This window comes from Sceloporus occidentalis, unplaced genomic scaffold, assembly GCF_023333645.1.
Source record: "Sceloporus occidentalis isolate IW3139 unplaced genomic scaffold, rSceOcc1.0.p SCAF_1, whole genome shotgun sequence".
Taxonomy (NCBI): Eukaryota; Metazoa; Chordata; class Lepidosauria; order Squamata; family Phrynosomatidae; genus Sceloporus; species Sceloporus occidentalis.
Window position 1 is genome coordinate 210,034,812 of NW_028316981.1, and position 72,089 is coordinate 210,106,900.

Here is a 72,089-nt window from a genome sequence, read left to right on the forward strand (position 1 = left end):
AGTGTTTTCTCTAGGAATATCTAGGTTCTCCAGCATGGTCAACTTCTGGCAGAATCACACTGGAGGAGTAGAGATTCCTAGAGAGAACATATTAATCAAAACTGCAAATAATCAAACCCACAGAAGTCAAAGCCACAAATATGGAGGGTCAACTGTAATTTTTTCTACATCTGAATTTGTCAAATTTGCATTTTTTTAAAAAAAAATATATTTTGTAGTTGTTTTTAAAATGAAACATAACCAGTTGGATATGGTGGTGTGAGGACTCGTCCTTTGAAGAGCTCTTTGGAGACAATCACAACTCGTGGCAAAACTCAGGAAAAAAATACAGTAGGCTCTCTGTTCTGCCCAGCCAGGCTGAGGACTTGGAGGAGGAGGCTGAGTTTGTGTCTCAGGTGCAGGTGAGGCTGAGCCAGGCCCCAGCTCTGCTCTGTCAGCTCCAACAGAACTTGTGACTCAACAGCCCAGCCTTCCCCCAGCAGAGATTCCAAGCCTGGGACTCTGGGAGACATAGAAGAGCAGGATGAGGAGGTACCTAGGGCATGCTTCCACCAATCCAGGAGGCTTTATGAAGTTTTATAATGGTGTGTAGAAGAGGGAGTTTCAGCAAGTGTTGTTTGACGTGTGAGTCGATGACAAGTGGGACTTGCTGAAATTACTGCTTTGACACAATTGTTAAAGATACAGAAATTGTGTTCAGTTTTCAATCTGGCAACTTTAGAGTAGAGAGAGGAATTGCCCTGACTTGCAAATTTTCCTTGCATTTAATGGTAGCATGAGAAGGGGGTGGTCATTCAAATATGTAGCCTCTTATTTGTCTTCTGTCAATGGGTGTATGGATGTATACTACCAGTATTAAGCATTTCACAGGACAGAATATGGCAGCTGGCTGAGGAATGGATGATTCAGCTTCTGGAAAAGTCACACCATGGTGACAGACATGAAGTGTCATTGTCAGACCACTTGGAGGACATGCCCAGGATGACTCAACAGGCTGATGCAAGCGACAATTTCAGGCACCTGTGTGGAGAGATCATGCTATGGACAGTGTATATAAATATGTACATGACCTATGGACAATGTGGATTATTACTGAGTAGTGGATGGTTGGTTGGAGAGTCATTGTCAAGTATATAGTGCTGTATATACTAAGTAGTAAAGTTCTGTAAACAGAACTTGATGACTGAGTATTTCTTTAGCACTAAAGCAATTTATGTAGTTTTAGGTACAGACAGCACTTTGTGTAGTTGTAGGTGCAGGCAGAGCCAGCAGAGAAGGACCACGACAAAAATTATCTGATGCCAAAGATGGGAATTGTGTGACCCACAAGTCTCATATGGCCCTTAGCCTTTGGAAATCTCAGAACCACACCTCCTAATTTAAACTTTTTGACTGGAAAAAAGAGGGGTTGTTTTTTTTTTGGAATGAAATTAACCTCTGGAGAGTGTGTTTGGAGAAATCCACAACAAAATCCAGTCTAGAAATGAATGGAAGCGACTGTCAGAATTTGGAGTATTCTGTCATAAATGGGTTTTATAGTGTTTATGTTAGAGTAAAAATGATGGGAGGTATAGTAGTAGCAGAGATGTGGGGTGGAGTTTCAAAGGAGTGGTTGCTGCCTGGCACTGGAATGTGCAGATGTGTAGGGGAGGAAATTTAAAAGTTGGGAGAAAATTACATTGGAACTAGAACTGTGTTGGGGACTGGATGAAGTGATGAAATGGGGAGAAGAGGGTTGGTATGTTTAATTTGTTAAAAAATTAATATGAAGCCCATGACATTTAGGGATGGGGTAATGTTAATGTTAGGCCTGTGCTGGGGGTTGTTGGCACTTTTGACTTCAGATATTTTCTGTTGGTACCTAAGGTTTTTCTGGAATAAAGTTTGTGTTTTGTTTTTTTGTTTTTTGTTAACTGCCCTTGAGTTGATTTCGACCCCTGGCAACCTTGTGGATGAGACTCGTGTCCAATACTACTCTGTTTAGCTCCTGTAAATGCATATCTGTGGCCTCCTTAATAGAGTCCATCCATCTAGCATGCAGCCTTCCTCCCTTGCTACTTCCCTCCACCTTTCCCAGCCTAATTGCTTTCTCTTATGCTTCTCATGATATGTCCAAAGTATAACAGCCTCAGTTTTGTCATTAGCTTACTTGCTGTTCACCGCTATGATCTTTGGAATAGCGGTATACAAATAAAACAAATTATTAATTATTATTATTATTATTATCTTGGCTTCCAGGGTGATTTCTGGCTTGATCTGTTCTAGGATCCATTTGTTTGTCTTCTTGGCTGTCCATTGCATCCTCAGTACTCTTCTCAAGTAGTACATCTCAAATGAATTGATTTTCTTTCTTTCTTCTTTCTTAACTGTCCAGCCCTCACATCCATACATGGCAACAGGGGATACAATGCCTTGTATGATTCTAATTTTTCTGCTGAGTTGTATATCTTTTTGGATTTTAGAATCTTTTCTAGTTCTTTCATAGCCACTTTCATGAAAGTAAAAACTTTCAAAAAATATAATGTATGTAGCAGCATGGTGTTGCCAGCATGGGGGCAGAGGTGCCCATAATGTACCCATTACAGTTCTATGTGATTTCAAACAATGTTTTTAATTGGTTCTAGGTATTTAATCTTTCTTTATGTATTCATTTAAAGCATTTCTGTGCCAATCTTCACTGAAACAGGTTGCCAGAGGGATGTGTAAAGATATACAATCTGAGAGTCCCTCCTCTCAGGCTTTGAGTCTAAAAGGCAAGGCACAATAAGGAAAATGGATTGGAAGGGAGAAGGAAAACAGCTAACTCAGGCACTATTCCTTTGTTTTAAAGTTCTTAAAACTGTTCTTCCTGGCAGAGAGGAGGGAAGCAAATTTTTGTGGGGAAAAGTTTGGTAGCACATCATCTGAAAACACAAAGTAATCAAGTTTTCTTGTTTATTTACAAAGAAAACTGTGATTGAGGATAAAATTGTGCTATTCAAATAACTTGTGAATGAGTATGCAGGAAAATAATTATTCCAGCTGAATATGAATGTGAGTGTAGCAGTGTTTCTTTGCCTTTTTCCTGGTGCATATTATCTGCCTTTAAAAGATGCATGAATGGCAGACTTTCAGCATATACGTTTGACTGTCAAATCAATTGTTCCTTAACAGGTTTGATGGTACAATCCTATACAGCAATTCTCAGCACCTAACATTCATTGATGTTCTCCCTGACCCTGTTTAGCTACCAAGAACAGAGAGGATCTGGTGTCTTAGAGTATTCAGGCCTGGTATATGAATCTACTCATATTCTAAGATCACTAACCAAAGCCCTTCTTCAAATGCCCCCCCCCCCCCCCCGGCGTGGTTTATGTCGAAAGGCCAACACCATTTCAATAGTAGTCTCAAGGTTATAAAATTCTTACCCAAAAGAAGATCACCTGGCACCCTCTTATTTTTTTTTAGCATCACACAAAGACATTTTTCTTCCCTTGGGCTTTTTAAATATCATGTTAACGCCACTTTATTATCTATATTTCTGTATAATGGTTATTGACTTTAAAAAAAACATCTCTACTGAACTGCGCTTAGCTCTGTCAGCTTAGCTGAATGTTATTGGTACTCACATTTATAATCTTTTACAGTAGACTTGGATCATATTGTTAATTTCTGTAGTTTTGTCATTTTACACATGGTTTTATATGTCATCTGGAGAACTGTATTTTATAAAATGACCAAGAAATACACCAAACAAACTAATATTGAAGGTCATGACCAGTTTGAAAATGCTGGTCATCTTCTGTTGTCTCTGCCACCTGTTTTTAAAGCTATACCGCCTCTGTACAAGGAGGTTCCACTTAGTTATCATATTACTCTCCGTAGAATGAGATTCCCTTTCCTGTTACATATCTATCCTCCATTAATTTTTCTCCTAAAACTATATCCAAACAATATAGGGAAGATATCATGAATGTTCTATATAGTGAACAACATCTACAGTTCTTTAAAAAGTTCCTTTTTTGAAATACAACTCCCATTTGACTGGGGGACTCTGGGAATTCTAATAAAAAATAATTATTCCAAGTTCTGGGCATTTAGGTTGGGAGGATAAAATGGATTAAATGGTATGATCCAAAAAGAGAGTTCTTATCTTCTTAAGATCAGAACATCAGGGGTTTGGAACACATGTCAAGTAAATCATGGGATGCAGCATTCACTAAACAAAAAGGGTGCTGGAAGAATGATAGTGAGTCATTTGCAGCTGTATTTGATGCTTTATCCAATCAGCTGTTTATGATTTGTAAGAAACAAACAACAATTGTGTGTTATAAACTAAAAAGATACTGATCGTCTTTTCATTTGAGTGGACTTTGCTGCTGACTTGACTGGAACTCGGCTTGTTTGTATGCACTTCTCAGCACAAACATATTTAATTAATGTAACCAGAAATGCCCATTTGATAACATGAGAACCGTTATTGTGAGACTTATTAACAGCATTGAAAATACCATGACTAATTTGCTGTGTGTGTAGGGAATAATGGCACGAGATCTTCCAAATATTTTTGTTAAAATAAACCCAATCCTCTGACATTTTACCTATTTGCTGTAACATCTGTGACCCAGTTATTGGTATAAAACATGATTGTTTTAAACTGGCCAAACCTCTGTCACGGTTACAAAACAAAGTGTGGGATAGCTAGTGCAGACAACAGTATCTTTTTGGTGGTTAACATGCCAGTGTGTGTGTGTGTGTGGATCTGTTTCAGGTTCTTCTCTAAATTAACAATAACAAGCCAAAGTGCTGAACCAAAATAGGTTCAGTACCTTGGATAGCTCCTTCAAAATTTATACTACAACTTGGAGTGGATTCAACACCCTACTGATAACCATCAGCTGTCACTTAAGGCAGTTATGAACTCCTTGGAACACAATGAACACTTGCACGCTCACACAACACAAAGGCATTATACCTCTAAAGTGCCAGGGGTATTGAATCACACAATCCACCCAGGTGCTTGCTTACATGAGAAGGGCAACAGCTCAGAGGAAGGAGACACATCTTTTGCATGTAGAAAAGCCCAGGTTCCTTCACTGGTTTTTCTAATTAAATGGTCCAAGTGGTAGGCAATGTGAAAGACACCTTACTCTCACTTGACTGGCAACACTTAAAGTGGAGTGAGGATGTGGAGCGAGTTGAAAGTCTGAGATCTTGGAAGGTTGCTGCCAACCAGAATAGACTTTACTGCACTGAAGGGGCAAATAGTCTGACCTAGCATAAATCAGTATGTGAAAGGATCTGTGTGAAAGAAGTTATAGCATGAGCTTTTGTAGATTTGGCTTACCTCCTCCATGCATCTGAGGAAGTAGACATCTATGAGTTTATGCTACAACTTATTTAACACAGTTAGTCTCAAAGGTGCTACAAAATCCCTTTGCATAGTGATATTTCACACTAACATGACTCTGTCTCTGCAGTTTCCTATGCTCTCTTTCTTAGGCCACCACAGAGGTTTGCCAAAGGAGGTGCTTCTTGCTAATGCTCTGCAACACCAATACCAGCTCAGCAGTGTCAAATGATGTATAAGGGACCAATAGGGTCCCATTTGGCCTTATAAAGCTGCCTCCTCTGGTCTTGCATCACAGTCAGGGCAAAGTGTTGTTGTTGACTGTTAAACTCGCTCCACATCCTCACTCCATTTTAAGTGTTGCCAATCAACTGAGAGTAAGATGTCACCCAGCATTATAGCTAGAGGGCAGGATTTGTAATTTGTCCCCAAATCTGTTGCTTTCAGCTTCATTCAATGCATGTTCAGATTCTTTGAGATTCCAGCATTCTCAGCAGCTGTGATTGTCACTGTTACATGCAAACATGTAAGTAAAGAAAGAAATGACTATTTGCATGAGAAGAGTGTATTCTTTTCCTAATATTTGGGGCCCAGTTTGCTTTCCCTGCACTCCCTATAAATGCCAGCTCTGCCAGGTATGTTTTTTGCTTCACCTGCTATGCTCAGAAATGACCCCAGGCTGCGCTTCTATCCCTCTGGGCTCCTCAGTCCAGCACAGCATGTTTCACATCTGCTGTGTGAAATTACAAGGTCAGTACTAAAGCGGAGCCAACATTTCTCATAAGATATTTTTCTGAGAATATTGCTGAGATTTTTCCCCTTCACTCATCCCCATATATAAAGAGAGGAGGGGGGGGGAGAACTTTGAAGAATGTTTGTGTAGATCTCAGAACCCTACAATGCATTGGCTGGTGTTCTGTTAGTGACATACTACATGCACTAAGCACATAAACTAGGCATCTTTTCTGGCCAATACATAACCATCCTATTCAACTGATGGTGGCTTAAGGAGGGCTGCATATTTGGAATCAGTGTGCATGCCGTAGTGCAGTAAAGTACAAATAGTAGTGTTCAAATGTGTATTCCCACTATGCGTTGTGCACTGGAGTCACGCAGTGGGTTGACAGCCATGTGCATTGACCATTGATCCTTGTAAGCTGGCATTCAATATATTGGTTGCACAACTGAGTCCATCAGTGGATATTTATGCAAAGCTGAGATGCTGTAGGTGTTTAGCCCCTGTCCTCATAGACTTCTACAACAGCAATAGCACACAGGGTGGCTGGACCCATGGGCACTCTTGGCTTCAAAACACATCAGGGCTATAATTCTGGCCATTTCCTAGGATGAGGTTAAACAAAAGTTACAATGGCTTTGCTTCAAAGGCTCAACAGGAGCCTCCCTTTTAGATTCTGGGCCTCCTGTGTGAGTTCATGGTGATTGGCTGAGCATCAAAAGGGTTATTGCACTTCCGGAAAAGATCCGACTCTGCTCCACATTGGAAGGCTTCAAGAAGGCATTGAAAACCTACCTCTTTCAGATAGCATACCCTCCCGATTCTCTTTAGAGATAGTATACCCTAATTAAGATCAGGATGTCCAGCCACAACTGATAGTTTTAACTGCTTTGTATATGGTTTTTAGGTTTTTATTGAATTGTATGAAATTGCTGATGTAATTGTTGATGTACTGTATTGCTTTGTACTGTGACATGTGTCACGTAGCTTGTATAGTGTGAACCGCTTTGATCTGGAGGAAAAGCGGTATACAAATAAAAGTATTATTATTATTATTATTATTATTATTATTATTATGTTGCCAAGACAGAATTAGTCAGAGTGCACGGCCATCATGGGGGGCAGGGGTATACTGCACTGGTCAGAGCCCACTGGGTGAACACCTGGTGGAGCAGTCACTCAATTGTCCATCTTACTCATCTCCCTGCCACTAGCCAGAGTGCCTCTACTAAATGGAAGATAATGTTCCTGTTGTAAAGCATTGCCCCACCCACCCTTTCCACCCTGGAAGTGAGGGTGTGCAGTCCACTGGCTCACCTACTCAACTGTCTAGCCACTTGGGTCTTTTTCGATCTGACTGGGTAGGCAGGCAAGGCAGAGGGGGCAGGGCTGACTGCAACTTTCACCACCTGTCCATCGAGCTGCCTGGGTCTTTCTGGGTCTGGCTAGATGGGTGACCCAGAGGGAGGGAAGTGAGCAGGGCTGTCCATTGCTGCCTCCACTGCCCCACACCAGGTGATGCCAGCCCTAGTGACACCACTGGCAGAGTGTTTCAGAACAAAGGTTACTGGAGGGGAGATTATTTTCTTACTGATTTACCTTAACGTGAGGACACTTGAGGACTGAACCAGATTTCTCACCAAGGCAATACATAGCCCAGCCCTGGCAACTGATGGATGGAGTGGTGAATCTGTGTTGTAGTCTGAACTATACAGGATCTATGTAAGAGCCTGATTCCTACCCCAAAAGAGGTTTAGCACCTTGGACAGCTCATTCCAGGACTAAACAGGAGTCACCAGCTACCACTAAATTCTGTCCTGCCATGGACACAAACTCTATTCCTTTCAGTCACATGTTCCCCTCTCCTTTCCTCTGTGTGTGTGTGTGTTTGTGAAGGCACATACTTACTTAGTCACCAATTATCTTTAGGAGAAGGAGCCACTGACCTAGGAGCCACTAGTCACCATTGCTGCCCAGTGGAAAAGTACCATTCCCAGTTGCTCGTCTAGGCTAGTGGCTTGATAATAGTCAGGAAGGCATTGCTATGCATCCATACTGCAGAAAGGCAGCTCACCTCAATTAGGCTTGGGGACATGAAACATGGAGTCAGCTTGCCATAAAAATAGGTATCCTAGCATATCATAACTGGAATCATTTTGCTCCTAGCTGGCCTGAGTTCTATGGCCAGGCCTACAATGAGTCAGAGGGGAAGCAATCACCACAAGTAGAGGAAGGCAAGAGGTAGTGGTGGCAACTACCCAACACTTACTCCTGGTTTCCTTTGCCATTTCCCTCTTTTGGAGGACAGATCTGTGTTTGCCACCACCTCTCCTGGGTTCTCTAAACTAGCACACTGTTTCAGGTACTGGTGGAGGGCCCCAACCAATCACCAATCTTAAAGTCACTAAATGGCCAGTCCAGCCAGCTTCCCTACTGGGAATGTTGGGGGCCACCATCTTGTCCTGCACCTCAGGCATCCAAATATCTTGAGCCAGCCCTGATGGGCTCATTCATGCCACCTGTCCTAGAACAAAAGACACATTAAATGAATAAGACATTAAGCTAATGACAATACACACACACACACACACACACCATTAATTTTGAGCTTCTTCATAGCTTATCTCATTCTCTGTCCAGTCCTGTTTTGTTCATTGCAAGCTTAAAATCCCAGTGGTGTGCCTGGCAAAGTTCTCTCCTGCTGCATCTCTGGAATTCTCTGCTAAAAAAAAACCCCTCTTCTTTGGCACAACAAACTGGGACACACTGTCTCAGTCTTATTCATACTATGAAAGGGGAAAAATTAAAGCTGCTTGGAATGAATTTTCCAAAGCATTGTGAGACCTGTCAGCATCCTCATGGTATCTAAGAACTGCTCATCATCATGAGAGGAACAAAGGAACGGGAAATCTCTCATGGATCAAAATTTCCCAGGCTCAGGAGATTTGAGAGCAAGATTTGAGGCTCAGCCTCTGTCAGAGATTCATCCCTTGAGTCTTGGCCTATGCAAATGGATCCATATCTTGTGACAAGAATTTTGCCACATGTGAAGCAGTATTTTCTTTTCTTCTGGCCTGAATCAACTGCCATTCAAGTCTGTCAGTTTTCTAAATGGAGGCATTTTATTTATTAGCCACATTTTTATTTGCATATATGCCCACATTTGGCTAGGAAATAACAGCAACAATTACAACAACAACAGCCCTTCATAGAATTGTAGGCTTTCTTTACTGAGCAAGCTCATGGAGATTTACTGTGGAAACATCATGTGAGATGTGATTCAAAGATAGATAGGGAGAAAGAGATATTCTCTTTTTTCAATCTGTTACTCCAGCCACTCATTCTTAATCCTGAAGGCCTCTGAGAATATATATGTTTTTTTAGAATTGGCAAGCCTCTTCCGTTCAATAAAGACATTGTTGTCTCCTGGGACATCTCTCTGTTGAGCCCAATTGAATTATGTAGGGAGTTATTGTAGGGAAGGAAGTGAATGTAACATCCTGAAAACCTCTCATCTAAAATTAATATAGAATGTATTTTGTTTACATTTAATTCTAAGAGTGAGGGAGGAGGAATAGGCTGTAATGATCTGATAATGAGAAAACTGTGTTCTCAATATAAATAGAGTATTTTTATTGTTATTATTATTTGCATTTTACTTTGGGTAACTTGGTCAAAGATGGGAAACAGCAACACTAAGAAGGCATTCTTAAACAAGGGTGGATAAAGCTACAAGATTAGGACTAAACAATGGGTGGTAATCATGTGGGTCTCCAGATGTTCTTGGACTGCACCTCCCAGCATGCCTTACTATCAGCTATGCTGACTAAGAATTCCAGGATTTGCAGTCCAGTGACACCTGAAAGGCCACATGATTCCCAGTCTGGAACAAATAAAACCATACACGATATTTCCCCTTAATTTTTACCATAGCAAAATAGGCATTAAAGTTTAAAAAATATTAAAGATTACTCTGGATTTCCAACATCACCTCTCAGATTGTGAATGTGAAAGTTTCTGTTTAAAGCTTGATTTTGTATTCTGGATGTGAAATTTCATATCAGGAGTTGCCTGGGAATACATTCATTGAACTCATTGGGAGTTATTTTCATGTACGCATATATAGTGTATTGTGCTGTTAGACATGTTGGTGACTCCTGATAGTTTTGACAGCTGTCAAATATAAATTCTCATCAGCTGGCAGCTATCAGAAATCAAACAGCATTGCATGTTAACAATCCAGTGCAGTAAAAAAAAGTGGGTACCATCACTTGTCAAATATTGCCAAATCTATGCTATAATTTAAAGTATCTGTTTATCTGTCATGTTGTACAAGTCCACATATTTGATCACAGATTCATAAGACTGGGTATGTTATCTAATGGATAAAAACTACTTCCAGTATCTCCTGACTAAATACCTGGATTTCTGTACCTTTTGGCTTAGAACGAACATTGATGAACTGATGTCAACTAATCTTCATATTTAGAGGCAGTGTGGTCTAATGGTTTGGGTGTTGGATTATGATTCTGGAGACCAGAGTTCAGTGTCCAGCTCAGCCATGAAACTCATTGGATGAGCTTGGACACGTCACACTCTATCAGCCTCAAGGGAAGGCAATGGCAAAGCTGCTCTGAACAAATCAGAAACAACTTGAAGCCTCACAGTAACAAACAACAGCAATCCTCATATTTAGACATAACTTGGCTTCCCAAACTTTTTTGTGCTAGTTTAGAAGTTAATAATACATTTTGTCCCTCCCTCCCCCTGAAAATGATTGGGGTTTGGTCTGTGTTCTTGTGTGTTTTGCAGGTGTGGTCCATTTTGAATGGTACTTAATGTGAATCAAAGTTTAGGGATTGCAAGTGCTATCACTCAGTTGCTTCTTTCATTTAGATCAGTGGTTCCCAAGCAATGGTCCTCCAGATGTTTTGGACCTCAGCTCCCAAAATTCTTCACTGTTGTCTAAGCTGGCTAGGGCTTCTGGGAGTTGAAGTCCAAAGCACCTGATGGGCCCAAGTTGGGGAGTCACTGATTTCAATCATAAGATGAATCATTACTGCCAACCAAGGCAACACCAGGTATATTTCAGAGTATCATTATAAAACACAACAAAATGATACAAAATAGAGTAGTAGACCCTTGGTATCCACTGGAGTTTGGTTCCCAGATTCCCATGGATACCAAAATCTATGGATGTTCAAGTCCCATTATAGTCCTCCCTTTCCTTACACAGGGGATCCGTTCTGGACCCCCCCCCACACACACACACACACATGTAAGGGGGAAATCGCATATGCTTGCACCCCATTGAAAATAATGGGGGTGTGCATGCAGCACCGCTTAGTGCGTGCACCACAGGCGTGCACTCCATTCAGTGTATGCTAAAGCCACAGAAAGGAAACCCACATAAGGTGCAGGCTCACTGTATATACAATGGCATAGCAAAATAGTGTCCCTTATATCAAATGGCAAAATCAGGAGTCGCTATTTGGAATTTATATTTCTTTTGAATATTTTCAAGCCATGGATGCTTGAATCAGTGGATAAAGGATAGGGAGGGCTGACTTTAAGTAATGAAGGGAAAGAGTACAAAACATAGGGTATCCAAACTGGAAGATAATTTTGGGGAGCATACGTTTCAGCTCTAGAGATATTAGCAGTGTCAGCTGCTGGGAAAATGGATTCGCTTAGCATTCCCTTCCCACGGTAACCATGCACCAGCTCAGGAAACTAGGGCTACTGAAACTGTGGGCTGTGGAAATAAAGAGGGCCACTTAAGAGGCTGTCAGCCTCTTGCCTGAGCCAGGTATCAGGTAAGCTGCTCAAGAGAGTCCTAGAGCTAAGCACAGCTGGGAAGGGAGGGGGGGAATCAACAAAGGAAAGGTTCCTAGGCAACCATAAATTCAGAAGCAATAGGCTATTAGCCCTTTCTGCTCAGCTGCATACATCAATCAAACCAGTATCCCCGGAGAGTAGGAGCTAGGGACAGCCCATGTATATTCAATGTCTCTCTCTGGCAAAATATTTACCTGCTCAAATGTCACCTTCCTCTTTGATCTGCAGCCCACAGAGGGTATGAGTCCACTTCTCTGTAGTCAAAAGCTAGATGTGCCATCAGGGGAGGACTTCATCCTGCTTCACTTGCAAGGAAACAAGTGTGCCAGACCAACTCTACCCATTTTCATTTCCTGGTGTATCCAAAGCAGGGCAAAAGTGTGTGCATGTGTGTGTGGTGGGGAGGAGGAGGAGGATAAGACTTTCTATGGCTACTAGTCGTAATGGTTGCATGGCACATAAAGGATTGGAAACAGTATGCCTGTTACAACAAGTTATAGTGTGTGTGTATACTATTGGGCTTAGGGATGTGATGGTCTTGAAAAAATGTGGGGGGAAATGCAGGAGCCCTGAAGGTACAAGATCTTGTCTGATTTTGGAAGCAAATCAGGGTCAGGCCTGGTTCATACTTGTATGGGGGACCACCAAGGAATACCATGTGCTAGAGGCTATATTTCAGAAGAAGGTTTTGGGACACCACCTCTGAGGATTTCTTGCCTGAGCAAATCCTATGCAATTCATGGGGTCACCAAAAGTCAACAGATATCTTGAAGGTATGCAGGAGGTGATTTTAAAAAGAATGGTGCAAAAACAAATAAGAACGGCTTGATTTTTGCACCATTGTTTTAGAATCACAAGGTACTTTATTTTTGCTCTTCCAACCACCTTTAACTCACAAAAAGAGGAAACAGTAGGACTCTTAATACCAGTTACAAGGAACACAAATGAGTGGGTGCTATTGTGCTTAGGGATGTGAATGTTTTGTAATAATTTGGGGGAAATGGGGTGAGTCGTCTACCTACTGCCCTCACTCCATAAAAAGAGAGATTAGCCAAATCCACAAATCCAATTTTTCTTCCTGATCCATTCATAATTGTTCCCATGGTTTGCTTGGTCACTGTAGAAGCAAAATGTCAGACTAGACAGGCCTTTGGTCAGATTCAATAAGGCTTTTTTGTTTCATTTCATTTTTACGGGATGTGCCTTTTCTCTAGAAATGTCAGGAACATTTCACAAATTATATTGAGTGGTCATTCACAAAAGCTGACACTGTCATGTAACTACTAGCCTTAAAAGTCCCACGTGACTGTTTTTTTTTGCTGCAACAATGAAAAAGAACTGCCCCCTTTATGGTTGTTGGGCTGAGAATTAGGATAGAATATATCTAAGGTTAAAAAATAAATAAATGGGAAAATATCAAGTCCATTGTATGCCTTCATTTGGGAGCTGTGAGTGACTGGTTTCCTATTATGTCTCAGTGGCCAGGCAACATTTCCCTCTACATAAAGCCCAAAATGTCACTGGGAAGCCCCCCTTCCAAGTTCCACATTGGTTCTCCATGACAGAAGGTTTGTTGGTCATGCAAAAGCTGAGTGTGTTGGAATGATAAAGGGATAACTAACATTTGGAGGCCCCAGTTCTAGGTAACAAAAACTGAAATGAGATATTGAGGCTGGAACCATGAGGAAAGTAATGATATAGGGGAAACGATAAGACTTTTAAAACAGATCATCCTTGGTAGATGTTAATTTTTGGTTGAGTTGTAGGGGTTGAAGGAGACCTGAACCATGGCATGCCATCCGCTGCGGAAAGAGAAGCAAGATAGTTGTATAAACACAATATAATACAACCAGCATGGCATGGTTTGAGTGTTAAGTTGGAAATGACTTGAAGGCACACAACAACAACAACAACAACAACAACAAAAACAACAGAATTATTGGCATTTATCAGACAGGGTTTCTGCCGCGTGGAACTGGGGCTTTTGCGTACTGGGCGATTCGAATTCGCGTGCTAACACGAATGTACTTTCATACCTGGGAGTCCTTCCGCATTGGCGGGTTTCAAATTGCCCGATCCGCATTCGCACGAAGTGCGTTCAGTGCAGAATGTTTGACCAAACCAGACCTTAACATGCGGATTGGCCGATTCGTATCGGCCACCTCGCACATGCTCAGTGTTGCCCTGCATGAGTCACGACCTTAAACGCTTCCGGGGTGAAAAGGGAGGTCATGTCCTTTTCCTGTTTTTCGCGCCTCGCATGACAGCCCGGTAAACAGCTGGAGAGCAAGCTCATGCACATTAACAATGCGACACAATGTGCCCATTACTGTTTCTTCTCTACATTCCTGCTTGGTTTTAATGTAACAATTACCTTCACTTGCAACAAATTAGCAATGCCCGGTTCTGCATGTGTGTGTGTGAGTGTGTGTATGCATATGAACATAGGCATGGAAATATATGTATGTTTTGCTCTAGGTGTGTGTGAGTGTGTGTGTGTGTATACACAAACATATTATTACATATGCTCTGTGTGTAGGTGTGTGAGTATATATGCACACAAATAGTTGCATGTGCGTGGTGTGTGTATATATATATCTTAATATATATATTGATACATAGGTAGATACACCTATAAAATAGCATATGCTCTGTGTGTGTGTGTTTGTGTATATATATATATATATATATATATATATATATATATGCACATGTATGATTTCACATGCTCTGTGCGTGCCTTGGCATGTATATGTATGTATATAATATTGTAAATAATTTTTCTCTGTGTGTGTTTGTGTGCATATATATATATATATATATATATAAACAGACACACACACACACACACACCCCTACTTATTCTGGATCTGTTGGGGTCTGTGTGTGTGTGAGAGAGTGTGGGTATGGGTGTGAGTGTGTGTATATATATATAAATAAAATCTATAAATAAAACTTATTATTATTATTATTATTATTATTATTATTATTATTATTACACGTAGGTACAAATATATATATATATATGTATCTGTGTATATATATATTTATATATATATATATGGAGAAATATATACAACGTAATTTGCTGTAGGTGTGTGCGTGCATTTCTGAATGTGTATGTATATATTTGTCTATGTATATATGTGTCCATGTCTATCTATCTATCTATCTATCTATCTATCTATCTATCTATCTATCATCTTCACACATATGATATCATATATGCTCTGTGTCTGGTGGTGTATATATACATTTATATATGTATGCATATATATCCGGCAGTTTATATCCCGGGCTTTTGTACAAGTTGGTGCTGGGGAAGTTCGGAAGAACACACCAAGGATAGACAGGGCAAGGTATTCCCCCAAGCAAGTCCAGCAAAAAAGTCCAGCAAAAAGTGGGGATCCCAACTTCAGATGCTGCAGTGTCCAGAAATGTCATCCCCAGCGTGCCGCAGGATCTGAAAAGAAATGCAAACAAAGAAATATTACTTGATATCATATCCAGAAACACGCATACATGTACAGGAAGGTCTACAGGCGGGTAGATAACTATAGCTATGAGCGATCATATATATGCACATGCTAGCTATGGGAGGATTGTTCACATGGGGTTCACCATTTCCATCCTATGAGGCTGAGAGAGTGTGACTTGTCCAAGGGTTTTCTCTGGGAAGGTTGCAGGTCAAATTAGGGGGGCAGATAGGGGACCTAGGAGAAGGCAGTGGATGATGGGATTGGTGGCAGGCAGAAGGAGAGGTGCAGATGGACACCCTGGGAGAAGGCAGTGGATGATGGGATCGGTACAGGCAGAAGGAGAGGTTCAGATGGGCCCCTGGGGGAAGGCAGTGGATGATGGGATTGGTGGCAGGCAGAAGGAGAGGTGCAGATGGACACCCTGGGAGAAGGCAGTGGATGATGGGATCGGTGGCAGGTAGAAGGAGAGGTTCAGATGGGTCCCAGGGAGAAGGCAGGGGATGGTGGGATGGGTTGCACACCGAAGGAGAGGAGCAGAAAGAACATTGGAAGAACCCCCCCCCCGTCACAAGCGGGTAAATTTAAATCCCACTTTGCAACAGCGAAACATGCTCAAACCTACAGAAAAACCCCTGGAAGGACCGCAAGCTTACCTTTCCCCTGCGCCAAGAGCACTCGTCCCCCGGTTTCCCTGGAACCAGCAAGAGGAAAGACCCACCGGAAGGAAAAGTGGGGCAAATTGCAACAGGGCATCATGGGAGAGTTGGAATCTGGGGGTCTTGCGACGGAGTTCAGGACTGGGAATTCACCCCAGACCCATTCGCACTGAGATTGAACAGAGCCCCAATGCGGATATCGCCAATCCACTTATTAAGTGAACTCGCCAACACATGCCAAAAAGAGGAGCCAGTACGCACTCAGTTTGGAAGCCCCACAGAAGGGGCGCACATCCAACGATGCCAGGCATGAAAGTACATTCGCGTTAGCACGCGAATTTGAATCGCCCAGTACGCAAAAGCCCCAGTTCCACGCGGCAGAGACCCTGTCTGATAAACGCCATAGAGAGCTAGTGTGGTGAAGTGGTTTGAGTGTTGGACTACAACTCTAGCGACCAGGGTTCAGTTGCTCTCTCAACCATGAAACCCACTGAGTAACCTTGTACAAGTCACATACTCTCAGTCTTAAAGGAAGACAAAGGCAACCCCCCTCTGAACAAATCTTGTCAAGAAAACCCCATAATAGGTTCACCTTAAGGTTGCCATGAGTTGGAAACAACTTGAAGGCACACAACAACAACAACAACAACAACAACAACAACAACAACAACAACCATAACAACAACAACATGAAAGGAACAACTAAAGTGGGAAGGCATGATCAAGATTGTCCACTATTTTATTTTAAAGTTAAAGACAGCCTTGGTGGAGTGGGGGGAGAGAGATAAACCGAACCAAGACCATAGCAATGGGAAGGCAAAGAGTTAACCCAATACTCTTTGCCCAGTTTAAATTCCCATTCTTGTGCAAGCTGCTCTTTTCCAGTTAGGGTAAAGGGATAGGTCCTATAAGCTTCCCTAGTAGAGCAAAGAGCAACAGCTGGGGAGCATATTTAGATCAGGAAAATGATACTAATGGAAAGTGTCAACCCCTCTCCCCTAGTGCCATGGTCCCAATCCAGCTCCCTTCCCTCTGTAAGGCTAATATCAAAATACCGCAAAGGATACAGGAGCACTAGCTTCAGTGCCCTGATGCCTCATCTCCTTTAGCCCTCCAACTAAGTAGCTTTACTTTCTGCAACAGTAATAACAGACAGGAGACTTTTGAGCAATAAGAAACCTAACAATGTGATAAACTGTAGCTATGGTTATTAGTAGGAACATTTAATTGGATCTGTAATTGTAGAAAGATATACTTCTTTTTTTATTTATCTTTTCATTACAGGTAGGATGGGGGTGGTCAGAGCACTAATCTGTTTTATATGTTTCTTTCTTCTTCATCTTCCTCTCTGTTTTTTAAAATTTTCCTCTCTACCCTGCTTTTTGAATGCATTCACTGAATGTATATTATCTTGGTTTTGATTTAAAACTAGATTATCACTGTTAAATGAGGAAATAAATACATTTCCGTGCCATCCCCCAAAGGAATCAAAAACAGGGGCAAAAAGGAGTGAAGATATTTCAAGTTTAGCCTTACTTTAGCTTTACACTCTGAGACAGCAAACCAATTTTCATTATATAACTGTGGCTCATTAGCTTTGTCACCAGCTGCTTCTCTCCTTTCCCTGCAGCATATGCAAATCACATCTAGACACTGATGGGACACTGTTTTGTTAGGATATTCGCTTCCTCCTGGCATCTACCAACACCCCATTTATCAGTTTTACCCTTTGTCCTGTGCTCTTTTACACATAAGGTGAACACAGCTGACTATTTATCAAATAGGGTGCATGGAAATAGGTGACAAGCTGCTGTGTCTGTAAAGTTCCCCTGCCTAGTGAAGACAATTATACTGCTAGCCAACTAGGTGTTGACATGTAATGAAATTCTTATTGCTTAGAAGATGAAATTTCTGGACAGTTAGTAGTTTATTGTTGTTGTTAGCCGCCTTTGACCCAATCCCGACTCATGGCAACCCTATGGATGAGACATCTCCAAGATTCCCTATTCTCTGTTGCTCTGCTTAGATCTTGTAAATTCATACTTGTAACCTCTCTAATGGAGTCTATCCATCTAGCGATCTTCCTCTCTTTCTACATCTCTCCACCTTTCCTAGCATTATTGTTTTTTCTAATGAGTCATCCCTTCTCATAATGTGGCCAAAGTACAACAGACTCAGTTTGATCATCTTGGCTTCCAGGGAAATTTCCAGATTGATCCATTCCCGGTGTTATCGAGTTTGGATTTATATAAATGTTAGATGCCAAGCGATCAAAAATCATGACCCCTGACTGACCCCATCAGAGCCTCCATTATCCCAAAAGCGAGCTGACCACGTAGCCAGACAGCCTAGCAAGGCATGGCTATAAGCAAAAGATAGATTTAAACCTTTAAAACCAGTTCTGGGAGTTGCCCTTCCAGTTTTGCCGGCAACCTGAAAGAATGAGGACAAAGGAAGTTTGCCTCTCCTACTGATGGCATTAAGTACTCAGCCATCTAGATAGTGGTCTTCTCCCAAAGAAGTGGCAGACCCTTTTTGTGTATCCATTGTTTAACTTTAGACTTAGTCAATAGATAGCCATCAAGACTTTTGTTCCGCAGGTAGCTATAGCCTGAGGATACGTTTCGCAGTATAAATAAGACCCAGATTCCAGTCTTCTTTGGGCTTCTGAGCTGAAGTTCCAAACCTCTAACTCTGTTGAGCAACTGCTCCAGAGATCTTCTGGGCACTGCATCCTGCTGAAATCACTTGGGCCAGCCAAAGCCCACTGTCTCTTTCGGGCCTCTTGTTAGTTAGCCTGCTGGAACTTAGCTCCTAGCCACCGCGGTCACCGCTGCTTTCCCCGTTCCCGCGGCCATGTTCACTTTCCAACATCCCTCACATCTGTCACTTGGAGAAGACTCCTAAGGTAATTATTTCAACGGTGCCTCTATCCTTTCTCCTTTACCCCCTAAACTCTTCCCCTTCCTTGCTTTAGCATTGAATGTGTGTGTGCGTGCGTGATCCCTTTTTGGTTGTGTGGCTTTAATAAATGTTTATATTTTAATTGCAATTCATTGGCATTGGAGTCTCTGTTTCTTGGGGTTGGACTAGATGACCTCTGGTATACACATAGGGACACAATCCTGCTGCGTGCATTGTTAGGACACACCTCTCATAATTTTGAGCTAATTAAATTCCCCTAATTCGTTCCTTCCTAACACCGGGCCCATTTAGTTTTGTTTGTTTTTGGCTGTCCACAGTACCCTCAGCACTCTTCTCCAGCACCACATCTCAAATGAATTGATTTTCTTCTTATCTGCTTTCTTCACTGTCCAGCTGTCACATCCAAATATTGTGATGGGGAACAGAGTGGCTTGTACAATTCTAACTTTAAGTTGCAGTTTGATGATAATGTAACTGACGAAGTCAACACTAGTTCGCCAACGAACATTATGACATCATAAATTGGTTTGATACCCTGCGGCTCTTTGTTGTTTTTTTGCTACAACAGACCCAGACTAATCCTGTCATTAGACACAGCAGCCTCAGGGCATCTCAGGGAAGACCCCCAACCATGTCTTCTCATTCCATGGTTATTCCCTTTACTGGGGGTCAGAGCTGTGTATGTTCAAGGTTGTCCTCCATCCCTGTTGATGCTGGAGAACACAGTCACCATCCTATTGTCAGTGTTGACTAACTGTCTACTAATACAGAAAACATGCAGGGGTAGCTGTGTTGGCCATTTAACAAATACAATGGATTTTTGTTTGTAACTGTCTACTAGTTCAGTTTGCTTGTGAGGAGGGAGGGGAGACCTTCATATCCTTTGTTGCAGGCTGGAAAATGTCCTGCAAAAGCTTGACCACAGACTAACATAGCAGATGGTGAAAGCGGTCAGAGAATGTTGGAAGAATAATCTGTTCTGAGCTCCAAGTCTAAGATTGCCAGAGTGAAAACTTTTAATGGTTCTGCAGAAGAGGGACTTTCAGAAGGTATTTCTTGTTACTTGATAAGCAAGTTACATGACAAGCAACACCTACTGAAATTCCCTCTTCTACACAACCATTAAAGGTACATGAGCCTTCTCCCATTTTTAATTTGATAGTCCTAAGTAAGAGGCTACAATCTCTTGGTGCTCTTATATCCTTGATTGTAGCCTTGGTGAAAACTATAACCCCATCACTAGTTTTAAAGAAAGAGTCACTCTGCTTTTGCTCATAGAATGGAAGGGCTACCATGATTGTTTTGGGTTTGGTTTGTTGGTTTGTTTGCTTTGGTCGTGGACAGCAGAATGTTTTCACCTGGTCCTGTTTGCAGTCCTTCTGCACCATGAATGGAAAGGCCAGGATACCTCACAGTGGGGATAAGTTAGAAAATAACAGCAACCTGTTCCTATCAAACAAGGGGCAGAGAAGTGCTGGCGTCTGTATAATAGTGAGCATTTTATGGACTGGTAGGGAATTGGTAGGGAAATGAGGCAGAGGCCTTACAAGCTCAGGACCAGGAAGCCAAGCCTGTGGCAACATCTTTGTTTCAGCCAGAAATGACTTATTCCCTCAACCTTCTGTCACTACTTCAATGTATTCATTTTCTTACAACCGCAACATCCTGACTGAAAAAGCAGAACAGATCACCACCCTGCCCCAGCCATGGTTTTCCTGTCAGTCTAAAGAGCACAGCAGACTGTTTATTCAAGCCGTGCTGACTGATGAGCAGTGCCTGAAGGAAGACGGATGATGATTTCATATTGTCCCATGTGTGGAAAACCAGTCTACTTTGGTAAGTGTATTTGTCTTTTAACTGGATTAAACTGTAGTCTATCTCATGAGCTCATATGGGTTGTCTGGGTGTTACGGCCTCTACCTGAGGCTCAAGTGAAAATCGGAGGCTTGAAGAGTGCATTCGTCAAAGATGAATGACTGAATAAAATATTTATTTGCACGGTTAGGAAAAGATAAATTTTTATATTCACTTGCTTCCAGATTTTTGGCTCTAAAAGGATACTGCAAAAGAAAAGAAAAAAGGTGGATGTGCTACAAAGTAAGCTGCAATTCCAGCACAAATTCTCTCCTAAAAGCAGTTGGATTTGGGGGGAAATTAAGATGTCTTCTTCTAACTCAGAAAAATTGGATTTCCCCTCCCCCTTTTACGCTCACCTTGTAGATTATCTTTGCCAATTCTTTTTCCAGTGTTTAAAACTAGACAAGCTTGTTGCTTCTACTGCTGCTGCTGTTGTCATTGAGCCCGTACAGACAGGCCAAAACAAAGCTGCTTTAGGTCACTTTGGAACTATGCTGTTTAAATGATGCATGCGTCCTAAGAGGCCAGAAGCCGCGCCAAAGCCATGCTCCAGTCTAAGGACTGGAGTGCAACTTTGGCACAGCTTCTGGCCTCTTAAAATGTGTGTGTCATTTAAACAGCATACCTCCAAAGTGACTTGAAGCAGCTTTATTTTGGCCCATCTGTACAGGCCCATTGTTATTAATATAATAATAATAATAATAATAATAATAATAATAATAATAATACATTTTATTTATAGACCACTATTCCGCAATTATCATAGTGGTGTACAGTAAAAAATTGCAATACAATACAAAATACAATGTGACAGTTAAAGGAGGGAGAATTCTCATCCTTCAGGCAGTCCCCGATGTTGCTGGGTCTGCCTGATCGCTCCCTCTGAGGCCAAGATGACAGTTAAGGAGGGAGGGGCCTCTTCCTTCAGGCAGTCCCTGATGTTGCTGGGTCTGCCTGATTGCTCCCTCTGAGGCCAAGCTGGGTCTGCCTGATCGCTCCCTCTGAGGCCAAGATGACAATTGAGGAGGGAGGGGCCTCTTCCTTCAGGCAGTCCCCGATGTTGCTGGGTCTGTCTGATCACTCCCTCTGAGGCCAAGATGACAGTTAGGGAGGGAGGGGCCTCTTCCTTCAGGCAGTCCCCGATGTTGCTGGGTCTGCCTGATCGCTCCCTCTGAGGCCAAGATGACAGCTGAGGAGGGAGGGGCCTCTTCCTTCAGGCAGTCCCTGATGTTGCTGGGTCTGCCTGATCGCTCCCTCTGAGGCCAAGATGACAGTTAAGGAGGGAGGGGCCTCTTCCTTCAGGCAGTCCCCGCTGTTGCTGGGTCTGCCTGATCGCTCCCTCTGAGGCAGAGATGACAGTTAAGGAGGGAGGGGCCTCTTCCTTCAGGCAGTCCCTGATGTTGCTGGGTCTGCCTGATCGCTCCCTCTGAGGCCAAGATGACAGTTAAAAGAGGGAGGGGCCTCTTCCTTCAGGCAGTCCCCGATGTTGCTGGGTCTGCCTGATCGCTCCCTCTGAGGCCAAGATGACAGCTGAGGAGGGAGGGGCCTCTTCCTTCAGGCAGTCCCTGATGTTGCTGGGTCTGCCTGATCGCTCCCTCTGAGGCCAAGATGACAGTTAAGGAGGGAGGGGCCTCTTCCTTCAGGCAGTCCCCAATGTTGCTGGGTTTGCCTGATCGCTCCCTCTGAGGGCAAGATGACAGTTAAGGAGGGAGGGGCCTCTTCCTTCAGGCAGTCCCCGCTGTTGCTGGGTCTGCCTGATCGCTCCCTCTGAGGCAGAGATGACAGTTAAGGAGGGAGGGGCCTCTTCCTTCAGGCAGTCCCTGATGTTGCTGGGTCTGCCTGATCGCTCCCTCTGAGGCCAAGATGACAGTTAAGGAGGTAGGGGCCTCTTCCTTCAGGCAGTCCCTGATGTTGCTGGGTCTGCCTGATTGCTCCCTCTCACTTTTATTACCCCACTTTTCTCCCCAAATTAGGACCCATGGCTGCTTCATTAATTTCTGAGTTAGTAGCTGTTTCTACAGAAATTCAACTTTTGTTTTCCCATAAAAACGTACATCCAATCCCACTTCTAAAGTGTTTGGTGTTGCTTTCAGAATCCCTAAGTAACAAATCTTCCTTCAACTGCACCTCTGCCCGAGAACTGGGAATTGTTCCTTTTCATTAAAAGAACAAAACTGAACGCTGACATTCCTGTAGTGAAATATGTTTTGGATTTTTTGCAGAACTATCCCACTGATGCCAAGAGAAAATATGAACAATTGCAGACCTTCTTTTCACGAGTTATCGATTTTTATTTAAAATAAGGTAGAAAGCTGCACCCAGTTCTAGTTGAGACTAAGACAAAGAATAGGTTTTGCAAGATGGGCTCCTTCTGTCATCTAATCCACCATGAAGTCTGTAAGATTCCAGTAGACCTTTGTGATGGAAATAACCAAATAGCCTGCGCTGTGTCATCCTTCCTTGTGTTGCAAAATCCTACAGTTGCTTCAACAAGGGCTCACTGTATATTATGTGGGTTGGGAGCATGTGGAACAAGGGACAGAGGGAGAAGGAGAGAATATTTGTGAATTGCTCCCTGTTCTTTCTCCTCTCCATTTTATGCTTCTTCTCAGACACATTGCAAATATTGAAACTCAACTTCTGTAAGGAATGAATTTATTTACTGATATGGGAGTGTACCCTCCAACTTTCCTGTTTTGACAAGGGACAACCCTGAGTAATCTTCTGTTGTTCTACATTTTCAGCTGCTTTTAAAAAGTCTCAGTTTGTCTCCCCTCATTCCACTTTCTTCCTTTGTCTTCTACTTACTTCAGAGTACAAAAGTAGTTGGTATTTAATTAACTCAGCAGATGAGAAAGGAGACCAGGAACTTTATCGCACCCGATTTTTTCACCGTTACAGGTAGAGAAGAGGATGCTCGTGTGCGCATGCAACCAACCAAAAATGGACTTTATCGCACGCCAAAGCGATCTCCAAAAGGCCCCATTCCGTCCCCCGGTGCCAAGCCGTCCACGTTCAGTGCTGATGGGCGCCATTTTCCTCGGTTGGAAGACTTCTGATCAGATCATCAACACTGAATGGGGGCGGCTTGGCACCGAGGGACAGAACGGAGCCTTTTGGAGGATGCTTTCGTGTGCGATAAAATCCATTTTTGGCTGGTTACGCACACACACGAGCGGCCTCTTTCTGTACCCGTAATGGTGAAAAAAGATGGGTACGATAAAGTTCCAGGAGGGGGCATCTTGCCCTTCCCAGTAGGCATAGGCAAAAGCAAACTGCTGTAGCCACTCCTAGTTTGTGTGTTCTTCCTCATTAATAACTTTTCTCATCTTGACTACACTTGGATATTGCTTGACCACACATTTTCATGGAGGGTTTGTGGAAGGATTCACCAAGTTCTACTACGGTGGGTGAGGAAGACTGACATATCTCTCCAGGTCTACCAAAAGATGTGAGCAGGCTGTTTAAAGCTTCTCTGGGCATACCTCAAATAAACACATGATGTACTGCAAGCCTCCATGCATGGCGATATGCCTAGAAATGCCCCAGCTGGATCCCAGGACTCTGTCCTCCTGCTGGAGTGGAATTCAGCTCTCACCCTACTTTCATGTCAAATGCCACTCCACAGATAGAGCAGACAGTAGACCTCTATTGCTGAGCTTCACTCCCCATGTCTCTTGTAAATTCAGGGACAGTGTAAAGAGGTCTTCACCACTTTTCTTTGCCTGTGCATGGTGTCAACAGCAGAGGTTATGTTTCAATATGCCTACTGGATAAGGATTCACTTTCAACAAATTAGAGGAAAAGCTGTATTTGAGGCACAGTTCCAGTGAGGACCTTTCCAAACACATTTTTGCCCAATAATTCCTCAGCTGCTACCAATATTTTGTTGTACAGGATCCAAATATGGTCCTCATAACCTTAGCACACTACACTGTTACCGCACTATTTAACTGCCATGGCAACATTCTATGGATTCCTGGAATTTGCAGTTTAGGGTGAAGCATCTGAGAATATCAGAGAGCTCTTGGGTCTCATTAAAACTACATTCCCCAGAATTCCATAGAATGTTGCCATGGATGTTAAAGTGGAACATAGTGCTGTATAACAGTGTAGTGTGATAAGGAAGTCAGAAGGAGAGCCTTCTTTTGTGAGGGGGAATGTGAATGTACCCACCCACACCCAACTCTAAAAAAAAGTCACTATTTTATTGAAAACACTTTTAAAAACTTCATTTGAAATTTCCCAGAAGTTTCTGTTAGCCTACCCTATGCCCCTCATGCTGAATATGGAGGTCATATTGGATATCTAGTGTCAGCATGCTTGGAGAAGTGATCTGTGAAAACTAGGACATTTCACATGGGAAAGGCATGCTGGCCCAAAGAAATGGGGAAGACCTAAACAGTACTAAATAAAGGTTAAATGGACTTGCTAATCACTCCATCCTCCCCCAGGCTTTTTGCATATCCTCTTGTGGTCCTATCATGATAATGCAAATATGATCATACATGCTCCATGTTGTGTTCTCAGCTACCTTTTCTGCCCAACCATCTTGACATTGTCCCAGGTTCAATCACTGTTTTGTCAGTCCGAAATTAAAACCACCAACAGATCTAACCCCTTTTGTCAATTTCATGAGAGAACCATAAATGCCTTTATTACCCCATGTGGGAATGTTAAGTACCCTTCAAGGGTGCAAAATAGGATATATGTATCCACCCACACATGGCCACTTTGTTCATAGATGTACACACATAGTTGCTGCAGACAGACTGTTCAACAGACCTGGGTTTTGATCTCACTGTGTAGCTCTCAGATGCGTCTGAGCCACACACTACTTTTCCATGGATCCCTCTTCAGGACTGGTAAATATCACCTTCACTGACCTCCAATTCTCCGCTATCCAATATTCCATACCTCTCTTTCAGGTTGCCTTGTATGATTCTTAAGGTTGAATTGCAACTGTATGTTTGTGTGCACCTTCCTAAATAAAACCTTTTTATTCACTGAAATGGGATTCTCTCTGCAGTTAGAACTGATATACCCAAATGATCCCTGTAAGTTAACCACCTCTCATAGGCCTCCTCTGTGCTAACAATTCCCCCAACATTTAAAAGAGACACTGACAGTTAGTGGGAACCCCCAAGTCCCCCCATCTTTGGGGGGTGACATTTCTTTCCAAAAGAAAACTGAATTGGGAGTGAAGAAATCAGACCCCATCCATTAGTTATGGATTTCTGCTCTCACCATTCTTCATCATTGGTCATGCTGGCTGGGATTTGGGGGAGATGAAGTCCTAAACAGCTGTAAGACAAAAGATCCCTCATCCCTACCTATGTCTCATCCTGAATGTTTGGCTCAAACCTAGTTGTAAAGGTACTGCAGGTTTTTGTTTTGTTGTGTATTTTTTTTGTCACTGGGAAAACTCTTACATAGCATTGATTCCCATCATAAGCACTGATGATTTGCATTCATGACATAGGAGCCAGTGTGGCATAGTGGTTTCAACATTAGACTATAACTCTGGAAACCATGGTTCGAATCCCTGCTCAGTCATGGAAAACTTCTGGGTGACCTTGGACAAGTCACACACTCTCAGCCTCAGAAAACTCCATGACCGCTATAAATTGGAAACAACTTGAAGACACACAACAACAATTCATGGCATGCATTCACATTGGGGGCACTGGCCATGCTTCTGTATGCTAACATCTCATCTGGTCCCACATTCTGTGTCATATGTGCATTAGTAAAAAAGATTTACTGAACTTATTATGGGGTCAAGGAATTCAGTTTCATATAAGGATGGCTTATGTCTATCCCAAGCAGCTGGTAGAATGTGACTGCATGTTTGCTATCTGCATGTAGTGGGCATTTTACTATACCAACATGGCTTGTGTGCTACTTTCATACCAGATGTAGGCCTAAGAGAGAGGAGATTCGTGGTGGTGCCCACACTAGAGGAATTCCACCCACCCCATAAGCAGAAAGTGAAAATCGGTGTCATTAAACATGGGAAGGGAGAATATATTTTTAATCGAAGGCTGTGGTTCCTCAGGTGTGAACTGTGTCTGATCATAAAACTGTTGTGGTCAAAGCCAAAGTTGTTGGGGGAGCCATCAATTTTCTCTCTCTGTTCTGCCATCTCTGCTCTCTCTTTCCTGTCCTTTTCTATCACCTCATTTTTCCTGATACCTTTTGGTGCCCCCTTTTCAGACTCCTACTGCCACCTTCCACTGTTTCCAGACTTAGGGGAAAGAGTGAACAGAAGACTTTTTTTTCCAACATAATTTTTATTATTACAATTCACTAAAATAATAACATAAAAACTTTGAATATAGTTATTCTTTTCAGTAACAAATCATTACAAAATTGCATTACAGGCTTATATACATAAGTGTAATATCATTGGCGAATACTTTTATATTTGATTTCCGCTGCAAGATTGACAATAGCCCAATACTGGAAAAGCTCTGAAATACCCTGCATTGAAGAATGGTTATTAAAACTAATGGAAATGATGGAAATGGATAAATTAACAGCACTTATAAAACATAAAGACAAAGAGAAGGTAGATAAAGAATGGTCTAAGATTGTTGATTTTTGTAAAAGAAAGTGGAAATCATGAACAGGATTTCTTTAAAGGGTTAACATTTGTATAGATAGTTCATTAAGTAAAAGTTTTGAATGATATGTCCCAGGTAAACTTGATCATACAAACAGACAATCAATAATGTACTATGGCTGTTTGTTTGGACAGGTTTGGGGAGGTGGAAGTAGATGATAATTTAAACTATTTTAGGGAGGTTGTGTTCCATAAAATATGGAATGATATCTCCTGATGTTTATGTTATAATATATAATATAATAAATGTATATTTATAAACCGCTTTTCCAACGATCAAAGCGTTATGTTAATGTTAAACTCAAGTATTTGTTTTATATATTTTTAAAAAAATAATAAAAATTATTAAAAAAAATAAGTGTTGTGATTTGCAACAATAACAGTTCTTAAAAACATGTATATTACTGTATTGCAGAAGACTTTTGAAAGGGCTGTATGCAACCTATAGCAGGGCTGTTCCTATCATGAGTCACAATGTGGTGTATGCTTCAAGTATCCGATTCTATGTGTTATGCAGAGTTATGTACCATATTTTCAAAAGCAAAAAAGGAAACACACTTAACTACTGACTACAATTGGCCCTCCATATCCACAGACTCTGATCCACAGATTCCACCACCCATGGTTACACACACACACACACACACACACACACACACACACACTGAAAAAAATCCAAAAAGCAAACTTCAATCTGCTTTTTCTTAAAAGAAAAAAAAAAAAAGGGGGGGGGGGACACCATTCTACTGTGCCATTGCATATAATGGGACTTGAGCATCCACAGATTTTGGTATCCATGAAGGGCCCAAACCCCAGAGGATACCAAGGATCCATAGTACTTAAGACCACCGATTGCTATGACAACTCTAGGATAATTTAACTTCAATTACCATAGGGTAATTGAAGTTAAATTTCCCTATGGTAATTACTATCAGAAAAATTCCTAATTTTCATTGTATTTAAATAGCAAGCCATTTAAATTTATTATTAAGCAATATTTAATACTACTAACCATTGATCTGTTTACCTAAACGATATCCCAGCATAATCTGGGATTAGATTATTGGATTATCCCAGCATAATCTGGCCCCATCCATCATGCCTGCTCATCCACTAATCCAGCACTGCAGGTTCCTATAACAATCCTGCGAGGTAGGGCAGCAGTAGGAAAAACTTTCAAGGGGACCCAAAAAAATGACCTAGGGATGGGGAAAGTGGGGGAGATAACCATGTGGGTATTCTAGAGGAGAGGGAAAATCCCACAACCATTCTATACCACACAGTTGCTCCTTTTTTAAAAAAGAGCTGCTCATGCTGCCATTCTCCTTTCCCCCTCATTCCTCCCTATGTGAGTCCCATCAGCACAGAGTGATAACGTTAAATTCACATCCTTAGTAGTTGGACACTCCTTATCTGGTGGTTTGTTTTGTCCTATAGATTTGCAATAGTTAGACTTGCAAAAACTGCTTGCTTTTGAGTTTCAAGGGTTGGATGAAGGAACTTGTAAGACAACCCACACATTTAAAAAATGCTCTGGACAGAAATGGTAGCTGTGAAAAAAAAGAGGACATGTCTGGGGAAAAAGGTGGACATATGGCTGTGAATGGGCAAGAATTGTTCAGTTTTCTGATTTATTATGGGTATATTTTTACTGCCATTTAGTGGATACTTCTAAGAGGCAAGTGCAAGATTTTTTTGTTGCAAGTGACAAAATACAGTAACTTCACATGCTGGCTGGCTATTTTGAGGTGTTTGCATATGTGTGCACCACTATTTATGATTCTGCCTCAATTGGGCTGATCTAGGCAGTACGAGCCATAGCTTGCCCATCCTTGTTTGAAAGCCTGCTGGATTTGGACTAGGGACAAATCCCCATAACCACCCTGAAGCTTGCAGGGTGACCTTACTCTGTGCTTCTTAAATTATCCTTATGTTCCTTTTCTCAGTGTATTAATTTTTAATCATCATTTGTACAGGTTTGGCATGGTCAATTTCCTAGTCCATTGAATCACAAAATTTGTAAAGAATTTCCCCCAGGTATCTAAGGGTCTTCTCTCTGAATAACATGATGCCAATAATCTTCACAATTCTGGTGGCTAGGCTAGCATTGTGGTGGGGTATTATAGATAGTGGGGAGACACTAAAGCTAGCGAGATCATGGCTGAACTCAGGTCTTCTCAGCTCATCCTCAAAACATTGTGTTAGTTTTTGTATACTCATCTGTTGCACTTCAAGGGAAAAACCAGGCCAGGTGGTTTAACCAGGTAAATAGCACAACATGGACTATTCAGGAAACCACAAGGTAACAAGTGTAGCAGAAACAGGAAGTCCAGGCCACTAACAGAATGCTTCTAGCACAGTGTCTTACTGAGCTTACCTTGGTGGCACAGGAAAGAAGAGGCATACAATCCAAAGACCAAGAGCAAAGGGAGAGCAAATGAGATGCAATGAGAAAATGGCTTTGTGGGGATAAAAAAAGCTCTATACCTTTGCCATCATCAGCCGTTGGCCATGCTAGCTGGTGATGGTGGAGTTGTAGCTCAACAAAATTGGGATCTATTGGTACCTGAGACAAGAGGCCACCTCATTTGAGATTCCATTGCATTTGTGGTGGATGGGGAATGGGTGGGTATTCTTCAGGAGTACTTTCTCCAGCACCTGTATAATCCCTGTTAGCATCAGTTTGGCCCAGTGGGTGGGGAAACCATAAGGGACGGTCTGTACTTGCTGGTTGGGTTCAGAGAGAGAGGGAGAACTGGAGAGAAGCTGAAATGCCAGGGGTAAGGAAGAGGCTCTTTTCATCTTGAATAAGAAAATGCATTATGGTCAAAAGAAAGAATAGCTGTAAAATGCCTTCTAAGTCTTAGCATGATAAAAAAAAAATCATGATGCAACTGCCTTGCACCTGCTGCTTGGATGGAAAACAATCAGTTTGGACTAAGCACTGTCTTCAGGCAGAAAAGTGCTTTAAGATTTGCATCCAAATGCTGCAATACTATTTGAGCAGCACATTCAGCCCTCCATATCCACAGATCTTTTATCCATGGATTTAACTATCCCTGGATAGAAAATATTTCAAAAATATATAAATTCAAAAAGGCAAACCTTGATTTTGCCATTTTATATAAGGGACACCATTTTACTATGTCATTGTATATAATCGGTCATGAGCAGCCACAGATTTTGGTATCCATGAGGAGTCTTGGAACGAAACCTCATCAGATACCAAAGGCCCATTGCACAGGCAAAAGAGTTCTGCAGTCAAGTCCTTCACAGGCACCTCACTGGATGCTTGGAACTTTTGGGGAAATGCATATGTGCCTAATTTAATATATGATTGTTGCGCTGTTTTAAATTGTAATTTGTTTGCAATATTAAATTATGGTTGGTCCCAGAGCCCAGAAAGAGTTACACCTGCATCTAAGATGGCCTGGTGGTGAAGTCATAACGGATGTTCATTTCTTTGACCTCTTTGACTTCATTCTCTGATGAGAACCTTCCAGAGTGCATATCTTGTTTTGCAACCTAAGTCATAAGGCCACTGCCAGAGAGTTGTAAAAGTAAAACAGCATGCTGAAAGTGGTATGGTTAATAATAAGTGATAGAATCAGCTTGCTTGCAGGTACAGAAATTAATGATTCTATTGCAAAATTACTGGTGGTAATTAAGCTTTTATGGTTATGGAAATGGTTACCACTGGCAGTATTTTCATATCACCAGCCACATCACTGGGTTCCCCACCAACCACAGTAGTTATTACCAGTGTTAGTAACTGCTGTGGTGTTTGGTCAAGTAAGCACTCCTTACAGTAGTAATTAATACTGGCGGCATACTAATGGTACTTTATATGCTGTCAGAAATGACTGTGTATATGAGTCCTGGCTGAGAAATCCCTTCCATTAATGAGTGCTTATGGGCACAACATGATTTTCAGAAGCTTGTTTGCTTGCCAGTATTTTGACTTTGCAAGGAAGAATGTGAGAGGAGAATATTTGGGGTGACGAGAGGAATGAAAAGAAGTAGAAATGAATTAAACTAACCATTGATATTAGAAATTTAAACCAAAGTATGATCCTCCCCACTCCCCATTTATAAATGTCAAACTTATTTCCTTTATTATTCCCAAGTACATTTGTGTAGAATTCCAACTTTCAGGTATTCCTATTAGTTTGCTAAAATATCCAAGCAGAAGCATTAACATGTGGCATCTGGATCTTTTTCTACCACTACTGCTACCATGACTACCACCACTGTACATTTGTTTGGCACATTTAAAATGTTTAAAGCATTTTTGTATCAATTATCTCATAGATCTTTATTAAGCTGTTCTTGTTGTGTGCCTTCAAGTCATTTCTGACTTATGATGACGAAACTGAACCTATCACAGGGTTTTGTTTCTCGGAGAGAGGAGGTTTGCTCTTGTCTTCCCTTAATGCTGAGAGAGTATGACTTGCCCAAAGTCACGCAGAGGATTTCCATGGCTGAGTGGGGATTCAAACCCTGGTCTCCAGAGACACAGTCCAATGCCCAGACTACTACACCACACAAAGTAGTTCAGTATTATCCCCAAATTAGTGTAAGAAGGAATAGGATAGAGAACTCTTGCATGTGTAAAATGACCTGCTGAGCAATCATATTCTCTGAAGATGCCAGCCAGAAATGCAGGTGAAACATCAGGAATAAACTGTTCTAGAACATGGCCACATGGCCCAAAAAACTCACAAAAAACTAATCCTATTCATGTTTATTCAGGAGGTCTCACTATATTTAATAGGCCAAGTCCCTTAATTTAGGGAGGACCACAGCTCCAGTGACTCTGGGGTGGGTTACAAAGAGTCTAGGGAGCAATAATTTATTCAATTCATAAATACACCCAATAATAGCATTTAATATTTGAGTTGCTGAATTATGCAAAAGCAACCTTGTCTGTTTTGTCTGTTTTCTATTGTGTCTTCTCTTTCTTTTTGGCCTCAGTAAGTATCTTGCTGCATTCTTCCTTTATTATGTCCCTGACTTCTGACAATAATTCTTCTGGTTCCTAGTCAATTATGCTTAATAGCACAAATGTGTTTTTCATGTTCTTGAATTCTGCTGATACTGAATTCTGTTGTTCAGATCATATTTTGGTATACTAACTATTTTTGCTTTCTTCTTCAGCTTTACTCTAACTTTTGATATCAGTAGTCCATGATCCGATCCACGGTCTACGCCTGGTCAGTTTTGGCTGCAAGAATAGAACTTCTCCAGCTTCTTCTTCCATTTATATAGTCTATCTAATTCTTTTGTTGTCCATCTTGTAATGTCCATGTATGTAGTCTTCTCTGTGGTTGTGTGAAACAGGTATTTGCAATGAACAGATTGTTGGCTTTGCAGAATTCAATCCATCCTTTGCCTGCTTTGTTTTTGTAGCTAAACAGAATCTTCCAACTGTTTTTAAGGCCTCTTTGTTACCAACTTTTGCTTTCCAATCTGCTATGATCAACTGACAACACATCATCCTCTGATGGTGTGTTGTCAGTTTCCTGGACTCCTTCATAAAATCTCACTATTTCATTTTCCTCTGTCTCTGTGGTTGGTACATATATTTGTATTATGGTGATGTTTGTGGATTTTTCCTGTATGCTGTTTGATCTTGTGTTGTATCCTTTGACTGCTTTTGCTATGTCTCTCCTTAGTATGAAAGCCTCCCTATTTCTTCATTTGTTTTCATTCCCTGACTAGAACACGAGGGCAGCTAACAACAACAACAACAACAACAACCCTGTGTGTTAGGAGCATTGTTATGTACATGAAACCAAACAAACTGGATTGAGATTTGCCCATATATTATATTGATATTACTGTTAAGTGCCTTCAAGTTGTTATGGTGACCTTATCATAGGGTTCTCTTTGCTTTTGCCTTCCTCTTAGGGCCTTTTCACATTACACACTTTAACTCTACTTTAACTTTAACTTTGGCTCTATATGATGGAATCCTGGGATTTATAGTTTCATTAGATATTTAGAATTGTCAGACACTGCACTCTAGTGCCTCCCTAAACTAGAAATCCTTGGATTCCATAGGGTGCAGCCATGAAAATTAAAGTGGAATCATAATGCTATAATTGTCTAATGTGAAGGGGCTCTTAGATTGAGAGTGTGTGACTTACCCAAGATCACCCAGTGAGTTTCCATAGCTGAGTGGGGATTTAAACCCTGGTTTCCCAGAGTCCTAGTTCAATATTCAAACCATACACCTCTCTAAACCCACCCATCAGTGACAGAGGGGGAAAGTTGGGATCTGGATTATATTTCTGTCCCTCTTTTTCCACTAAACAGCACAAAGGCAAGATTCCAACTTCATTTACTGGATCATGTAAGGATTGTGCTGCATTTGCAGTGTTGATGGATTTCATATTACTGCTGAATGCACCTAAGTATACTCGGCCCTCCATATACACAGATTCTTTATCCAAAATTCAGCCATCCACAACTTGAAAATATTCCAAAAAAATATAAATTCCAAAAAACAAACCTTGATTTTGCCATGTTATATAAGGGACACCATTTTACTATGCCATTGTATTTAATGGGACTTGAGCATCCATAGATTTTGGTATCCACGGGGGGTCCTGAAACCAATCTTTGATATCAAAGGCCCACTGTATTGCACAGGTTTCCATTCCTCCATAGTGGAATGGATACATATTTCTAGCAACCTTCATATGTATCTGTATTTTCAAAGACCATGGGCAAGTGTCACAAACATTTCCATACCAGCTGCCCAATTGCAATTTCTTCTATCTCCTCTGCCTCCACAAAAGTGTTTTCTTTTTCCATAATGCCAACCAGAAATATGGTGTCTTAAAAAAGGATTAAATGTCGAGAATCAAACCTGAAAATTCAGTTCAGGTCCCAGACCTATACCTTTCCTTTTGTTGCAGGAGAATAGTTTAACTGTAAGGAGACCACAGAGCTAGGCTGAGAACTTTCTTGGCACAGCTGCACTGCTCCTTCCAGTGCTAGATTTTTGATTTGATAGGAAGTGGAGCCCTCTACAGCCTCCTGAAATGAATGAGTTTCTGCTGAGAGAGAGAGAGAGAGAGGTGCTCCCATGCTTACTAATGCTTCACCTCAGCAAGGGCAGCAGCGAGAAACATTCAGTTTGCATGGAACAGGAACAGCCTTTTCCCCAAGGCAAAGGAGGACGTACTGTGCCAAAGTGAGCAGGGCTGCAGCAGCCTCTCCTGCAATCCAGCTAATGAAGGGGGACCATGTTGTTGTTTTATAAGTGTGACTGAGGAATCCTGCATTTAATAAGTCCCAGTGCATCCTGCTGAAGGTGATGGGACAAAACTGCTGACAGATTTATTTTCCTGGTATCAGATGGCTCCATTATTAACCAGAGATGGTGCATACTGGGGAGTAGGGATGGGAAGGCAGGAGATAAAATATTTTTAAAAAACCATTATCATCTGGACTGGAAGTGGGTGGAACTTCTTTCACCTTTCTCTTTGAGTTTGCAAACATTATATGAAAAAGTAATTTTTGATAACACCTTGTCTAGATTTTCCAGCATACCTCCAAGATCTAGTTTAATATGTTGGCTGTGGTCCAGACAATGAGCATTGAGGATCTTGCTGCTATGGCAGACAAGACTCACTAGTGTACAGTGTTTTCTCCCACCACCCTAACTCTGATGAAAACCAACTCTTGTCCCGTTCACAAAGTTTCAGTAGCACTGTATTGTCCCAACACAATTTAGTATTACTATTTATTATTAACATTGATTTATAGAGTGCTGTAAAGTTTGCACAGCGCTTTACATAGCAAGGGTCAAATAAAATAAGAGAGGGAAAAAGAATAAAAACCTACAAAGTGGTGTACAACCTAAAACAACAACAACATTACATGATTAAAATATCTCTAAAATAATACTAACTAGTATACAATAAAAACAAAGTAAATAGCAGATTAACAACCAGTAATTTGGAATGCACCCTAAACAAGAGTATCTTCAATTTGGCCAAGGAAGTAATAGTTCTTAATTGTATGGGGAGGAGATTCCAGGCATGAGAAGCAGCATAGAAGCAGGAGAGGAGACCCTTGGCTGGGTCAGGAGACTGGTGTCATAAGATCTCAATGCATGTGGAGGGCAGTAAGGAAAGATGAACATTGACTAATAAGAGGGAGCCAAGCCATGAAGGGCATTAAAGGTCAGTAGATGAATTTTATATCAGATTCTGAAAGGAATGGGGAGCTAATGGAGGGATAACAACAAGGGGGTTAACATGATCAAAACAGAGAAGATGATCCTGGCCACTTAGTGTTGCACAGAGATTAGGGAGCTAAAGTGGGAAATAGGAAGACCCACTAGCAGTGAGTTGCAATAATCCAGGCGTGATATCACCACTGCATGCATCAAAGTCTTCACCTTTGAAACAGAAAGAAATGGTCAAATTCTGATGAGATTATAAAGAAAGAATCTGCATGACTTGTATGTAGCCTAGATCTGTAAATGATAATGAAGAGTCAGATAGGAAGCCAAGACTATGGGCCTCATTGACAGATAAAATAGAAATATTATTCACAGTAACTGACAAAGAACATTGCAAAGATGGCTTGGGTGGGAAGACAAGTAGCTCAGTTTTGGCCATGTTGAGCTTCAGGCGCTAGTGAATCATCCACTCAGAGACAGCAGCAAGACATGATGATAATCATTGCTCAACACATGGAGAAATATCAGAGGTAGAGAAGTACAGCTGGGTGTCGTCGGTGTGCAGGTGATAGTGAAAGCCGTAGGAGCTAATAAGATTTCCCAGGAACATGGTATAAAGGGAGAACAGTAAAGGACCCAAGACAGAATCCTGAGGAACTCCAACAGCTAATGAGACAGGGGCAAAAACCTGACCTCCTGTAATAACTGCAAAAGATCTGTTTGACAGGTAGGATTTAAACCAATTTTAAACTGATCCCACAAAACCCAAGTCTTGGAGTAAATCCACAAAGAAACCATGATCACTGGAGTCAATTGCAGCAGAGAGATCCAGGAAGACTAGAATAAAATAAAGACCATTAGATTTAGCCAGTAAAAGATCAGCAGTGATCTTAGTAAGAACAGTCTCGGTCAAATGCAGTGGGTGAAAGCCAGACTGAAAAGGATCAAGAGTAGAATTAGCAGTAAGAAACTCCAAGCAGTGAAAATAAACAACATGTTCTAAAATCTTAGATAGAAAAGGAAGAAGTGAGATATGCGGATGGCTCGAGAGAGAGAAGATGGATCAAGAAAAGGCTTTTTCAAGATTGGCACAATTAAAGCATACTTAAAGGCAGAAGGGAAGGAGCCATTAGAGATAGGAAGGTTGATAGTATAAAGAGAAGATAAAATAAAAGGGGCAACAGAAATCAAAAGATGAGAAAAAAGCAGATCAAGAGGGCAGGTCGGAATTCACCCAATGAAACAAGAAAAAGCAGAGAATGTTCAAATTATAGGTGATTGAGTTGCTGGCGTAAAAGAAAAATGGAGGGAATCAAGATTAGAACAGATTTTTTTCAATCTTAGTAATAAAATAATTGGCAAAATCAGTGGGTGAAAATGAGTGCAGAACCAACAAAGAAGAAGGTTTTAGTAGAGAATCGAATGTGGAGAAAAGACGCTGTGGCCACCGGTCATTAGCCTCAATCACATATTTATAATAATTCTGTTTTGCCAAGGAGGCGTGAAAAAGGAAAAAACACTAAACATATAATGAATAAAATCAGCCAATTCCCTGGTCTTTCCCCACAACTGTTCAGCAGCTTGAGAACAAGAATGGAGAAACTGAATGATGGGAGTGAGCCAGGGCTGTGTCTTATTAGAAGAGGTTGCACATATCAGTAAAGGGAAAAAAAACTATCAAGGGTTGCGGATAAGATAGAGTTGAGTAAGGAGGTCGCTGAATCCGTGGAGTCTCCAAGTTTTAAGGAAGATAAAGAAGAATCCAGAGCCTGGCCAAAAGTCACAGGATCAATAGAATTAATGTCACGAAAGCGGCGTTGGGCAATTAAAGAGGTGGATTATGGGCAAGGGCAAAAAGAGATGAAATGATGATCAGACAATGGGCAATCCCTAGCCATGAAGTCGGAGGTTACATTTTTAAAATTTATTCCATTATTTTCATGCCTTTATTCCAAAGACCTCAAGGTAGCACCATGGCGTTGCTCCAGTTTATCTTCATTTCAACCTTGTGAAGTAGGCTGAAAGGTCAAAAATGGAGTTTAATGACTCAAGGAAGAGTTGAACTGGGGTCTCCTCAGTCTGAGGTTAATCTCACTTTTTCAATGAATACTATGCCTTAACCTCCAGGCTGAGCTAGATTTAATCTAGGGTTTGTTTGTTTTTAAAAAAATCCCTTTAAATTCTCCCAAGAATTCTGAGAAATGTATGTATGAGGGGTACTTAGCAAACAGATCTTAGCACTACACCAGTCTACAGTTACCAAGATTTTTGCAGGAAGGCCATGAGAAATCTTGGGATATTTTAAAAGGGAGTATTAAATTGTAGTGTAGATAATATGCCCTTATCTGTCATTTCTATACAAACACAAGCCTCAGTGGGATTACCTAAATTTACTCATATTTGTTGTCATGTTACTTTTATATGAAGAAAAGCTCTGTCTTAATTCAAGAAAATCTCTAGCTGCACATCTCTTTTTTTACTCTTTAACTGCTTTTATATGATATGACCTTTCTGTCCCCCTTAAAGGCTCACAACTGCTCTTATCCAGGGTGTTTCCAGACAAGACCTTTATTGTGCAATTTGTCTGCACTAAACAGGGAATTTTAATGATGTCCACTGTTGTCTTCCATTTGCAACAATTCATCAGCTGGGCTGTAAATGCTTTTTTTGGCCTCACTTCACCCCGAAACAGCCTACAGACCTGAAAGGTCACCAGACATTCTCTGTACTAGTTTAAAACATCACATCTGCTCACTACAGGGTACATTGATATACTCTGACTATAGAGATGATGGCACCCAAGAATCCCAGTAGGAAAGACGCGGGATCAAGAAGACGGAAACAGATTTACCCAAGTTGGGGCTGTAGGCAGCCCATATCCACTTGGGCAGCCAGTCTGCAAGCCAGACCTCTCCGGCAGCCTTTTCAAGAATGAGATTTTCCCGTTCTTGAAAAAGCCATGGGAGAAGTTCATGTTGCAGATGGGCCACCCGAGTGGATATCAACTGCCTACAGCTTGGACATGAGTAAATGCAATAACATCCATTTTCATCTTTTAGATCCTGCTTCTCTCCCACTGGGATTCCTGGGTGGGATAATCTCCAAAATTAGGAGGAGTGGAAGATGACCATCTGACCTTCACTGCATGCTCACTGCATGATACAAATCAAAAACATACTTTGTAACAGAGGGTTATTTTGGAGCTGGAGCCCATAGCCATATTAAACAAAAAACAAAAACCTTTCTTGGATATATCCCAGAATGGGTGTGTGTACATGTCTTCAAGTCACCTGTTGACTTATGGCAACCCATGACTGTAATAGGAGTTTTCTTAGGCAAAGCATAGTGAGTGGTTTTGCCAATTCCTTCCTATGAAATATCGTCTACAACACCTGATATTCTCTGGTGGTCTCCAATGCAAGTACTAAAACCACATGTGACCCTGCTTAGCTTCCAGGATCAGACAGAAGCTGATGCCTTTAGGCAAAATTGAAAAATTCATCTTGCCTAATCTGGCATCCTCTTGATGGGATGAATCACAACTCCCACCATCCCCATTCATTCTACGTCTTTGTTGGCTGGAGAATATAAATACTGTCATCCAGATCAAGGAGGACATAGACTTGGGCCTCCAAGATCTGAGCATGGAAATGGAGGACAAGGAGTCTCACCCATTGGACTGCCATGATTCAGAGTTCACTCGACTGCAGTTAAGAACAATAACAACATCTGGAGGGCATCAGACTTAGGAGGTCTCTTCTACATATTGAACATGTCTGTTATGGCAGCATGACCCTCTTGGTGGCTTCTGTGGTGATAACAGGGATTACACCAGCATAGGTATTTGAGGGGATATTGTACAAAGAGGTATACAGTACCTCCTTGTGCAATGGCTTTTCCCCAGCTGTGCATGGGAGATGGGTGGCACTTGCCTGTCGGGGTGAGCCAGGCATTGTCTGGCTGCTGCTGAATAGCTGGAGAAGGAGCACATTTCATCCTCTGGACTCCCAGTGTAAACATAGTGGTAGAAATTTACACTCTGCCAGCATCAAGTAGGATCTGCAGTAGGCTATTTTTCAGGGTTATAAAAGCATTTAGTTGGATTTGACACCCTTAGAAGGAAGCCTTTTCACACCTTCTGAGATTCATGGTGAGAAGAAACACGCTTCATTTAAAGTCATTGCACATTTGTGAGACTTAACAGGGTTTTCCAGAAGATTAAAGTGCAAAGAGTGCATCCATTTTGAAAAGCAATTGGCTAAAAATGCATAATTTTTTTAAAAATGTGAACAAAAATATGCCATTGGTCAATGGGAGGAAGAATGTGTACATGGAGTAAAATGCACATAAAAATATGCATATTTGGAAAATAGATTAAAATCTGTGTACTTACAGGGGACCCTTGTTATTCACTGGAGTTTGGTTCCAGGATTCCCCCTGGATGCTCAAGTCCCATTAAATACAATGGTGTAGTAAAATGATTTCTCTGATATCAAAAAGTAAAATCAAGATCTGTTTTTTGGAATTTGTATCTTTTGGGAATATTTTCAAGGAGTGGATGGTTGAATCCATGGATAAAGAATCAGTGGATATGGAAGGCCAATTGTATTTCAATATAATCTTGGAAGGAAAAACAAAGTCTTGCAAACTGGTATAAAAAAAAGTTTGGGAAGAAAATCTAGGTGGGATTCAAAGAAATGGAACAAAACCAAAACTGAGATTTTCACATTGCTGTTATTTTTATAAACAGTTATAGAGGCCTATGTACTTAGTATGCATGCCAGAGGCTCAAATATGTTCTATTTGTTGTTCTTTGATGGCAGTTTTATTGTTGTTTCTCCTTTTTATCGCCCTGGAAATGTTTTACACTGAAGGGCAGAATATAAATTTATCAAATAAACAAATCACTTCAGCAACAAATGACATTAATTTTATTTATTTATTTAAAGCCTTTTTGTCTGCCCACAAGGCTTTCGGCACAGCTTACGTTAAAACAATAAGAACAATAGTGTTCCAGATGTGTGTCCCTGTGTGTGTTTGTCCTTTAGTAATAACATTGCCATAGTCATTCAGAGGGCCAGCAAAATCAAATAAGCATAGCAAATAGTTTTAAAAATGCCTCTCTGTTTAACTGCAATTTAATCTTTAATATATCCAGTCTTGCTATGATTTTTGTTCTTTTGCTGCTGTATAGGGTTCAGGATCATCACACACACGCATGCGCGCACACACAGGGAAACATAGAGAGGATTTCCCTGTTTGGAAAGCAGAAATGAGGGGATTATTCCTTCTCACGTATGTGAGGAGATGGGATAAGGAGCATTTATTCTAGCCCACTTGCTCCTAGCCAGTTGTATGCAGAGTAGTGGAGGGTAAGCGAAGTGCCACAGTGGCTTCATCCGAACTGTAGAAATAATCCAGTTTTGACACTACTTTAACTGCCAGGGCTCAGTGCTATGGAATTCTGGGAATTGTAGTTTGTTGTGGCACAAGAGCTCTCTGACAGAGAAGGCTAAATGTCTCACAAAACTCCAAATCTCCTAATTTCATAGCATTGAGCCGTGGCAGTTAAAGAGTGCCAAACTGCATTATTTCTGCAGTGCAAAAGTCAGATCCAGGTAACAGGCAATGCCTACTGAAATCCCCTCTTTTACACAACTGTTAAAGGTACAGGAACTCTCTCCAGTTTTCACTTTGGCAAGCTTTAAGTACTTGATGGCACCGTTGTGCAGTTATTTACACAACTAGCTGCCCAGATGTGATCTCTCAGGTTGTACAACATTCCCTCTCTGACTCCTCACCCACCACTGAGAGCCACATGCACCAAATCTCCTGGATAGTACTGTTAAGTCTGTGCAATGGCACCACAGGGCTTGCACAGTCCTGAAGGGATACTGACCTAAAACAACTCTGAGAAAGTGCAACCACTTGCAGTACAGTATTTACCTCTGTGTAACACCACAAAGGAATTCTGACTTAGGTGTTTGCTTTGGCTTGTAACTATCACCCACAAGTGAGAACGTGCACTAGCTTCCTTTGCCGTGAGGTATAGATCTATTAAAGTTTAGAGTATGGATCTTGAAAGAATGAAAAAACTAGTTCTGTTCCCAATCTGCTTTGAAGAAATAGGTGAAAGTCCCACCTCCCTTGTGAACTCTTGCAACCCCTAACCTACATTTCGACAGCAGCGACAGCAGCCCATCCTGCTGCCACAGAAATGAATTTTTAAATATTGTGTCAGGGAACATTAGACAGCTTCATGTTAGAACAAATCTCCTTCCACCTCTTTTGAGAGTGATAGGATGTAAGGAGAGAAAATCAGTGCAGGTTTGGCTTCAGGAAAAGGGGATGTTAAAACAAAAGCCATTCTCAGCTATGAATTCCAGGGAAAAAGAAAAGAGAAAGAGCAACAGAGATGGAGATAATGCTACTTTATTATGAACTTTTGCAACTGCTGTCGTTATTGGAAACAATTAAAGAAACATTGGGTTATTTCTTAAGTATGAAAGCAAGGTAGGGGAAAACCCTTGCTCCATGCACCGTCTGTAGGGCCAAACTCCTACAGACAGTGAAAGATGGGTGTTCTTGGTGTCACCCAGTGCAGAGAGGATGCAGTAAGCAGGGTAGTAGTGGCCTGCCCCTGCTGCCTCTCTCACTCGTCCTCCCTCCCCAGCTGCCCACCACCCAGCCAGACCTTGTAAAGACTGATGGCAGTGGTGGCGGCATGTTCCCCTGCCTCTCCTCCTGTCCTGCAGCATCACACACTCTCGCTTGCCTGGCCATCCAACCAGCATAGCCAAGGGATGGCTGGGCAAAGTGAGGGGTGCACTCACCCCTACTCTTTGTCTGCTGCTGCCCGGCTTCCTCTTCAGGAGAAAGCTGGGCAGTAGAGGAGCCTTGAATGGTGAGCATTCATGCCTCCTCCTCTTTCTCTGTTTCCTGGCATCTCTGGGAGAAAGCTGTATAGTGGAGAAGCCTTGAGGAACAAGCATTTGCCCTTTTTCCTCCTCCTTCACTGTCCAGCTTCTTCCCCAGGGCTGGCACCAGATGCAGCCACATCAATCATTGGGTTCCACTCTGACAGCAGGAAAGTGCAATGAGTTGGTGCATGATAATATTTAATGGGTTTCTTGAAAGTTTTTGCCTTTCTGTAGGAAAGGAAGAGGGCCGATCTGGTGTCACCCCTCCTCTCGGATGTCACCTGATGTGGTCCGTACCCACTCCATCTCCAAATGATGCCATTTCTACTAAGCCTTGGGTGACTAGTCATCAATCTTTGCCTTCTTTGCTTCTCTTTTGTTAACTCTGCAAAACTCTTGGTACTACAGCTATCCTGGGTAGTGAGGGAGGTGTACTCTGTGGGCTTCCCCAACAGAAATGAAATAAAATCTCTACAGTAGGGTGAGGAATAAGGAGAGCAGCTCAGTTTCAGACCTGTTGCTTCCCTTTAGCCATTTGGATGGGGAATTTGCTCCCTGTGTCCCTTCATGTCATAGGAAGCTGTTCCTACACTTCAACTTGTCTCTCCTCATTTCCTGTCTCCTTCTTCTCCCTCTCCCTCCACCGTCTTCCTACATATCAGGCTCCATATGTCGGCTTTCCAGTTGCTGTTTAGCAAAGCCCAGGCAGCTGGGAATGCTCTAAGGTAGTGCTCTCCAAAGATGTTTTGGGGCTCTCAGTTCTCAGAAGCCACGGTCCAGCAGTCAAAGATTCTGGGAACCATAGTTCAACAACATTTGCAGGGATTCTCTGTTACAATCTCATGTGTTTCAGATCCGTTTGTAGGCTCTCGGAGTTTGTAGGCTCTCGGAGTTGCAGCCTCTCCGGTCATTGGGTTCCACTCTGACAGCAGGAAAGTGCAATGAGTTGGTGCATGATAATATTTAATGGGTTTCTTGGAAGTTTTTGTCTTTCTGTAACTGGAGCTGGTGTGATGCAGTGATTAGAACGTAAGACTAGTTTGTAGGAAACTGTGGTTCAAATCCCCACTCAGCCATAAAATTTAGTGGATGACCGTGGGCCTGTCACTGGTCATGGTGGAACAATAATATTTTTGCTTGTTAAAGCTAGGATATGCAATTATATTTTGTCCATACATACAGAGCATTAACATTTTTTGTGATGAAGCCTCTAAAGTCGTTTCCTAGCCCCAGAAAAAGCTAGGATCTTAATGCTTTCAAGTTGGCTTAAGATTCTGGTTTGTTCCAACCACTGTTTCCTAGGTCAGATGAAACAGGAGACCATGGCTAGTAATTACAGACTTTCCAGTTTAATTGTGGGAATAGCTCAAAAAGAAGAGGGAATGTATTTCATGCACAGGTAAAATAATCTCAACTTGGATGCTCTCTCTGAGTCTGAACTACTTCACAAAGTTGTTGTGATGATAAAAGGGGCTGGAGAGCCATGCCTTCTACCTTGAGTACTTTGGAACAAGGGGCAAGATATACATATAATAGATAAAAATACAAAAATAAATACATCAGAAATGTGACAATCCACATTTAATTTTAACTTTTTATATCAAAAGCACAAAAAATTCAGCCTGAAATAAAAAGTGGGCCTCTTTTTAAACACCCAAAGGAATTTATAATTCTCAGAGCATAAATGCTCCCCCTAATGGCAAAACATAAATGATATATACTAAGCATTATGTGACCTGGGGTAAAATACTGTATGTGTATTTTTTTTCCTTCTATAAACATGGCAAAATATAAAAGAAGTAAAAAAAGACTTGATTGAAGTGATGATGAAAGCTTCTTTATTGTCCCAGGAAGGTATGAAATATCCAATATGTAAAGTTTGAACAAACTTCAAAAAGATTCATGTTGCAAAAATGGAGGTGTTAAAACAGGGTGGGGAAACTGCCAAATGGTGCCTGCATTAAAAGATTCTAGAGCTCCTTTCATTCTGAAATTACTTTGGCAAGTAATTTTGTGGATGAAAGCTGCATTCCACATATGTTTCTCTATTAATGAGGTGCTTGGAGTATAATTACTTATACCTTCCCCCCACCTTTGTTTACAGCTGAGCGGAAGCGTTCCCTAGGCAAAGACTACCATCCCCTTTGTCTGAAGTGCTACCACTGCAAGCGGCAACTCAGCCCTGGCCAGCATGCCGAGGTAGGGAAAAAAACATTGCCACATCTGTCTGTTCCAGTTACTCATTAGTTACACCCTGACAACACAAATTGCCTCCACTGATGGAAATCTGCATTTTCAAAGGGCTGCCCAAGATTGGGTTTGCAACCCAAAGTTACTGAAACCACTTTTGCATAGAGAAGGAAAGAGCAGGAGCAAAAGTGAGAAAGTAGGGATTCCACTTCCCTTGAAACTAGCAACATGCCTGCCATTATGTCAGGAAGGGAGATCTGCATGTTGCAAGGACGCCAGTTTACACTGGGGTTGGGTGGCCTGGTGTCAATCAATGAAGCCGTGATTTAGCTTCATCTAAATGAAGCTATCCAAGATGCTAAATCTATGGGGTCAGCCCCTTTGATAGCTTTTGTTGTTCTTGTGTGTCTTTAAGTCGTTTCCAACTTATGGTGACCCTATAATAGGATTTTCTTGGCAAATTTCTTCAGAGGGGGTTTGCCATTCTTTGTGGCTGAGAGAGTGTGACTTGCCCAAGGTCACCCAGTGGGTTTCAGCGGGGATTCAACCCTGGTCTCCAGAGTCATAGTCCAACATACAAACCATTACAACACATTTTTTTTTCATACTAATATCTGGGCTGTCTTCAATTCCTCACTGATTGACATTGGAGCTCCCAAGGGACACTGCAAGTTTTTATGTGAAAATGTGTGTAATTTACTATGCCAGCAGTTTGACTTCAACTTACAGCCACCCTATAAACGTTAACCTCCATGAGCCCCATTCATCTACTTAGGTCCTGCAAACACCTTGACTAAATGAATCCATCTTCCTCCCCCCCCCCCCCCCCCCGCTTTCAGCTTTTTCCAAATTCGAGTGAGTCATGCTGTCTCATGTCGATATTATGACAACCTCAGGTTAGTTGTTATGGCTTTTAGTGAGGCTTGAGGCTTGATTTGTTGTCAGATCCATTTATTCATCTTTTTGGCACTCTGTAGTATCCATAGAACTCTCCTCCAGCACATTTCAAATGAACTTATTCTTTTCCTGTCAGCTTCCTTTTTCTCCAGCTTTCACAGCCATACTGTATGTTTATGAATACTGGATAGTGCTGTAAACATTGTCTGTATACAGAACCAGGTTGCATGTCACCCCAGAGTCTCCATCAGTTTGTGCCTGGGCACACACAGTCAAAGCAAGAAGGTAGATTGTACCCTCATCTGCACTTTTATATGAGAAAGTTAAGGGGTTCCTCAAGGATATCATTGGGGTGGAGGCTATGTCTGCCCTTCAAACCCTACTTGTGTTATTTCTTCTTGAATGCATCCCATCCCTTGTTTGCAAACTGTTTTCTTGTCCTCTGAACTCTTAGCAGGAACCAGCGAGAACTGATGTAGTCCCGGTCTACCTAGTGCTATAATTTCATTTGTAGAGTTCCACCCTAGTTGCATGATTCTTCACTATGCAGCTACATTATAATGCCAGGCTGGGGATGAATGTTACAGGTTGAGTCTCCCTAATCCAGAATTCCAAAATATTCCAAAATGCAAAATTGTCCACATGGGTGCCTGAGATAATGGTCTGTTACAGACTGCCCAAATAAAGCTGCTTCAGGTCTCTTTGGAGGTGTGCTGTTTAAATGTTGCATGCATCCTAAGAATCCGGAAGCTGCACCAAAGCTGCACTCCAGTGCTTAGGAATGGAGTGTGGCTTTGGCGCGACCTCCGGACTCTTAGGACCCATGCATCATTTAAATAGCATACCTCCAAAGAGACCCCAAGCAGCTTTATTTTGGCAGTCTGTAATAGGCCAATGATACCTTTACTTTCTTATCATTTAGTGTACACAAACTTTTTTTTCATGCACAAAATTAAAAATATTATGTATATAAAATCACCTTCAGGCTATATTTATAAGGTGTATATGAACCATAAATGAATTTCATGTTTAGACTTGGGTCCCATTGCCAAGATATCTCAATAAGTAAAAAATCTGAAATCCCAAACACTTTTGGTCCCAAGCATTTAGGATAAGGGAGAATCAACCTGTACTAAGTTTTTTTCCATGTATACAGAGATTAGCTGAAAAGAGACTTCCCCAACTAGATTTGTGCCAAATTTGTATGACTCCAGTTGCCATCACCACAGCCAGTTATGTAGAATGCTGTCTCGGTGGGGACAATGGAGATGATAGCCCGACACCTCTGCAGGTTTGGAGAAGCTGTGTCAGGTAGAGAAGAGGTTACGCAAAGGAAGATTCAGTTCTCACCAGCTGAACCTTGACTTCAGAAATCCTCACATCAGAGACCATGAATGTCTATATGCTATGGAAAGCTTAAAAGCCATCACACTGACTGCAACAGCAGTGAACAGAAAGTATGCATGAATTAAATCCAGATGCCCCATTGTTGCAAGATGCCCACCAGGAAAGGTTTCACACTAAAACCCATAACATCTTTCTTAAATCATTCTGTTGGGGTGGAGGCAGAGCCCTTGCAGCCAACACATGTGGGTGATAACATTATGTAGCTTTCAGTAGTGCGCTCAGTTGCAGAAATTTTTAGTTCAGCAATAAAAGATTATCTCTCTTATTTGAAGTCAGGAAAAAGAAGGGAGCCCAGAAAACTTCATTATTCCATTTCAGGAAGGAGAGCTGTGAAGTGTTGACTTCTCATGTTGGATAACGGGAAAAGAGAATCAATTCCAATATGGTTCTTTCAGGGCAAACCCAAAGCAAGAGAATTAAGCTCACCAACATTGCAAAGTGCTTTTCCTAAGAATGTCTGATCCAGTTTGCAGCATTAAATCAAGTTTTCTTTATAGGCTGTATGAAAAATTCATAGTATATGGAACAGCCCTAATACCTGCACGGCATGTGGCACAGCATGGGGGGAAATACTATCATTTCAGCTGCATTTGAAATTCTTGGGGGGAACCAAACTATGCAGACTGAGCATAAAAATGTACAACTGCAAGGCTATTTCCTGAGATTTACCTATTATGAGTTCCTCTCCCTGTCAGTCTTTTCTATACTTGAGAGCTCTATGTTTAAGAATATGGGCTTGATCTGAATGTCTGATCAAACTGGTACCAGTCTCTTTAAGAGAAAGCCTAGAGAAGTGACCTTTTAGATTACAAATCCCAGAAACCCAAAGCTATCATGGAAAGTGGAATTTTAAAAATATATATCCTTTCCAGGTTCTGATTAGGAAGGGCTAAAGATGCCCAAAATGTGCTGAATGGTTCTCTTGCTGAAAGCCTTTCGTTATTTCATTAGCCTACTCAATATGTTGAAATAGATAGTATGGGATTTGGAAAGCAATGGCCAGGATACTGGGACACTGATGCCTGCACCCAAAAAGTACTTTTTATTTTATTTGTTATCACACCTTTCTCCTGGCAAAGAATTCAAAGTAGCTTACAACAGTTTAAAACTAAATCATATATTGCAAAAGTTTTTTTTTAAAAAACCAAACTCAACAAATAATTCTATTTTTAAAAGCACATAATTAAAGTGAACTAAAGCACAGGTACAGGATTTTAATCCATTTTACTTCACCTAATATGCCTCTCTTGTTCCTTTAGGGGAGGAATTTCTCCTTCAGAAATGCTGTTTGCATTAGGAAGAAATCTTCCAATGGGAGGGATTTTCCCCCAACGCAAAGAGCACCATCAGAGAAGAGGTGTTGGTTTTTTTGATCAAACTTCAGCATGGAAGTAAAAGATTTAAAACACTGCCTGTAGCAAGCTTTCTTACTGCCACTCCAATGGATTATTGTTGTTTTCAATTTATGGCAATCTAAATTAACCTTATAAACAGGTTTTCTTGGCAAGATTTGTTCAGAGGGATTTAGCGTTTGCCTTCCTCTGAGATTGAGAGAGTGCAACTTGCCCAGATCACCCAGTGGGTTTCCATAGTTAAACTGAGATTCGAATCCTGGTGTCCAGAGTCATACTCCGAATGCTCAAACACTACACCATGCTGGCTCTCATGGATAGTATTTGCATTTTCCTCAAAAGTGCAAGTTAAATGCTAAAATGTCAGGTTTGGGTCTGGGAAAATAATCTCCCAAAATCATTTGAGATCCTTTAGGTTTGTTGGCAAAATCTGGAAAAGTGACATTTTTGGACTATAAATCTCAGAATTCCACAGCCAGTATGGTCTGAGTACCTTTTCCAAGTTCTGTCATGGGCTAGGATAGGATGAGGCAAGGACACCATGCACCCATGCAGGATAGTAATAGTTTTCAGTTTTCTCCATGAATGTAGTTTCATATTCAAAGTCTTAACAAGACTTTGACTACCATCAACCAGCATCTCCTTCTCATCACTTCCCAGTGAAGTCTAGTGCAGCCATTCTTAATATATGGTTGGCAGACCCCTAAGGAGCTGAAGTGTCCTTACAGGGATCCATGAGACCCTGGGTGCCTCACTCACCTTCCCTGGCTCTTTCCCAACTGACCTGCCTCCTTATGGCTGAGGTGACTGTGGAGATGCTGGGTGCATTGGAGGGAAGAAGCCTGGGAGGCTGATACTGGCACATGGTGGGGAGTGGAGTGCCCTTCCCCCCCTCTTCAGCTGGGTGGTGCCACCATTGCTGTGCCCCCTGCAGGGCTCACTTCTCCTTCCTACCCCTTCTTTCTGTGGCTGGAGTGCACATGAAGCAAAAGGCTTCATTGCAGTCCTGGGGGTGTAGCAGTTAAATGCCTGTACTGCAGCCACTCACTCACAAACCACAAGGTTGTGAGTTCAATCCCAGCCAGGGGCTCAGGGCTGAGTCATCCTGGCATCCTTCCAATGTCTTTAAAAAAAAGTACCCAGCTTGTTGGGGGCAATTAGCTTACACATTGTAAACCACTTAGTACATCAGTAAGTGGTATAAAGGTGTACTTGCTGTTGCTATTGCTAAAAAGCAACCGTAGCTAGACTGAGTCAATATGTATAGTAAGGACACTATTTTATGCACTTTAGGTTTTTAAATCTTAAGATAAGTTTTGGGGCAGTGGCATCCCCACCTGTGTGAAGGCTGAGGCAGCATCCTTAGAAGAATGACCCAATGACACCATGCTTGGCCTCCCTCAGTGCTGCCATGTTGTTCTCCTCATGAGCAGAATGAGCCAATGGCACTGGGGGTGCGCTTGGCTTCCCTCAGTGCTGCCACGTCATTCTCCTTTTGAGGAGAAAGATCCAACAGCAAAGAGAGGTGGTGACTGGATGCTACTCATCCCTCTTCTGGGGTGCCACCCACTGTGAACCACTCCCCCCATGATACCACTGCTTGGGGGTTCTGCAGCAACAAACAATATTTCAAGAGGGTTCCTGGTAAATAAAAGGTTAAGAACCACTGGTCTAGTGAAAGAAGATCTGTGATGCCTTGTCCTTTGCCCTTTTATTGCCTGCCTCTGGCCATTAGGAGTAGCGAAACTGAGCCTGATGGCATAGCAACATGAGAGCAGGAGATATACTGTTGACACTAACAACAGCGTGCATCCTGGACCATCTCTAGGCTGGATCCAGTCAACCAATTTGCTAATCAAGTACAGTTGTCCCTCCATATTTGCTAGGGTTAGGGGAGCAAGACCCCCGTGAATATGGGAAAACCGCAAATAACAAAAACACTGTTTTTACCTGAGAGGACACCTCTCTAGGAATCTCTAGGTCCTCCAGTGCAACTCTGTGGCCAATGTCCAACATACACTGACCATAGAATGGCAGTGGAGTAGCTACAAATGGTCTTTCAGTGCAACTTTTAGTTAAAATTGACCACAAAGTTGCACTGGAGGACCTAGACAGTCCTAGAGAGAACATATTAATGAAATCCGTGAATAATCAAATCCGCAAATATCAAACATGCAAATATGGAGGGATGACTGTATTACAATAAGTAGCCATTTGGATGCTCAGGTGCACTTGCAGATCTTTCAGAAGCCCATGGCTTCCCCTATTTCTGAGAGATGTTCATATCCAGGTTTTAGAAAGGGAGGCTTTGCCTGTCATGGGTGTTTCCTGGGAAAGGAAGTATGGATACCAGATTTAGGTGTAAGTCTGCTACATTTTGAAGATAGAAAAAATCATTCAAATATGAGATTATCTACCTGTAGTTCATAATGGTATGTCCAAGAATTCTTGGACCACATGATCTTATTGTAATTGTAGTGTGGTGGTTTGAGGTTAGACTATGACTGGATTCGAATCCTGGCTCAGCCATGAAACCCACTGAGTGACCCTGGGCAAGTCACACACTCTCAGCCTCAGAGGATGAACAATGGCATACCTCTTCTGAATAAATTTGCCAAGAAAACCCCAATGACACATTCATTTTATAGTCATGTTAAGTCAGACATAACTTGAAGGCACACAACAACAACAACAACAACAACAACAACAACAACAACAACAGATGAGCCCCATGGATTTCAGCTGGAGACGTAAGCAAAGCAACTTTATTCTATGAGATGTAATGCTGTAGTGCCACTGAGAATGTGAAGAGAGTTTTTCCTTCTCCACTTCAGTGCATTGAAACTTCTCAAATATTTTTTTAAAGGCAGTCTTTAGTCTGAGTCACTCATTATCTAAATACTACACTAAAGTGACTTAATGCAAGTATAATTCATCTGAATGGAACTTAACCTGGCAGATCACCAAGATTAATTAGCTAGTTAGTTAATTAGTTAATAGATACACCAACTTTTCCCCAAGATTGGGACTTGAGGCATCTCACATCTCATGATTTAAAAACACATACAACCAAAAGCACAATAAATTGATATTAGAACACAATTAACCAGATTATTATATTAAACTAACAACCCAGTTAAAAACAATTTTAAAATCACCCCCCCCCCAACTCAAAGCCACTTCCTGAGCAGCCAGTCAATTGCCATAAGTCTGCCTGAATCAAAAAGTTGCTCTTATGTCAGTGAAAAAAAAAATGAGGATGAGCCTTTCCTTAAAGGAGAGTTTGGCAGCTTTGGAGCAGCCACCAAGAAGGCCCTCTCTGCATTGTTCCTTCAGAGAATAGCTCTGTTCTCGCACTGGCTATCGGAGTGCTTTGACAATGGGCCAGCATACGAGAACCTCTGAGCTTTAAGCATTGTTCTGCTCTGTTCAAAGCAAATCATTATTTTAATAAAAGGAGAATAAAGCCTAAACCAATGCTAAGCACAACTACAACGTCAGTATGAGCTTCCCACACTCCTTTCCTTAGTAGTTTCTCACAGCTCTCATCTTGTTCTCCTGTGTAACAACCATGTGATTTACTCTGCATGATCATATCCACCTCTTTGCCAGAATTTAAATCCTATTAACAAGAACATTTGAGGGAGGCATAATGACATACCTCCTCGATCCTTACACTGAAATGGCTTGAAACTCAAGGTGTGTTTTGAGAGATTGGAGGAGGGAGTGGGGGAATATTAATAAGAAAAGGTAGAGAGCAATCGCTCCCACTCGGTGTTTGCTGGAAGGGTCCTACTGTATACACCTGGTGCATATGCTATAAATAATTTTGTATTAGCACATGATTAAGTTTAATAGGCTTCAAGGAGAAAAATCACCTGGCTGGATTTAAAAGGTCCCAAAGGAGCACAAGGCAATCCAATCTTTCAGGCATCTTCCAGCAGGTGTATATTGAAAGGAGACAAGTGAAATGTATTTATTATTCTGTCCCATTATATTAAATTTATACCACAGTACATAAAATATGAAATATTATTTTCAGTTAAATCGCTTTCATGTCCTGCCCAATGCTTAAAAAAAAGAGCAATTTGAAACAGTGAAATCCAACCTGTTTAATGTAATTAAATTGGTTAAAATTTAAATTAAAAGAGGCAAAAATAATGATTACAAATCTGCATTAGCAGTGTCTAATAAAATGTCATTTAAAATAGTAAGATTTTTTTCTTTTCTGCATGCTCACTGGAACAACTGGTTGCTAAAAACCAGACTGGCTGTAAAAGTGACTTCCACAGAGCTTGGAAAAGTAACATATTTGGACTTTGTTGTTGTTGTTGTTGTTGTTGTGTGCCTTCAAGTCATTTCTGACTTATAGCTCTTGGAATCTGGGAGTTGTGCTCCAAAAAGTATTTTCCCCACAAGCTCTGGCATTCCTGAATGCTCCTGATATGCTTCTCCAGATAGGGAAGCTATTGTTAGCAAGACCAAGCCAAGTTGAAAACATGGTTTCAGATTTTAGTTTATTCTTAAATATCAGTTTACACAAACTATAGTTTCTCCAGTGTTAGTCCTCACAGCAAACTGTGGTATCATCATCATCATCATCATCATCATCATCATCATCATCATCATCTACTTATACCCCACCTTTCTCCCAATAGATGGACTCAAGGAGTGCAGAACCAGATGCTTCTAATTTCTTCTTTTAGAGTTCAAAGAAAAGGGGAATGAACAGCATACAAAGGAAGCTACAATGGACCCTTGATATCCACTGGGGGTTGGTTCCCGGACCCCCCTAGATACCAAATTCTATGCATGCTCAAGTCTCATTATATACAATGGCATAGTAAAATGGTGTCCTTTATATAAAATATTTGCTTTTGGAGATTAAAACAAACAAACACATTTTCAAGCCATGGATCGTTGAATCTGTGGATGCAGAATCCATGGAAATGGAAGTCTGATGTACACTACTGTTTGCCCTACAAGTTTCACCTTCTCCTTTTGGTATTCAAATTATTAAAAAAATCTTATTATAGCTCAGGTGGCATATAATAAAAGTTCCAGTGCTCTAGAAAAAAAACAGTAAATGACCATGGATCACAGTTGTGTTGTCTAAAGGGTGACCAGATGTCATCACAGCAGAGGAGGACAAAGTACCACAAGGATATTCAAGAAAAATGTAGGCCATTACAAAACAAAAGCTAAAAACAATTGTGTTAAATTCATGCTTCTTAATCATGTTCAAAATGGAGGATGTTTTGAAATTCCTCCTGGACAGAAAGATGAAATGGAGGACATGTCTTGGAAAAGGAGGCCATCCGATCACCCTGGTTGTCTATCATCAACTGACTAGTAGTGGCAGCCACTTTCATGTTATTTTTCTCTCCTGCAAGACACAAATGAATGATTAGCCTGAGTGGAAAGGCAATCATTAATTCTTTCACTATTCCATTTTCACAGTATGATGACAAACCCTACTGTACTCACTGTTACCTTCAGCGCTTTGGACCAAGAGGTAAATTCCTGTTTTGAAAACCACTGTTCCTTAATAGCACAGAACTGTTTTGAACATGTACCCAAACTGGGTGATTAAGTGAATGGAATTTCTGAAATTTTCTGGATTCCCCTCCCCAAAATTCCTAATTTTCCCCCAAATTTCTAAATTTTGTAAACAATGCAATATTTGCATCTGTGAACTTGGAATGTAGTTCCAGCAACCTTGAATGGACAAAATCAGACTGCAGCTGTACAGTGCTTATGGCCATATAACATAAATGGCCACTGCTCTTGGTTTGGGTCCCTTGCCTGGGGTTCTCCAGAACTACTTCCCTAACTACAATCACCCAGGGATTATTTTGATTCCTGGAATACATCAATGCCTAAGATCCAGGACACTATCACACTATACTGTTATAGTGCTATTCTTCCACTTGAACTGCTATGGATGCCTCCTGTGGAAACTTGAGGTTTGCAGTTTAGGGAAGGGCATTTAAAATTCTCAGCAATTAGGCCTCACCAAACTACAAATTCCAGAATTCCACAGGAAGCAGACATAGCAGTTCAAGTGGAACAACAGCACTATAACAGCATAGTGTGATATCGGGCATTATATCAAGTAAGTACAGTGGTACCTCGGGATACGAATTACCCAGCTTACGAAATTTTCAGGATACGAAAAAAATTAATTTAAAAAAACTGTTTCGGGTTAAGAAAGTTTTTTCGGGTTACGAAAAAACTTTTGGTGCTTTTCGGCGCTATTTTACACCAAATCGCGGCTTTTCCCCATTAGCGCCTATGGGGATTCGGCTTGCGAAAGCCTTTCGGGTTACGAAATTGACAGCGGAACGAATTAATTTCGTAACCCGAGGCACCACTGTATAGTGTAATGCTCTGCCAACACAATTCTGTGTCTACCCCTGCATATATCTCCTCCTCCTCCTCCTCCATCTTCAGGATGAGTGCAAGAGACTATCCTCTAACCAGTTTTTCATTGCAGGGAAAGGCATTATGTGCATAGGAATGTGCATCTTTGTGTGTATAGGTCCTTTTCTTATTAACAGTTCAATTCAGTTTATTCTGTTTGAAGCAAGCAGATGTTTTACACTGATACAAGAAGAAGCAACAAGAGAACAGCTTAACATAGAAGTAATTGAACTTCATGGGTAGGGTGATTTCCCAAACCCTTTTAAAGATTTGTAGTGCATACTTGGCAAAAAATGCATATGTTCTAAAAGATGCACATTTTGTAACATCAGATAGTTAGAAAGCATGAGGTGAGAAACCCATGAATGATTTTAACAAAAGAAAAATATATGTGTTTCTAAGATCATTGTACATGGGACATCCAAGCAGAACTTGGATTAAATCATCGATTAAGACAGAATTACATCCATATACTCTGTTCTTAATAGGTAGATTTTGAGATATATATATATATATATATATATATATATATATATATATATTCATCTGGTCTGTTAGTGGGAAAACATTTAACTTTGCTTGTGTAAAGACTATCTTCATTTTAATATTTGTAATGTCCACCATATATCTTGGTAAGCATAAATGCAAGTGAATAATAGAAGAAGAAAAATTCTTATTAACAACAAATGTGCAGTTTTGTGGAGAATATGTGATTCTGTTCTCATGGCCCATGCACCCAGTGAACAAGTTGGCATGCATCCAGGTGGCACTTAATTCATTGTTGGTGGCTGGTGGCCCCTGTGTCAGTGAGGTGCTAAATCTGCTCTGACTTTTAGTTTGAAATATCAAGGAGCCTTTTAAGTTGCTGAATCTATTTCAGGTAGGTTCAGGATATTTAATGCTCCGACCACAAACCAGAGCCTGATTGACATAGAAGCCATCACCCTCTACTTGCACCAGCTGCATATATCTTGTGATGCAGAAAGTGAAACAGTACACTTCATTCAAGGAAGCAGACTCAAATCTACAAAGCTTGTGCCAGTTAGGGGGCCATTCAGACTACCTTTTGCACCGAACTGTAACCGAGATTAAAAGTGGGAAGTTCCCATTGGCGCCGGTTTTAACACACCTGTATCAGGGGTTTGCACACCCGATCCAGGGCAAATTCCCCTTAGGGTGTTTTTTCCGAAAGTGGGTTATTTCTGGTTTCTTTTTGGAAAAACCGTTTCTTTCCCGCTGCCGACAAATGTGAACTTGGCCCTGGTCATAATCGAATCAAGTTCAGGGGAAGGATTTAGATCAGAGGGTGGACAGTGGGTGGAACATGCCTCCCCTCTTGCACTGGTCGCTTTGCAAAGGGCATTTTCTCTCTCTCTCTCTTTTTTTTTTTTTTGGTAATTTTTATTTTTGACGTATTATGCGAATGCTTGTGCTACAGATTGATACATATTGATAGAATGTGTATCCTTGTTCTACATTTCCCTTTTGTTTGCTTGCTGCTGGCACGGTAGCCAAAATAAAAGCAGAGCACTTTTGGCTCTGCTTTCACCAGGGGGGATTTTTTGAGGTTAACCCTGGGCATTGCTAGGGAGGACATTTGGGAGGGTTTTTGTTTGCTTATTTGTTTTTGTTATTATTAATTTCACAATTTGACAGAATATGTGAACATTGCCACTAGATTTAGAAAAAAAAAAGGGGGGGGGAAGGAACCACTCATGCCATTAACCAACGTTGCCACTGAAATTTTTTGAAAAAAGACACTAATGGCACTATTTTTGAAAGGCACTAAAGGCAAAGGTACCCCAATGGCCAAGGCTCCCTGTGTCTCTCTCTTTTCTTATGTGCCAAATTGACAGAATATGCGAACTGCTGCCAGATATTTTTTTTTTAAAAAGGAGGGGGGGAAGCACCCATGCCATTGGCGAATAGCTGCATGACACGTCACCAATGACAAGAGCAGAAGTGATTTAGAAATCATTTGATTGACAACAAGGAGGCTCCATTTTAAAGTGCTACTTTTTGAAATGTGAACGTCAGTGGGGCAAATTACACCGAGGGGTTTCAATTGGGATAAAGGTAGTGTGAAGTTCTTTCCGGGGAGATTCGGTACTGGCTTAGCGGATCTAGACCGGATCTACCCAGAGCAAAAGAGCTAATGGGAATGGGGCCTAGTCTGAAAGGTGCTACAAGATACGTTTGCACACTAATATTCCAGATGGGGCAACTATCTGTTGAATATGATGCATGGAATATCTTCAAACTAGATCAGAGACAGGGCAAGAATGAGGACAGTTAAATCAGTGATGTTCCTGTAGTGAGTTACTTGGATTTCCTTAAATAAGAAGTCCAAGGGCATGCTAGCAATGGTGTGGACAGATTCAGGCCTCTATGTAATTATTTGCCAATCTTAGATGGAAAGCGTGCTTGTGTCATGAGCTTTTAGCTACCTAACTTGGCAGGGATCTTCAAAGAGATCCATTGTGTTCAATATATAATTGTAATTCTGCCATGGTTCTTGCTTCAGCAAACGTTCTGCATTTGGAAACATGCAGACAGAAGGAAAGGCATAGAAATCCCTTTTCATTTCACAGGAGCAAGGAAAAAAGCTGTGGTTTTACTTGCATCAGCTTGGCCAGCCATCCTTCTGTGCTTGACGTCTGGCATAAAGGGATGAGGAAAGGTGAAAATGAATGAGATGCTAATTCCTTCTTTATACATGGTGGACCCTGCTGCCATTTAGTCAGCAAGCCCTTTTCTAGCTCTAGCCAAGTGGAGCGTCACATCATATGTTGCTTTCCAGTTATGGCAGTGAATGAGCCCAGTGCTTTCTCAGGAGAAATGTGGTAGTGCTGATGAGGATCTAGGAAGATTTCTTCCACTTTTCAGTGTCCATCTTGTGTATGTGAATGGGATTTGGAGAAACCTCTGATAGCCCAGTGGGTAAATTGCTTCACATGTATCACATACACTTAAAAACCCGACATAGGAATATGTTCCCTGCTTCTTACAAAGCATTGTGACTGGCATTCAGTCATTGAGAGAAAAGTACAATGGAACTGAGAAAATAAGTATGGAAATGTCTGGAATAAATTTTATTTTATCACATTAAATTAAAACTATCTTGAGAAGTAGTCAAAAACATAGTCTGTACTAGCATGCAAATGAGTCTTGTAGCTCCTTTGAGACTAACAGGGTGAAGGAAGTTTGTAACATATGCTTCTTGTTGATCCAACCTACTTCATCAGATGCATCTGGTGAAACAGAATCTATGAAAGCTTATTTTACATATTTCTTTCTCTCGGGTAATCTCTAAGGCGCTACAAGATTCATTTGTGCCGAGAAATACTGTTATTATGTTGTTACTAACTTGAATAACCTTACATTCTGGGTTTCCAAATTAGTCAATCAAATACCTGAATAAGTACTGTTGTTCTTATATGTCATCAATTTGGCATTGACTTATAGCAACTCTATGAATTAGAGAGCTCCATGAGCCTATCATCTACAGCCCTGCTCAGGTCTTGAAGACTCGGCTTTGGCTTCCTTGATTGAATCAATCCATTGGTGATGTGGTCTTACTCTTTTCCATCTGCTTTCCATTTTACTGAGCATAAGCATCTTTTCCAATGACTGAATCAGAATGTATATTCTTAATTCTTCTTGGTCTTGATTGTGACCATGTGTACAAAGTCAAGGCTCCCCCCCCCCCCCCCATATCAAATCCTGCATGGATAGACGTGGGATTGAAAAGTCAAAACCAGATGTTACTGTATGCAGCCGAGGCTGGGCAAGTGTAACCCATCTGGAGCCCGGACCCCAGCCATGCTTATCCAGCTGCTTTTCAAAAACTGGAGCTTGCCATTTTTGAAAAGCAGATGAATAAGTGCTGCTGGGTCCGGGGCTGCAGATGGGTTGCACTTTCCTGGCCTCAGCAGTGTGTGATAACATCGGTTTTGAGTTTTCGATCCTGCATCTATCCCGGCAGGATTTGCAAGTGTGATTATCTCCAAAGTTATGGCAATGTGAGCACCCCTTTCACTGCTCTTCTTTCATTTTGTTGGCTGCCAAATGCAATGGAGGGAAGTTGTAACAAAATGGCATCATATATTTTAAATGAGTTAAAAATTACCCAGGGAATAACCAGAAGTATACCTGCATTTGGCAACCATCACAGATTGCCGCAAACATTGTCTTTCAGTCTTCTGGCTACTTATAATATCAGTACAGTATAATGCATAATGTTTCTCAGCATCAGCACAATCTCCTGCTGTCTGCTATAGGTACAATAGACCCTTGGTATCTATTGCAGTTTGGTTCTGAGACACCTTGCAGATCCCAAAATCCATGGATGCTTAAGTCCCATTACATACAATAGCATAGTGAAATGGTGTCCCTTATATAAAATTGCAAAATCAAGATTTGGTTTTTGGAATTTATATTTAAAAAAATATATAGTTTCAAGCCATGGATGGTTGAATCCATGGGTAAAGAATCCATGGATGCGGAGGGCCAACTCTATATTAAGTGGGGATCAGGATGCCCAACCTCAGCATGTGTGTCAAACAATATAAATAATATGAGAGTTTATGTTCATTCTGGTTTCTCGTGAGACTAAGAAGTTCAGCTGAGTCCAGGTTTTAATTGAACAGTTTGGCAGAGCTTCAGCAGAATTCTGAGCAGGTTTAATTTCCTGGCAAGAGGTCTTTGATAGGGATTTCAAAGGAAATACTGTAGATTAGGCTTCTGCAGCATGTTTTACAGTTTGAATCTGTGTTTTAATTACTCACCTCTTGAATACTGGATGTGAGGTACTCCTTCTGCCTATATATAACGTTTTAAAAAACATCCTAACATTTATAAAAAATATTTTAAAGGAACAAGACCTTCAACATCTCGCTCAGCCATCGGAGCATCTTCTGAAATTCCAGCAGAAGTCCGGAAAAAAATGGCATCCGACTCCATGAAGGCTGAATGAGATCAACCTGAAATTATGGATAATTTCCTGGAAATGTGAGGCAGCTTCAGACACAGCTATTATCACATATTAGGGTCATGCTTATTTATAGGAAAAATTTGACTGTGTTAGAAGAAGATGAAAATTGCACAGGCTATGTTTTGCTATTTTCCACTCTTAATATGATTTTGGTATGTAAAAGGAATAGCAGCACCGGAAGGTGTAGAATCAATTGCACAATTATTAACTAGCATGTGAATGTATATTTCTAATAACAGGAAAATGTTTTTCTTTCCATTGAAGACAAAATATATACATGAGGTATGTATGAGAACTGGTAAAGTTGACAGATTTAACTAGAATCTGAAAAGTTAGATAGCAACAACTGTTTTACAGAAAAGTATTTATGTATGTTGAAAACGAAGAGGTTCAAAATAAATTCCATCCACATGTTTTGCACAGAATATAAATTCTTTGGAAATATTATTTTTTGCTAGTGTTAAGATTAATTTTAAATTGCATTTTAAAAATAGGATTTCAGGTAACAAAAATGTTGGTTCAGCATAAATATTAATCAATACAAACAGAGGTAGTTTCTAAAAATGGAAACACACCTACCACTGAGTAAAGCATCAGCTTTGATTTGGATAGGTTATCATTAATGTTGTATACACTTGTTAAAGCTAATGTTACACTCTTGTTATACAATTGTGAATATCCTTATTTGACTAGGGAGTTTGCTCATGTGGTGTATACTGGCAATATACAATAAAGCTTTGGTGAAAGCCTTCATTCTGTAATCCCTTGTGCTTTATCCATCACCACATCATGTAATCCTGCAGCACAAGATGTGATACCATCCAGCTTCAATGACTTTAAAGGGGGATTAGACCAGTTCATAGAGGATAGTGCTATCAAGCGCTAACTAGTCATGAGGGCTGGGTATTGCCTCCAGTACTGGAGGCAAAATGAGTTTGAATGCTTGTGGCTGCAGAATGCAAGTGGGAAAGAATCATGAGCCTTCATTCCCTATTATGAGCTTTCCAGAAACATCTTTTTGGCCACTCTGACAACAAAATGCAGGACTAGAGAGGAGTTTGGTTTGATCTAGCAAGGTTCTTCTTGGGTTTTAATGCTCTTAATCCAGGCAAACAAAATGTTGATTGGGTGTCATTACATATCCATAACCAAAGATTTAGCAGGACTGATAAAACAATCCAAATTGTCCACATGACATATTTTTATAGGCACCTACTGTCAGCCTAAGGGGAAGGCAGTGACAAACCTTCTCTGAACAAATCTTGCCAAGACAATCCAATGATAGGTTTGCCTCAGGTCTGAAATGACTTGAAGGCATGCAACACCTAACACACATAAAAACATTTGTTCAACTTTTTCATTTGGGAAAACTAGAGGCTTTAAGTCACTTGAATGACCACATCTGGGTAATGAGATCAAACTGAAATTGTAGTTTGAAGCTTTCTGTGCTCTGCCTAGGGATGGATATCCAGAAATATTTTTTTAAATGGGTTAATTGTGTATCTGGAAACCCTGAAATAGAGAATTCTGGACAGATGAGGATCTTCACAATGTGGGACATCTTCTGCATAGAAAATACACGCAGAATATGTCTCTATACTGCATTTGCTTTCTGCTTATTCTGCTTACAAAATGCTGTTTTCTGTGCAGCAAAATTGTTCGCTATGCAAAGTGTTGTTTTCTTACCAGGAATCCTGTTTTCTATGCAGAAAATGCTGTTGTAGAAAAGTGGTGTGTGTGTGTGTGTGTGTGTGTGTGTGTGTGTGTGTGTGTGTGTATTTGGCACAGTTTGAAAGCATGCATAGTCTTTAAAAACTGCGCATTTTTAACAACTTTCTCACACTCAGGTGAAACAAAAATTGTTCTTAGCTGCAAGAACAAAATTTATGAACATTTACATCCCTTGACATGCCCTAGGTACAGACTAGTGATGTCATATGGCAAATGTAGTAGAGGTGTGTCAGTGTGTATGGCTAGAGGATTTTCTTTTTATCGCAGCAGGTAATATATACAGTGTTATCTGCAGAGCCATGTGTTGCTTGTATGGTATAGACGCATGCTCTATAAACAGCTTATACCAGCCATCACAGCTCCTGTGAGAATGTTTAATTCTTTCGGAAAGCATACAGGGGTAGCTGTGTTGGCCTTTGGAAAGAAAATTCATTTCTCTAACTTGAGAAAACCACTTTTGAGTCAAACATTGTTTGTGGGAAGTAGAGAAAGCAAACCTACACTCAGATTTTGGCTGCAGTGTGATACACATACATTCCTAAAAGAGCAATACAGAGCAGCAGAGCAACAACAATAAAAGCACATTCAAGATCTAACATTCTGCTCTGTGCTCCATCACCTTTGGAATGTTTCTGATAGAGACATGAGAGCAGGAAGACCTTTCTCAATAGTGACATCCAAACCTCTGGGAGAGGTGGGTTGGTCTCTTATCTCTTGAGTTAAAAAAAGTCTCCTCCTCCTCCTTATGTTGTTGTCTTTGTGTGCCTTCATGTTATTTTCAACTTATGGCAACTAGTTCTGTAATGAATCCAGGCCATTCCTGCCTTAAAGCAAAATGTAAAAACTTATCTTTTGCTCTGGATCTTCCAGGAAAATCCAAAACACTTTGGAGCAACGCTGGGCAATTCTTTACACAGCATCCTGTGAGCACTACCAGCACTGGCACGAGGAGTCACTCCATCTTAGTTCACAACAAGGTGCACAGCCATATGATCAACACTGGTCAACTCAGCCTCTGAGGGAGTGATTTGCACCAGAGGCACAGCAGGATGCATGCATAGACAACTACCTGTTCCACAGGGCCCAGGGCATCTACATGACCACAATATTCTGGGAGCAACCTGAAGTACTCTGGCCAGTGTGGACCTGCCCTTATTTCATCTATGTTATTATTTGTTTCTAAAATAGAAGCAAGTCTTATTGGGCGCTTCACTGACATCTGAGTCCCAAAAATCAACTTGGAAAGCTCTGCATGTTCTAAAACACACTGCAAAAATAATCCACTTTGAGACCGCTTTAACTGACCTGGCTCAATGCTAGGGAATTTGGGGAATTGTAGTTTTGTGAGACATTTAGCCTTCTTTGTCAGAGAGCTCTTGTGCCAGAACAATAGCATTATCAAATTGGATAATTTCTGCAGTGTGTTTTGGATGTACAGCTCTAATCCCAATTTCAGTTAACTCCACCTGAAGTTGCCTCTTGCCTCTTAGCACCCCTCCCCCAATATTGCTGTTTCTTTCTGTTCATTCATATTTTTAAAACATCACTACTGTCCCTGAATCTGCCTTGTGAATCTGAACATTGATGCTGTACCCACTAATCTGTATATTGAAGGTATCATGGATTTTCAGTGGTGGCCCAGGGATGCAATTTCTGCAGGGCCTCACACTAATAGGGCCAATGCATAATTGAGTACTGTATATTGACATTGCAGCATTGCTGCCAAGTCATTTCTTTCAGATTCCTGCTAACTTCAGATCCAGAAATCTAATGGAGGGAAAGCTCACAAAGTCAGCTCCGCACAAGAAGGATGGTCACAGCAGCAACCCAACCCTTCAATGTTTTAGCATGATTTTTGCAATTTTTGTATGAATGTCATACATATAGTGAACATGTGAGGAGACAGAGGGAACATAACCTATGCTCCTTCCACACTGCTATAATCCATAGTCTGCCACTTCAGTAGTTATACACTAAGTATTAGCTATTCTTCAATAACATAATTCGGCATTAATAGTCAAGCTGTCAGAGCAGAATTACATGTTACCTCAGGAAGTTAAACTTTACTTGTACTGGGGCCAAATAATATGAGACTGGAGGCGAGTGGGATCCTTGTAGAAGAAGGTATACTGAGAAAAAAAAACTTGGAGCACTATATAGCTTCTTCTATCACCATTCTGTGGGGGTCTCTATACTGCGCACAAGTGTCCTGCTCTGAATGGTGGGGATGAACAAATTTATTTCTTTCACAGCACCTTCATTCAGTTCCATTTCACATTAGTTTGTTGTTTTTGACAGGCTGGGCAAAAGCGTTTATCTATGCTGGTGCACATTTTGTGTGCGTGTTCCATATGCATTTGATATCTCTCCCCCCACCCCAGTATTCATATTTTTACAAGCAGCTTCCCTTCATATAGTATTTTGATATGATAATTTCCCTAATGTATCCATATGTGTATAGACTTTTTTTTAAAAAAAACTGGAAAATTACATTGCAAAATTCAGAACTGTGTGAAAACCAAAGGCTTGTGTGTTGACTCAATAAATGCAATCAGGACAATTGATACTAAATTGTAAATGAAATTAATCCCCCACCAAGCCATCAAGCTTTGGTTGATCATGTTGTTGTTCTTGTGTTGTGCCTTCAAGTCATTTCTGACTTACGGAGACCCTTAGGGAAACTTATCATGGGTTTTCTTGGCAAGATTTGTTCAAAAGTGGTTTGCCTTTGCCTTCCTCTGAGGCTGAGAGTATATGACTTGCCCAAGGTCATCCAGTGTATTTCCATGGCTGAAGAGGGGTTCAAATCCCAGTCTCCAGAGTCATAGTCCAATGTTCAAACCACTGCACCACACTAGTTTTCTTAGCTGATCAAGTACATTTTCAAGTAACTGTTTCCTGTCTTTAGTATATTCTAGCATTAAAATGATTTTAGCTTTACGGTTTAGAATTTGTATAATCAATAGCAAAAGGCCAACATTTTGTTCCAAAATCCTTATTAGGACATCATCCCACTGGCACCTATATGAAAAGATTTTTGAACACTGCTTTGCTGCCAGTGTTCTAGAAGTGAACTTAAAATCTAATGTAATGGACATCAGTCTCTGCAGGGTCTTGCTAGTTATTAACTCTTCATCATTTTTTGAAAAAGCATTTTATTTCAAAGAGATACATGAAGCTGCATGTTATCATCATTGGTGTCTTTCTTTAGGAATCAAGGAGGAAAGAAGGAGGTATTTAGCAAACCTGAAGGCCCTCAAGGCAAGAGATGTCTGATTGCACTATCAGAATAAATTGCAGTGGGCATATTTATTCTCACCCCTTAAGGGATAGCATCTGGTAATGCAATCTAACCATTGTGAAACAGATTTCATTAGCAATGATTCATGATAAAGCCAATGCAACAGCTAGCTGGACTTTCCATTCCATGCAGGATTCTATGTATTTATCTGACCTGCAATGCATTTTGGTTAACTGTTAATTGTAACTACCCATTCATTCATGGGTGCTAACCAGAATTTGGGAGGGGGGACCCAAACCCTATTTATAGTTTATTTTTTGAACCACAAATCTCAGAATTGGGAGATTTTCAGACTAGGGAGATTCTTGGAACTGTAGTCTTTAAAAAGTAGCTTTTCCAAACTCTCAAGTAAATGGGCTCAGGTGTATGTAACAGGCCTCTACTTCTTCCCTGACAAAAAGTCCTGTGTGACAATTCAGTTCCTATGGAGAGAGGCTGCGACTGCTCACTGGAAAAGAGAAAGCCACTATCTTTTCATGCTCTGCCTGGACTGACAATAATGGTTTATCAGTTTCTTTAAAGAAAAGGCACAGCCACCGATGCCAATCAACAGGTGGAGCAACTCAGTGTCAGAGTACACACTTCACGTATGCAACATCCCATATTCAATTCTGGGCCTGTCCAAGTAGGACTGGGATGCAGGGTTTCCTGGCTCAAAACTTGGAGACTTTGTGCAGGTTGGTGCTAAGTTACAGATCTGACTCAGTATAATGCAGCTTCATATATGAGTGCAGGAGCAGGTGTTTTGGAACCCCCCTCCCTTTCAAGCTCTGGCATGTCATAAACTTGTCATTACACTTGGTCCTCCATATCCATGGATTTTTTTATCCACAGATTTAACCATCCATGGCTTGAAAATATCAAAAATACATAAATTTCAAATAAGCAAACCCTGATGTTGCCATTTTATATAAGGGATACTATTTTACTATGCCATTGTATTTACTAGGACTTCAGCATCCACAGATTTTGGTATTCACAGGGAGTCCTGGAACCAAACCCCATTGGATACCAAGGGTCCACTGAATATTCCTTCAAATCAGCTTTGACGTATGGCAATGCTATGTAGGATTTTTCGAGGGCAGGGAATCGTCTAACTAAAAGATTGTATGTACAGCGCTGTGTAAATTTACAGCGCTTCATAAATAAAGGTTAATAATAATAATAATAAATTTTTCTGGCAAGATTTATTTGGAGAAAGTTTGCCATTCTCTTCCTCTGAAGCTGAGGTCAAACCCTGGACTCTCAGAGTTCTTGTTCAACACTCAAACCACTACATGATGTAGGCTCTTACAACTTACACCACTGAGTATAAAATACAGTATTCTTTTTCGAGTTGCCATCACATATCTAATATCTAATATAGAAATCTGAAAGTGCTGGACAAGATTAGTCAGATTTCTCAGAGGACTGGTGTTCTCACATCTGCCACTAAACTAATAAAAGGACTCAATGTGGTAAGTCATGGTAACCAGGTAAAGTATCTGTAGAGATCTGAGGGGGTATCAAATGCATTTTGCTATGCTCACTGAAATTGCTCAAAGTGGGGTACAGGGCTGTACATCTCTTACTCAGTGCAAATTCCCAGTGTAGAGAAATATTTGTTTCTCTTTCTTCTCTGTTAAATGCCAAAGGGTAGTTTCTTAGTAGTGTGCCATAGTTTCCTTTAAAGTCAGTGTCCTTTCCTATTGTAGTTTTCAGATTAATCAACCACCCTGCGGGCAAACAGCAAATAAATGATCTTCCTCCTTTATTTCTTGTGTCTTTTCCTCATCAGTGCCTTTGTCTTGAAAAATGACTCTGTTGACCTGACCTACAGGGAATCTCATGGTCTTATTAAATTACAATATATGGAGTGGTGTGAGTTGTAATCCATCAATGATCAGCGAAAGCAAATGCACATTGAACAAAATTCTTGGCAGAGTGAGTGTGAACAAGCATGCTTGCTCCAGAGTCAAAAGAGGGTGTTTTTAAAGACAACTCCTTATTAAGGTAACTGCTCTTAATTTTTCTGTATGCTTCCCACATCTACAAAGCATATTTACTATAAGATAATTCAATGACTTGGGGAAAAATTAATTATTTTCATTGGTTTAGTCTTCTAAAATTAATGGGGTATCTAACATAAGAGGTATATTTTTAACTGCCTCCAAAGGAGAGCCAGCATGGTGTAGTGATTTGGTCTATGACTCTGGAGATCAGTGTTCAATTATCAGCAAGATATAAAAGTACAAATATGCATATATAATAAGTGGAAACTGCTACACACACACACACACACAGAAAAACACCTTTTGGCCAGTGATACAACTGGTACTAGTCACTCCCAGACTTTCTGGAACTACAGCTATTCAAGAGGCACACTCAGCCAGCATGGGATGATGATGGGAGGACTTAAGAGTGGCAAAAGCCAGATTCACATCACCAAGTTAAAAAGGGCGGTCTGCTGGCGCCATCCTTTGCTGCGCCGAGGAGCCCCAGCGGCCAAACCGCGCGACTCCTCGGCGCAGCAAAAAGAAGCTGCAAAATGCAGCTTCTTCTTGCGGTGTGGAAATGGCGCCGCAAGGCACCAACTGTGCACTCGCGGCATCATTTACGCCGTGTGACGTGCGGATGCTAGGCATCCATGATGTCAAAATGGCGGCGCCCATGTAGAACGGGCACTGCCATTTTGTATGCGCTCGGCGCGTACTAGGGTTAGGGGCGTCCGGAAAGGACGCCCAATTCTAACCCTAGTACGTGTGCTGCATGTACTTTTTGCCCGTGCGGAACAGGCCTTGGTGACCTTGAGGCCAATTGCCAGTCTTCAACCCAGGATATCTCGAGGGTTTTTGCTGGGAGGATAAAGAGGTAATGTGAGATAGTGGAAGCCATGTATGATACATTGAGCTACTTAGGGGGGAAGCATAAAAGACATTGCTCAAGCATAAAAGACCACTGGGTGACCTTGAGCAAATCACACTCTGTTTCAGAAGATGGCAATGGCACACCCGCTCTGAAGAAACTTGCCAAGAAAACCCCATGATAGGTTCACCATAAGTCAAAATGTCTTGGAGGCACACAACAACAACAACAACAACAACAACAACAAAAGCACTGAACTGAGCTGATAGTTATTTATTATATTTTTATCCTTTCTTCCCCCTAAGTGGCTCAATGTATCCATAGTTGGGTGCTAATGGTTGGTGGAAAGTTGGGCACCCCTGCCATACAAAACAAAAGTGTCGATAAAAACAAAAAGCAAGCAAGCAAAAATGCATGCATCATACTCACTCAGCAGTGGCACACACATTTTATAGGCACAGGAACACATATTCCATCTGTTTACACAAATGAATTTCCAGGCAACATGACCAGGAATGGTCTCTGCTTGACACCTTGGAAAGTTGTCAGAATAGAGCTTGGGGAGTGGGAAATACTTTTTGGATTACAGCTCCCAGAAAACCCATGGCTGATGGAGCTATAGGGGTTTTTTTAAAGTAATCTTTTCCCCCAAGTTCTGCTCTGAGAGTCAACATGGGGGACGCCAGCCAACTTGAGAGATTTTGGGGAGCTATAATCCAAAAACTGACTTTTCTAAAGCTCTTTGTCAGAATATATGGTGCAGGGGTTTATGGACCAATAATATACCTCAGTATGAAACAGGTTTGTATATCCAATAAACATTTAGAAAGAATATCGTAGAGGGTACCCCAGGAGGTTTCCTTCTGAAATGCAAGTTCTGTTGTCTTTATGGGTTAGCCTCAGTATCTTCACATGACAGCAGTGCTTAGCTTTGTTCTGCAAATTATACAATCAGCATGATAACACTTTGCTCAAAAGAAAATATTACTCCACTTAAAAAAAAGACAAAAAATAGTCCTTAATCAAAAACATGACAGATTTCTTGGATATGCCATACTTCTATTACCATTTTGCATTCATAGATTCAACTATCCACAGCTTGCAAATATTTTGATTTAAAATTCCCAAACAGTAAGCCTTGATTCTGCCATTTTATAACGGACACCATGCCACTGTATATAATGAGACTTGACTATCCATAGATTTTGGTATCCATAGGAGATCCTGGAACTAAACCCCATCAGCTACCAAGGGCCCACAACAAAAATATAATTTGTTTTAGGTGCCTGTATGAGTTTTCCACATATTCTGTGGATATAGTCAGTGTCAAGGGAATCTTTCTGCTCCCCAGGTGGGAACAGACATTTTAAGGGAAAGCCATGCAAATGGCATTTTCATAATGGCAGCAAACCTATTGTTTTGAAAAACAATGCCCTGTATTAAAATGTGTTGAATGAAACTATTCATAAACCCAGAATGCTTTTTTGATCATGGCTGTCTTTCTAGCTCCAGGCTGGCAAAACCTCCTCCTAGACAGGCAAGCTGCAGGGTGAGAGTCCCTTGGTCATCAACATCTATGTGCAAATGAAATAAACTGGGCAGCACCACAAGGCCAGGAGTAACTGCTGACACTGTTAACAATGTGATAAAGCAATGCACCTGGTGCAGGATGTGGGAAGAAAGAGAGAAAAAGGGAAGGAAGGAAGGCTGAACACCCAAGCTGGTTCTTTCCAGCATCATACTGTATGTGTAACTTTCATATTTTTCTACGTGTATAGTTGTTTCCTTTCTCATCTGTGTGGATAGTTCATGTCTGGGAAACTTGGTCCAAAATGTACTATGGACAGACTCTGATACAATTTGCCCATATGATCTGTGGAGCCAAAACTATGGCTGAATTAATCATTGATGCCTTGGGTTGTAAAAAGGTGAGTCAGGACAAGGACAGAGTCAGTAAGGGATAAAACTTTTAAATAAGGAACTTGAGTTGCTGATTAGGAAAAAGAACGTCCCATGGTTCATGCTGTTGTATGTTAGACAATCATGCCAGATCAAGCATATTATTTTCTACATGGGTGTCCTGACTGCTCATCTCAGTCCCAGCACTGCATATTTGTTAGAGAGCAAATCACACACACACACACACACCCCTACACCTTTACCAATATTTCAAACTGACTCTGTAAAAGGCTCCCTGTAATGTCTGACTACTCAGGGAACCTGGATCCAAGCAGCATATCTTACAAGTTTGGCTTGGTCACTGCTTGCCAGAGTTAGTAAAGTTTGAGTAATGGAATGTCGTTGGATTGATGGAACATGTGAGTTCTTCCCTCATTGTCAAACTTTCCTGAGGCCAGTAACACTGAAGCTGGGGATATCCTGCTAAAAAACCAACTCATAAAATCGCATGATTTCATCAGAACAGAAGCAATGTAGTGAGGATCCATCTCTGGGGAATCTGCAACTATACCACACCAGTGAATTGGAGCCAAAGTACTGTTCATGAAAATATATGATGAGATGAGGGTTGTCAGGTTGACCCCATAAGATCGCTTCCAACTCAGCATCTCATGACTGTCAAGATTTCTGTAAGCTATCCATATGGCTGGCAAGTGGTAATGCCTCTTAAAGAATGGAAAAGACATAATTAATGTCTTCTACCATTTGGGGGATATGGTTCAGTAGGAGCTAGGTTTGCCCAAGGCAATGTGTGTATTCATGTGTGTGTGTGTCTTCAAACTGCTTGTTGACCTATGATGACCCAATGAACTTAATATGGTTTTTCCTAGGCACTAAATACTCAGAGGTGGTTTTGCCAGTTCTTTCCTCTGAAATATAGGCTACAGAAACTATGTGGAGATTATTCACACACTCACAACTAGACAAAGTGAGAGAGGGTAAGTGAAATCTGTGTATGGAAAGAAAATGGCAACCTTGCTTTCTACGGAAAACCCCATGGCACTGTGGATTTTCCTAGAAATGGGGAACAGAAATCTGTTGAAGCAGTAAACCTGTGATCCCTTGCCTTCTTCCTAGCTGCTGTCTTGTAGGAATAATGGTAGCAGAAAAGGTACATCTAAGGGTTAATTTTATTCTTAAGCATTTTGGAGAAGTTGAGCTAGGTGCTAGCAGGGGTCATGAATTTGCAGAGCTAATTAAGAACCTTGGTCCCAACATGGGGTTATACTGTCTAGTGAATAATACTAGGCCTAGAAGGTGATCTATAAAGCCAGTTTCCTATGTATGCATTACATTCTTCAACTTTTATGTAACTGTGTGTGTGAATGTGACTGTATAGAGACAGAGAATAAAGTTCTATTTTGCAAGGTTTTTGTTTGTAATTTATAAGTGCTTGCTGACATTTATCTGTGTAAAGAAAAATAATATCACAGAAACACCATGAAACTTTCTAGGTAAACTAAGCCCAGAGTGATTTAACCATTAAACTCCTAAAACATCTCACTACCCAGACAAGAGATGCATGCATATAACAGCTAATGCAAAAAGATGGATTTGTAGCATTGGATGTGAAATATGTAGTATCAGATGTGAAACTAAAGGGTTTCTGGTGTGTTTTTCCCTTGTAGCTGTGCACAGCTACAGGGATGATGACCGCCATTTCGTATTTCCAGCTCTGCAGTGCAGCACAATCTCAGAAGACAGAGAAGGACCCTCAAGTTGCCTCAGCAACCAGTTGACACTTTTTGTCTTCCAGCACTATGCTGTAGCTCTGTGCCAGAAAACAGGGAGACTCACCTGTGCGATGGGCAATTTTTAAACCTCTTCGAAATCATTGATGAAAAAGAGACCCAACTTTGCACCCTGCAAATAAGGCTGAGAAGTCAACAAATCTATTTTGTGTCAGCCTTAGGAGTTTATTGCACAGCAAAATAAAGCTTCTTACCACTCCCAAATTCAAGCCAAAATCATGCTGCCCCCTGGTGTTATCACATGGCTTTTGTCCCCAAAACTGCCATCCAGGTACAGCCCGGTTTCTATATTGATCCCTGAACTCGCTTAGGTAGCCATTTTTCAAAGTCGGTTCCCAGGGGCCCTTTCACATTATACAATTATAGTGCTATGATTTCACTTTAATTGCCATGGCAACATCCTATGAACTCCCAGAGTTTGCTGTTTAGAAAAGGACCTTTATTATTTTGAGCCAGAGAGCTCATCTAGCCTCAACAAACTACTAGATGCAAGATTTCATAGGAACTTGCCTATGGCAGTTAAAGTGGAATCATAGTAGTATAATTGCACAGTATAAAAGGTCCTGTTTTCCCACATGCAGTTCTGGGCCAGACAAGGAGAATACAGAACAGCTGGATGATGTCTTCCCCTCCCTGTCAGAATGAACCCTCTTGTATTTATTATATTCTGTTTGAAGAT

At 41.1% G+C, this 72,089-nt stretch overlaps 1 protein-coding gene across 1 annotated transcript; it reads left to right on the top strand.

The window, feature by feature from the left end:
• The first annotated feature begins 20,722 nt into the window (after positions 1–20,722).
• On the top strand, positions 20,723–60,534 carry LOC149323305 (cysteine-rich protein 1-like). Its single transcript, XM_089510822.1, has 4 exons — positions 20,723–20,799; positions 44,667–44,761; positions 53,869–53,923; positions 59,706–60,534. Exons 1-4 carry the CDS (start codon positions 20,754–20,756, stop codon positions 59,804–59,806), a joined length of 297 nt encoding a protein of 98 aa, XP_089366948.1. The 5' UTR covers positions 20,723–20,753; the 3' UTR covers positions 59,807–60,534.
• Positions 60,535–72,089: the final 11,555 nt, after the last annotated feature.

What these genes read in the sequence shown, in the direction of transcription:
- LOC149323305 (XM_089510822.1), top strand. Translation starts at nt 20,754, where the DNA reads ATGATGATTTCATATTGTCCCATGTGTGGAAAACCAGTCTACTTTG. An exon ending in GCCCTGGCCAGCATGCCGAG is followed by an intron (nt 44,762 to 53,868) that starts GTAGGGAAAAAA and finishes CCATTTTCACAG; the next exon opens with TATGATGACAAACCCTACTG. An exon ending in TCAGCGCTTTGGACCAAGAG is followed by an intron (nt 53,924 to 59,705) that starts GTAAATTCCTGT and finishes AATATTTTAAAG; the next exon opens with GAACAAGACCTTCAACATCT.